This window comes from Triplophysa rosa, linkage group LG12, assembly GCF_024868665.1.
Source record: "Triplophysa rosa linkage group LG12, Trosa_1v2, whole genome shotgun sequence".
Classification (NCBI taxonomy): Eukaryota; Metazoa; Chordata; class Actinopteri; order Cypriniformes; family Nemacheilidae; genus Triplophysa; species Triplophysa rosa.
Genome location: NC_079901.1, coordinates 8,822,816 through 8,894,904, shown reverse-complemented (window position 1 = coordinate 8,894,904; position 72,089 = coordinate 8,822,816). Strand labels below are relative to the sequence as shown.

The 72,089-nt window shown below is 38.0% G+C and overlaps 3 protein-coding genes across 3 annotated transcripts in view; 2 read left to right on the top strand and 1 right to left on the bottom strand.

The window, feature by feature from the left end:
* The window catches only part of lbhl (LBH regulator of WNT signaling pathway, like), a 7,622-nt gene extending 3,850 nt beyond the window's left edge, over window positions 1–3,772 (bottom strand). Inside the window, exon 1 of the mRNA XM_057347880.1 lies at window positions 3,453–3,772. Within this exon, the coding sequence (XP_057203863.1) occupies window positions 3,453–3,574 (122 nt within the window). The 5' untranslated portion in view covers window positions 3,575–3,772. The remainder of the gene's footprint in view (window positions 1–3,452) is intronic.
* A 10,882-nt stretch (window positions 3,773–14,654) lies between these two features.
* Window positions 14,655–38,787, top strand: dner (delta/notch-like EGF repeat containing). The gene is made up of 13 exons (XM_057347873.1): window positions 14,655–15,064; window positions 21,845–22,183; window positions 22,295–22,389; window positions 22,528–22,691; window positions 23,782–23,930; window positions 24,123–24,276; window positions 27,020–27,133; window positions 30,111–30,341; window positions 31,988–32,110; window positions 32,218–32,331; window positions 32,470–32,601; window positions 35,553–35,799; window positions 36,533–38,787. Exons 1-13 carry the CDS (start codon window positions 14,816–14,818, stop codon window positions 36,642–36,644), a joined length of 2,223 nt encoding a protein of 740 aa, XP_057203856.1. The 5' UTR covers window positions 14,655–14,815; the 3' UTR covers window positions 36,645–38,787.
* Window positions 38,788–41,948: 3,161 nt separating this feature from the next.
* Window positions 41,949–67,804, top strand: pid1 (phosphotyrosine interaction domain containing 1). Its single transcript, XM_057348257.1, has 3 exons — window positions 41,949–42,239; window positions 56,400–56,546; window positions 65,072–67,804. Exons 1-3 carry the CDS (start codon window positions 42,210–42,212, stop codon window positions 65,558–65,560), a joined length of 666 nt encoding a protein of 221 aa, XP_057204240.1. The 5' UTR covers window positions 41,949–42,209; the 3' UTR covers window positions 65,561–67,804.
* The last annotated feature ends 4,285 nt before the right edge of the window (window positions 67,805–72,089 follow it).

Sequence of the window (72,089 nt, the reverse complement as noted above, 5' to 3'; positions counted from 1 at the left end):
CAGAAACACCCATAAGCAGAAATTGTCATTTGACTAGCGGTTGAACATAGCTGAAGTGTCAGCACAAAGAGGGAAGTGGTTTCTGATGCTAATCTCTTCTTTAATTTTTTAATTTTCACAGCCAGTTTGCGAAAAAATAAAATTACATATACCCGTGAACTTTAATGGACTTTTTTGTTCCAAAGCTGTTTATATTCTCCCAGTAGGCCAGAGGAGGATTACTGAAGCCTGAAGACCTGCCTGATAAACAAAAATCCTCTTTTTTACTTGCACTCACTAGGAACATTCAGTGTGTGTGTGCGTGTGTGTGTGTGCGTGTGTGTGTTCATGTTTGTATATCCCGGTGGGGACTTAAACCTGAATGCACACCAACACATGAGGACTCGTGTCACCGTGGGGACCAAAATTGAGGTCCCAATGGGCAAAAAAGCTTATAAATTATACAGAACAATATTTTTTAAAAATCTAAAAATGCAAAAAGTATTCTATGATCTTTAGGTTTAGGGGTAGGGTTAGTGATAGAAAACATTACGCCTATGGACTGTCCCCACGGAGATAGTAAACCAGACATGTGTGTCTGTGTGTGTGTGTGTGTGTGTGTGCGTGTGTGTGTGTGTGTGCGTGTGTGCGTGCGTGTGTGTGTGTGTGTGTGTGCGTGCGCGTGCGTGTGTGTGTGTTTATCAACCTAAGGTACCTGAGATGGAAAGGTCAGGTCAGCTTAAACTAAAAAGCTGTGACCTGCGGTTAGAGTTATTTTGCATAACAACATGGAAAGTTATTACACATAACATGGAAAATGCAATTAGATGTAACACCTAACGAGGTTGTGGGTTAAGGCATATCTGATGTACTTTGTACTTGACATTTCAAAAAATAAAAAAATCACTTTAATAAATAGCTGATTGTACTAGCATACAGCCACTTCCCAAATAGACAAATAAACATGAAGCACTGATTTCAAGATTATTGCTTCAAAATGATTTTATTAATAGGACATACTTCAGATTCTATTAAAATATTTGACTTCAGAACATTTTCATGAAGTATTACAGAGAGCAGTAATAAAGGCCTGAACTGTTTTTAAAGTGACCAACAGTGAAAAGGATAGATATACGGAGCCCTTTTAGGGACATGGTGGTGGAAAAAAGAAAAATATTTTTTAAAGCTTTTGCGTTCTCTCGCAAACATATTTGCATTATCTCGCAGAATTTTTTCAGAGTTCTGACAAACACTTCATGTTTAATCCCTTACGAAAATTAACCATGTTTTTTTTTTTTGTGGTACAAGTGTAGTAACCATGGTTTTTTGGTGCATTGATTACTTAGGGCAAAATCATGGTTTTACTACAGTAACCATCATTTACTATGGTTTTTACAAAAAACATGGTTTTCAAAACCATGGTTATTTTGTGATAAGCATTGTTTTACTACAGTAACCATGTTTTTTTGTTTTACCTGTAGTAAAACCATGGTAAATTTTCATAAGGGATGTCCCGCTGGCAGAATTTAAGACTAGCTCGACCCGAAGATCATTATGCTACGAAAAAAAGTCATTAACTTCAGTGCTACATACTGTAGTATAACTAAAACCATTTTAAAATCAGCAGGAGAGCATTAATGTGTAAACTGAATTTGGTGAGACCACAGTGTGTAACATTTAAGTTATTAATGACTATTTTTGTAGTAACGCTTTTCGGATTTACAGTCACTTTGCAGACGGTTTCTTTGGACTTGTCCATGTCGCCTGCTCATATAGAGATCAATTTATATTCTCATTTTGAGGAAGACTAGGTTGTAGATCATTGTCTAAGGAATTATGTGTTATTTGTGTAATAACAACGTTTAGCTCACAAGTTATTAGTCCGGGAATCTACTCTGAACCGCTCCATTGTTAACGGGACAACAGGACGTTTGAATGTTTTGCGAGATAACGCAAAAGCTTTAAAAAATATTTTTCTCTTCCCTTTCATACTTTTTCCACCCCATGTCCCTAAAAGGGGCATATACTGTATACTGTATATACTGTTAAGGTTGTGGTTAAAAATGATAAGCTTGTCTTTTCTTCATAGTAGTTCTTCAATCTATGTTGTGAAACAACCCGTGACTAATTTCACATGTTCAGCCATGTACGTCACATATCTGCTCAGGTCTCTGTGGTGACAGCTGCCTGGCACAACAGTGTAATCCAGCCTGCCCTCCCACTGTCAGTGGTAACAAGACATTAACAAGCTAACAGAACAGACTTCTGTCAGGCACCAGGCACTGGATACTCTGATATTGACAGGTTGCCTCACAGGTGGAAGATATGGAGGTAAAAGTGAGAAAAGCTTAAGTGCAAACAAGGATATGAAGAGCAGATAGAGCACTTGTGCCAACAGAGCAAATATCAGGGGTTTGAATGCCAAAAAAAGGAAATACTGTACGCTGTCTCATAGGGTATTTTCAACCCAGCAATGGGTCAAAAGGGAACAAACCCAACTGCTGTGTTACAACAACCCAGAAAATGTTTGTATTTGACCCAACAATAGGTTAAAACAACCCAGCATGGGTTAGTTTATAACCCAACGGTTTGGTTCATTCTTTTTTTTGACCCACTGAAAATGATCCTTTTTAAAACGTTCATATTGCTGAAATGTATTAAAGGTACGTTGGATAAGAATTAACAAAATCAACATAAGAACCTACCAAGAATGGAAAAACAGAGGCAATGTTATTGTATTTTTATTGAGTTAATATATTTTTTAAATATTAAAAAAGTAAACAATAGTTCAGTCATAGAAGTATATGTATAATATTTTAAAATATGAATTCCTAAATTGACTTTTAAAATTAAAATGAACATATTGGCATTTATTTCAATATTTATTTATTTTCAATATTTATTTATTTCAATTCTAATTAACATTTTAATAATTTTGAATTAATTTTTTATGTATTATTTTATTTTACTTATTTTATTTTTTTACAATTTCTGTTATTATTTATTTTATGATAACACTTCAGTATAGGGGGCAATTCTCACTATTAACTTGTTATTATTAGCATGCCTATTATTGGCATATTGGCTGTATATTAGTACTTATAAGGCATATATTCTGCATGACCATATTCTACATCCCTAATCCTACCCAATACCTAAACCTAACAACTACCTTACTAACTATTAATAAACAACAAATGAAGAGTTTATTGAGGAAAAAGACGTAATTAATGGTTTGTTAATAGCGAGAATTGCCCCCTATACTGAAGTGTGGACATTTTTATTTATATTTTACTTACAGATAATCAGAGCAAGAACGGTATTAGTTTACATGTGCCATAAGGCTGCATGTAGTGCAGTGTTGTGAAATTTCTCAATGCACAAACTTATACACCAAATGCAACACATATGTTACATTTCATTCATCACAAACAAACACATACGCAGCTCACACAGAATTTACGAGGTCCTACCCATCTGAGGGAAAGCATCCATCTTCTTGGGCGGTGCAAAGCTCCATGCTAGCCATGATTGGTATGATAATAGGGGGCAAAGGGGGGCAGCTCCCACAGCACTGCCCCTCAGCAGGCCCCATCGGGGGGCACCGTCCCTCCAGTGTGATCGCTGATATGAGTGCACAATCTGTGCAACTCCTCCGTGGGTCAATGAAGGGTAGTAAAAACTGTGTTCACTCTTAAAGTATTCCAAAGGAAGTCACACCACTGAACATCATGCAGTCGTCTAATTTTTTTCCCATCCCTTACTCCCTTTATCCTCCCCTCCTGTCTCTCTCACTCTCCCTCATGAAGAGGAAAAGGGCTTTATAGAAGAGCTGGATTAGTGTCTATGTTGATTAGTGTGGCCCGGCTGGTAACGTCATTGCAGGGAGCTGTTGAGTGGTGGAGGCAACGGGCCTGGCACAAGTGCCAGGTGCGCACGCACAAACATGTGGTTCTGGCATCCGATTCTGTGGGCATCTGGCTTGCTTCAACATCCGTTAGAAAATCAAACACAGTTTTCTTTGAAGAACTTGTCTATTTTGAGGGGATTTGGAGAATTCTGGGAATTACATTCAGGTGGGGAGGGGCCAAGGCATGAGCCAAGGCATTAGTCCCTACACTTACAATGATGGAGGTGAAATTTACAATCCAAACCTGTATGACTTTCTTTCTTCTGCAGAACACCAAAGAAGATATTTTGAAGAATGCTGGTAACCAAACAACATTGGACCCCACTGAGACATTTCTCAAAATAAATTATTTTGTGATCCACAGTAGAAATAGTAGTAGTAAATATGATACACCAAATGTCAAAAAGGTGATTTATTACCCATAATTTATTACCCCCTGCCGGGTTTATGATTATGACCTTTGACCGTGCATCCCTAGTACATTTATGAACCCTTTGTTGTTTGTTCAGGAAAAAAGGTTATAATGTCCAGGCCTCGTTGTTTCACACCCCCCCCCCCCTTCTTTGCAGTAGAGATAAGGATTTGGTTTGAGAATGCTTGGTCTTTGATCTCCTGTGAATGAAAGCAACAAAAGATGCGTTAAAGAAAATAAGAAGCACTGATGTTAAATAAAATAGCTAAATAGTGATTAAATGAAATAAGATAAAAGATTCAGGTTTTAAGTTTAAAAAGAATGTGTCTGAGTTGGTTTTCAGAATGCTTGGTTTTTGACCTCCTGTGAATGATGCAATACAAGATGAGTTAAAGAAATAATTAGCACTGATGTATAATAAAATAGATAAATAGTGATTCAATGAAGTATGATAAAATAGACAGATCCAGCTTTTAAGTTTTAAAAAGAACTTGCTTGTGTTGTAGGGTGATGCATGCAGTCAGGTGTAAAAATGAAAATGTAATACCAGCTAATGTTGGGGGATTCTTTGTTCCCCCATTCCTACACACACACAGACACCTCCCACCCCAAACCAAGACGATGCTTTGCAGTCATGTCTTTTTACATGGTGTGAAAACAGTTTGATGTGGATGGTTTTGTATATCAGAGATCAGAGAGATAAATTAAATGTTAATGCGTGTGATGATTCTTGAAAGATCAAGTTAAAACGTTTATAAAAGTCTTGCTCTGGTTCCTGGGGTCATGTCCTGCCTATCTAACCCCACACCACCTGGCAAAATGTTGGTCCCATCCTGCTGGACTGACAGCGGGTGTCTGTCTCTTAACACAACATGAAACCTAGGGGTCTGTCTTTCTTATCAACATGTCCCAAACAAAGTTTGTAATTGTGTGTTTTTATGACTTGGTAATCAAAGGTTTAGTTAAGTTTTAAAAATAACTTGCCTGTGTTGAAGGGTGATGCATGTAGTCAGTTGCATCCTGTGTGCATTTATGACACCCTTTGTTGTTGTTCAGGAATTTTTTTTGTAATTTCCAGACCTTGTTGTTTCACACCCCACAGGGTTTGTAGAAGAGATAAGGATTTGGTTTCAGAATGCGTGGTTTTTGACCGTAATGTCTGTGAATGAAGCAATACAAGATGAGTTAACGAAATAAGAAGCACTGATGTAAAATAAAATAAATAAATATAGCGATTAAATTAAATTCGATAAAATAATATTTCAAAGTCAGGTTTTAAGTGTTAAAAAGAACTTGAGTTGAAGTGTGATGCATGCAGTCAGATGTTAAAATTAAAATGAAGTTCCAGCTATCCTACCCACACACTCCTCCCAGCCCCAAACCAAGACCCTGTTTTTTTACCTGGCAACATGATGTGCTGTGAGGGATTTGTAAATTCAATCTTTATGCTTGTGACGATTCTTCTAAGAGCGAGTTGGTTTTGACTTTTATCTGACAAATGATGAAAAGTGTTTGAGATTTTTTTGTATGTCTTATCAACGTGTTCCAAACAAAGTTTATGTTTGTGTGTTTTCATGACCTGGTTATTAATGTTTAGGTTTGTGGTTTTTATGACCTGTTGTGGCCCCTCACAGTCAATAGCTAGTTTCTACCCCTCCACTCCACTTGGCAAAGGGGGTTCCAGCCTGCCAGCCGGGGTGCCTGTCTCCAAAGACAGTGTGAAACCTGTCTGCTGGGGTTGTGTTTATAATTTAGAGAGATAAACGAAATGTTTATGTGTGTGACGTTTTCATTTAAGAATGACTTGGTTCCAGGTTTAAGACTTTTACCTGATAAATGATGAAAGTGCTTGAGACTTTGGGGGTCTGGCTTCTTATCAATGTGCCATAAACTACCTATTACTACCTATTAATTAAAGGAAATGCCCCGACATGTTCTTCCTGGTCATGGAAGAGTCGTTGTTAGACTAAACAAGGCAAAGTGCTCTGACAAAGGTTTAGTGTGCGAGGGTTAAGTCAAAGATTCATTTAAAAAAAATATGTGTTTTCATCCTGTCTGATTTTCTTCTGCCTGTGGAAGATGTCGGGGGTGTCTGCTAGGCATGTAGTGCAAGTATATTACTGGTCCGCATTCTAAACAACGGTCGTCAATTAGCTTTTGATTAATGCACGTGCCATACATGTTCTCTCTGCCTGTGCGAAGAAGGCAATCCACATGTGTTAGCACCTCTAAACTGTCAGTTTAACACAACTATAGACTTTAGGAGTTAAGTTGAGGACTTAACAATGTTATGAGTTCTGTCCTGGCTGACTTTCTTCTGCCTGGGAAGGTGCCAGTGTGCCTACCAACCACGGGGGTGGAAGAAATTCTAGCAACTTAGGCATCTGCCTTTATCTAAAGGACCTTCTTGGCTGATTCTTTTGATCCTCACGTTGTTAAAAACCAAACATGTCAAAATCTGGTTTAGGGTTAAACTTTTAAACCTGAAATTAGGAAAAAACGTATAGCTTCATCTCCATTTTGTTTGATTTATTTAATAAATGTTTAGTTTGAGATGATATTTCAAGATCTAAAATAAGAATAGTCCCCTAGTTTAGTTCTAACCCTAGGTTAAAATACGATTGTTTAGCATTCTTTTCAAAATTCAAGAATGATAACCTTATTCTTTAAAAAATAAAAACTGAATTAGTCTAATAACTTCTTAGCGTCCTGTTGAGTACAGACCGTGTCGCAATGTTTTTTTTATGTATATAGCTTCTGTTAAATAAGTTGTAGCTAAGGATGTGTTTATGTTAATAGGTAAAGAGTTTTTTGAGGGGGGCACCGCCTCAACACCCCCACATCCACTTTTTAACAGATTAACTCCTGAGACTGCGATAGACTGCCGTCAGACTGTTTCTTTTTAGTACCAAACCTCTGCATAGCCAAATTTTGTGTTGTGCATCTGATCTAGCAAGGAAATCCAAGAAGTCCAAACAGTAAGTGTTTCTGTTTTACATTATTTTAGGGGCATTTAAATGTAAGTGTTAAACAAATGGTTAAATGTTTTTAATGTTTTGCTACAGATCTAAAAACTTATCAGCTGGGCACGTTTTATTTAATACACCCTTTTCACATGACGTCACGCATCTTCCGTTCTGCCGCGAAGCAGTGTATCATTACTTCCGCTAGCACTCCAGTTCATAAGGTGGCGGTAATGCACCTATAAGCTGATTTGCCAACCGCCAGTAAAACTCAAGAAGAAGAAGTTACTTCCGCTAATGCCTCAGAACAGAGTTTACCAAGTGACTTGCACATCTGCCACAAATACGTCTAGATGATGTACAACATCAAAAATTCCTGGACAGTTCTGGCATTCTCAAACCAAATCCTTATCTCTACTGCAAAGAAGGGTGGGGGGGGTGAAACCACAAGGCCTGGACATTATAACCTTTTTTCCTGAACAAACAACAAAGGGTTCATAAATGTACACAGGATGCATGGTTAAAGGTCATAATCATAAACCCGGCAGGGGTAATAAATTATGGGTAATAAATCACCTTTTTGACATTTGGTGTATTATATTTACTAATAGTCATATACAGGACAGGACTGCTTGACGTCAATGAGGGTGAATAAATTACAATATTAAAATTTTTGGCTGAACTATCCCCTAGTTTTTATCTTGATATAGAATTTCAAACAACACAATCAAATTTGAGACCATTGTTAAATTAAACTCAGTTGCTGTTGTTGTTTTTGCTTATCCCTCTCTAATTTTAATGCAATCTTGAATTTAATTTTTAATTTTACCACCATTAGTCATGTACATTTAGTAAGTTGACTTCTCCTTATACTGTACATATATATATATATAAGATCACCCTCTGCTGACATGGTTAAGAACTGCCACTGACACAAACTACAGAAGTACACTAATATACTCAAGTTTGCTATCAATATCTTCTCTGCTCATTCACCATAGCATAAAAATTGTGTCCATAAGAGTGACAAACACTCTGCTTCTTGCATCTGATCACAACTGAATGTATCTTGTTACTGAATCTTAAAGTCCAGTGTGTAGTTTTTTGGAGTATCTCTATCAACAGAAATGCAATATAATATACATAACAATATGTTCAGAGGTGTATAAAGACCTTACATAATGAAGCGTTATGTTTTTATTATCTTAGAATGAGCTATTTCAATCTACATACACCATGGGTCCCCTTGTATGGAAAAAAGCGAAAATGTGACGTCATCTTAGTTCTGTGTCAGCCACAGCAGTGCTTTGAAAATGAGGTGGAGAGGTGGAGGGGTGGAGTGAGCCGTTGGTTGCAATTCGCAATCTCACCAGTAGATGCTGCTAAAAATTACACAACGGTCCTTAAATGTAGCTTTTAAAAGTATAGATTATGTCATTCTAATAAACAACCTTTAATCTACCCCACCATTAGTGGGCAGGGGTTAGTGTTAAGTCCTATTTGTCCAATTTTTACTACTTTCAAAATCTGTTGAAATCAAATTTCTAGTGTTTTGTAGGAATATTTTACAATTGTGAGAATCTTATTAATGCAGTGTTTACCTCACAAGGATTATTGTGATTCATTATTGGGTGGGTGCCCTGCAGGGCTATTGCTATCTGTCAGGGTGTGTGGTGGACAGAACCCAAGTGCAGACAGTAGTGAAGGGGTTAACAGAAATATTTATTAAAATGTAAAACAAAAACCCACGATGGGGGCACAAACACGATAACAAAACATTTTTCAAAAAGGCAAACAAAAAACTTCCCACTAGGGGGCTAAACAAGAACTAAAGTAAAAACAAACAAATCTCACTCTAAGGGACAAGGCAGGGCAAGAACAAGATCAAGATCAGCTGGACAGGGACTAACACGAACATGATACAAAGAACGAATCGACAAGGGACAAGGTGAAACTGGGGTTATAAATAGGGGACACTAACCAGGGATGATTACACAGGGAGGGTGACGGGCAGGTGACTGGGATCATACACTAAGGGGAAGCTAACGAGGGAACGAGGGGATGAGACACCGGAGAGAACGCACATTATGTCGAGGCAGACAATAATATGTTTCTCTCCACACAGAACAAGAGGCTCTGCCATCGTTCTGCCACAAGACCAAGAAAGACATGACAAAAAGAAGCAGAACCATGACAGCTATCACTGTAAAAAAAAACAAGATTTTACAGAATTTTACTGTTATTTTTTTACAGATTTTTCACAGATTTGAACTGTCAAAATTGTCCAATTACAGAAAATGAACACTAATTTACATGAAAAACAGGGAAAACGTACTTTTACAGAAAAAAAACGATATATATTTCATTAAATTTCATTTTACAGGACTTTTTTTACAGTAAGCTAGATGGCTTATTAGATCATAAGATGATCATATCAGCCCGATTTTATCATCACTGCAATATTAAGTTTAGTTTAGCGTATATTCCAAAATCTTCATAATTACTTTAAAAAATGCATTAAATGTTTTAGAGCCTTAGATTATAATGCATCACTTAATAATTCCCAGAATATCAAAGGCAGAAGATCTTATCATACTCGCCCTTCTACAATTTTAAAGTCTTTAGCCTTTTTTGAGATTTAGACACTTGTTTAAGTTTAAGTTATATTATTCAGTGTATAAAGAGCGACGATTCTTTATGTGTTATTCAATATAATGTTTTCATATATCAACAATACATTATTCTACATATTTTCAAATATAAGATGATTTAATATATTGACAGTTATTTGTAGGAAAATATATTTTCTTTATGTAAGTCGTGTCTTGTTTGTATGTCTTATGTCTTAATGGTGATGAGACATTGATAACGGCATGCATAATTTCTCGTGTATTTTTTATCTTTTCTATTCATTTATGTTTCTTGTTTTTTCCTGTCTACTGTTTTTGTGCTAAATTGTTTTCTATAAAGCTGGAAAAAGGTTGAAGCACTTTTGTATTTTGAATAATGTTTAAACGAGTCATATGAACGGATTTTGTGTTTTCCTGTACCTTTGGTGTGTTACAAGTTGTTCATGCATATATTAGAGACATAAAATTGCAAAAATTAAAGTCTCAAACCAAAAGAGATGTTTTATTTAAAAGCGAAGGCTCATCAACCTGCCTAAAACGGCTCGTTTAAACACGCCCCCACATTTCTATGTCAGTTCGTGAGAAGCGTTGAAGAACACCGCCCAAAATGTATAAGAAAAAAAAGAAGGCGTGTCTATTCCCGCTGTAGTGTTGTTGTTGCTGCCGCCATGTCGTGGAGATGCTGTGTGTTTCATTACAAAAGAAAAACTACTTTGTTGGGTCTTCCAAATGAGGACACAATTAGAAATCGGTGGTTAAGTTTTATTTACAACACTGTTCCAGTACAGCACAACTCCAAAGTCTGAGTGTGTGCAGCACATTAAAGCCACAATATGGAATATTTGGACCGGACCACTAGATGGCGCACTTTCGAAACAACAACAAAAGGCGAAGATAAATGACGTTATGCAAGAGAGTGGAATTATGGGAAATGTCATTTTCACCATCCAGAGGCATGTGGAGATCGCCCGTCATGTTCATGGATGAGGTAATGAATAAATTTTATTTTATGTCATCGCAATGAATTAGCTTGCAAGAAACATGGACTGTAATGTTACGTTAGTCCGTGACTGATATTGGACTTTGTCCATTGATTTGGTAGCGTAATGCTACACAGTTTTACCTGTTTAAAACAGTCATACAGTCATCGTTTAAAAAGTAAATTTGAACGAACTCATAGCATTTACAAGTAATGTTACTGGCTACATATTTTTGTGCGACATATACTGTATTTCATAGGGTAACTGCATTCATAACTATTCAAATAATCTGTGCATGAGTATTTCGTGTACAATAAAAAATGTGCTTACCTGTCTATTAAAACACATGCGAGAGTGGAGTCTCTGTCCAGTCCAAGTTGGTCGCGAAGCTCTCTCCATTTAGACAATGCCACGCCGATATTAATCCTTGTTTAATTTCTTCGTTTGTCCATAAGCCTGCTTGCCTCGTTTGGCCTACGTTTACACTTTTTTGGGTTTCCTTTACTCGCCAAAGAGTAATCGTGATCCATAATAACAGAACAACAGATGCTGCGTCCCAGATGCTGTATCACCACTTCCGCATTTGCGTGTTGCCGTAGTTTCTACAACCGGAAACTGAGGGTAGTGCGGAGCAGCGGATATTAAGTCACTGATATGCGACAAATACAAGGGAGACAAGGGACGGGCCATTATTTTAAATAGGAATTTCTCTGGATTTGCACATTCTTGGGAACGTTTGGGATAATGAGTACACAACTGCATGAAATATATCACACTGTGCAAGTGATTTTTGGATATTTCATAACAAAATTCTTCCATATTGTGACTTTAACACCTGGTTGTGCACAAAGGCTGTTTCTAAAAAGTGGGGCAAATCCAACTTTGTAAGGACAGTTTGCCGCTTCTCACTCACAGCCTGTAAGTACGTTTTCATTATTAAAGAATTTGCAACTGACTATTCAAACGTAAGCTTTTTGTCGGTCCTACGATTACAAATGCAGAAATTCTTTTTTATTTACGAGGCTGAATCCATCAGGAGATAGATTCAGACTCGTATCCTCTGGCTGTTCTCCCCTGCAGCGTGATGCTACACAAAAAATGTCATTATATTCAGTAACTACTGTACGTTCCCGCTGGATGCAACAAATGCCTTGTTATAATATGTTTTATTGACTTTGTCGCGTTGGGTCAAGACACATCTTTTTTACTTGCGTATTCTGACACATTTCCGAGAATCAATTCGCAGTGAAAAACACAAGCCTCGCCAACAAACTTGTTGAAAAGGAATTTCAAAGGAGAAAGTTTGTTGGCGAGGCTTGTGTTTTTCACTGCGAATTGATTGGATGTGTAAACACAGCTTTTGCATTGAGTTTGAAATGAAACTGGCAGCTGACTGACAGTTGAAGGGGAGGAGTTAACGGATGCTCCAGCCAAGACGTCTAATTTACGTCATTTGAGATGGATAGTCATTTCAGGGCGGAAGTGCATTTTCAGATTTTAACTGAAGATTAGGAGGGTACATGAATTTTAAAAAGAAAATGACCCACATTGATAAGCTATTTACTATAAACTCTGCAATATTTCATGAAAAAATAAGAATTGTCATTTTTAATTTCACTGCGACTTTAAAAATCGAGGAGTCTCAGAAAGGCGGGGCACAGAGGAACAACAGGAATGCACGGTATGTGAAAACTAATGTGTTTTTTTAAAGGGGTCATATGGCACGCATACATGTTTTTCTGTGTCTTTGGTGTGTAATAAGTTGCCCATGCATGTATTAGACACGTAAAATTGCATAAATAAAAGTGTGGGAACAAAAGATACATTCTATCTAAAAGCGAATGCTCACCCAGACCTGCCTGAAACGCCTCGTGTAACCACACCCCCACAAATCTACGTCAGTTCGTGGTATGATTTGACTAAGACCGCCCAAATGTATACGCAAGTAAGGTGGGCGTACCTGTCAGTACAATTGCTTCGGAACCTGATGTTCCAAATATGGTAAGAGGCGTTACATTTCTGTCACACGCTTGCAGTATTCCACCAATCACTACGCACTGGTTAACTGGCCAATCATAGCACACCTCGCTTTTCAGAGCGATGAGCTTCGTAAAAAATCTGTGTGTTTCAGAGAGGCGGGGCAAAGAGGTGATACAAACATGCGCAGTTTGTGGAAAATACAGCGTTTTTGAACCTTAAATCGTGTTTACACATGGCATTACATCTAAAACAAATGATAATATTCGTGTTAGCCCTGTCATATGAGCCCTTTAACCGTAAACCGCGTAAACACACTGTATTACACCAAATACACGCAATAATGTTCGTTTTAGCCATCCAATATGATCCCCTTAAATAATAGTTGGTGGTTTGGAACCAAATATGGTTGTCACAGGCATTTTTGTCCAGTAGGTGGCGCCATTGTCCAGCGTCTAAAATAGTTTCCTTTTTTATTTTGATCATATTAAAGAAATATTGCATTTCATTGGGCTTGATTTAAAGTGCTGTAGGTTTTAAGATAGTAACTTGCCTTATTCTGACTAGAGAAAGTGAAAGCAAGGTATAATGTTTTCTGTCTTTTTACTCTCTCACAACCCACAGGCTGTTGGCTCAGCTGTATAGACTTGAATAATGTGAATCTTACGTGAGATGCCACATATATAGGCTAATAGCTATTAGGCTAATACTGTAAGTTAAAGGTACATTTAAAGCTATGTCATTTGATGTAGACAGGTACACGGAACCAGGTGCAAACGTTGTCCCTAACTGATTGGTGTTCCTCCAGTGTATGTTGTGTTGAGGAAACTGGTTCCCAGCCTGGGATGCTGGTGGTCCCAGTAGATTTCTTAATTAGTTTAACATATTCATCACTTCCGGCTCAGCGTTAAAGATCTACATGTAGTTTGACTGATAAACTGACTATTCTATGACTATTCTGGTCACAGCAGCACCGGAATCAAATCAATAGTTTCCAGCATAAACCAGCTAGCCCACACCTTCATGAACATTCATACTGTGTTGCAACTACCGTAGGCTTTAGAAAGATCGGTTCTCTCTATTAATGAACTGCTTGTTAGAACTGCTTGATAAACTGCTAATTAGAAAAAACAATATTTCTGGATTGGGAATGTTAAATCGTGATACAGAGCAACGGTAATAGTGCTACTTCCAGTGCGGTTGTCATGGTAACAAGCAGGAGGAGGAATTGAGGAGAAGATCGTCAGGAAAACACAGTGAGGGCGGCTGGTGGTTTGTACCTCATAAACTCACTATAAACCCAATAAACTACATCTCACAACAGGCTCACCGTCCAAATGTGTTGGACTAAGTTTGATATTGACTTTTTATCTTCTGCAGAACACAAAAGAAGATATTTTGAAAAATGTTGGGAACCAAACACTGAAACTGAACACAAACCCACTAAGACATTTCTCAAAATATCTTCTTTTGTGTTCCACAGAAGAAAGAGTCACAGGTTTTGAATGACATGAGGGTGAATAAATGATGTCAGAATTTTTATTTTTGGGTGGACTGTCCCTTTAATTTAAAATATGCACAATATTAATAGTGATGCTTTTCTGTTTTGTGTTTTAGAAAAAGAACGAAACATCCTTAATCAAACCATGCGGTTCTTTATTAACCCAGATTCACCCTGACACGGCAAAAACCAATATACATTAAAACGCATGCATGCGTCTTTGAGAGAGGTGGAGTATGTACGTGTCGTCACTCTGAACCGGTACCCTCCCCTCCTCTCTTCTCTCCTTTCCTCTCCGCCTCTCTCTCTCCTCCTTCAAACACGCTCAGACCTTACACTCAAGCAAATTACCTCTCTCACACTCAAGCTGTCGCAAGCAGACGGCACTAATCCACACAGCTGCTCTCTACCAGCATATGCAGAACAGAGAAAAACAAGAAGGCGACACATCTGTACCGCTCTCATGAAGTGCTATATACTTCCTCTCCTCCTCATCCTCAGGGTGAGGGGTGGACTCGGGACCCCACTGATGGCCAGTCCCAGCCCTACCGAGACCCCCAGCGCACTGCCAGACCCATGCGAGGGCAGACCATGTCTGAACGGTGGCATCTGTAGTCGGGTGGGAGAGATTGAGGACGGCACCCAGATGCAGTCGGATCTTTGGACTTACGCTTGCATCTGCGGCCAGGGGTTTACAGGACAGAACTGTGAGGTGTGTACTTAGTGTGTTTGTGCTAAACATCTACTAGGGGCTGAGAGTTGCGTTGGGGTAAATAGGTTTTCGTGTGTGTGTCAGAAGGTCTGTAAGAGCTTGTGCTATCGGTGTGATGTGAAGGAGAGTGCTGTGTTGCCGTGGCAACAGATAGGAGGAGAGGAGAGGATGCTGTGTGTGTGAGTGTAAGAGGTAAAGATCAGTGTAACTGTCTGTGTTGTATCTCCTGCTTTTCAGCATTGTGTTTTAAGATCAATGCAAAAGGAGGAATAACCTTTTCATTCAAATTTATAATGCAAGTGTGCAAAACACCTTTTTGTGAATGGGTCGTATATGATCTATTTTGATGTGTTGTGCGTTGTGAATTTGTGATGGTCCAATGCAAAATATGCTGTTTGAACGTACAGGTTTAGGGTACATATGGATAGATGAGGACATTTGGGACATTTTTGTGATTTTTAAGTATTCTACATAAAATCATCCTACAACGTAAAGAACATTCTGTAAAATCACAATCTTGATATCTTGAGTCAAAGATTGAAAGCGCAGTGAAATTAATGCTTAAAATCAAACCTTGCAGCTTGTTATCTAATAAGATCTAGATTATGCAACTTTATATTTTATATAACATTACATATTTTATATAATATTTGTGTATTGGATGTAGACCAGCTTCATAGTTAAAATCTAAATCTGAGTTGCAGCTTGACACATTTGCGGCCTCTGACCTAAATCTCACCAATGAATCTTAGGAACAGAATTAAGATCCACAGAAATACTGTATTGTGTGTGTGTGTACGTCTATCTCACGAGGTGACCATTTTGCAAACCAACAGGTGTCACTCTGCGGTTGTGTCTTGTGGTTTTCTACTAAATTGTTTTGGAGAACAGGTACTTAGGGAACAAAGGGAACAGATTTTTTTGTAAGGCTGTAAGTGTGGAAATGTTGTGCTGCATGCATCAGAGCATATTGTCCTTTCTTCAACCTTACTCAAGTCCGATCCTCTGTGTCGTGACGTCAAACGGCTCATTAACATTCCCCTGAATGCAGACAGAAAGGACGCTGCTGTGCGGTTGGATGACAGGGCTGATCAGCTCCACTGTGATTGGTCGAGAAGACTCCTGAAGTCATTGTGATGTCAGTGTTCCATTTCCTCAGGCGAGGCCGGTGTTCTTCATTCATCCTGAAGTGAGACAGCCATGTTTCAAACTTCAATCACTGTGCTAAAATATTTGTCTGTGAGGATGTTAGGTTATTTTCTGAAATAAATGTGATTGCGTTTTGTACATTTAGAGAAAGTGAGTATGAAGTAAAATGGTTTGATGTACTGTAAGTTAGGTGTATTTTACCCTTGAGAAGTTCTTTTAACCTTAGGCTGGGGTGTTGTGCGGTAGCTGATGTGGGGCGACTGTGTATGAGTCACCAGAAAGCATGTTTTTATAAGCATGTTTTTATGTTGATTATTAACTGAAGACATCGATGTTTGTATATTTCTAAAGACAGACCTGGTTAGTGGGTATGTGATCACAAGACAGGCCGTGTGCTGTTTTTCTCTTCTCTTTGGTCTCTTGGCTTTGATTTAAGCTTGTCGAGCAGCCGTGGGGAATACATTAATATTAAAGAAAGAGCTGGACTGACCATTGCTACTTCAAACCTTTCAGCTGTACAGAATAGTTCACCCAAAATACATTTTGTCATTTTTCACGACCACAAAAACCAAAATTTTCTTTTTGGAGCAAGAGCTGTTAAACAGTTCTTCAAGAATTTCTACAGAACAAAAGTAACAGCATATGTGCTTGAAATGACATGAATGTAGATAAATATTGATAGGGTTGTCTGTTTTGGATTAACAGTTTGATTGATATTGATGGTATAGATTACAGTTTATGAGCAGTATGTCTAGCGCTGGAGTTAGGTTTTCTAACCAGGCCTCATTAAAACAGCTCCTTTGAGCATTCATTTAATTAGTAAAATGGGAGTTGAGGGTGTAAAAGGAAAAGATGGATATTTGGGAAGACATCAAAGGTTCTGTAATTTGCAGAGGGGGAACATTCAGGTAAAAAGTAAGCTAAGAGAGCCCTAACTGTCAAGGACAAGTACAAAAATGAATTTTCAATTATTTACTCTCATTCCAAACCTGTGTGACTTTCTTCTGTGAAATAAAAATAAGTTCTTAGCAGTATGTCCAGTCTGATCTTCTTCGTATTTGCTTTTTATGAAGTTATTGATTGCTTTGTGTGCCAAACAAATTTGTTTTGCCTCTGCTTTCACTCTCAAGTCTAATAAGTACTTTTTTCAATTCACTAATAATGCAATGAGGACCAATAATGCTAGTTTTGTTTTAATACGAAAGTCAATAATCTTAATGTGAATGTCATTTTAGCAGTATGGTAGCAGGTTTTCAGGCCACAAGATGGTTAATCATAAAAACTAAAAAAAATCAAAATGGGCTGTATAGACCACTTTTTATGGCTACTCTTTTCTCATATTTGAAGTTTGGCAATGTAAATAAACAACCACGTTTGTTGCAATTTAAGCTTGAATGTTCTGGGTGTGTGTGCCCTTGAAATATTAGATTGTCTTTGCCACTATGAATAAATGATCATGATGGTTGCTTTCTTGGGTTTTTGACTATATGTGCATTTAAGTGCACTTAAATTTTAGGGGGTAGAATGCAGGCAGGATTAGCTTAACCGATCCTGCCCCAATATTACCCCTATTGAAATATTCTGTCATGTGTAACATGTAGTGTGTGTGGCCTTCACATTTAGCATGTTTATGTAAATATGAAGAACTTCTACATGAGACTTACAGTGTTGCTTGAGTGCATGCATCAAACTAATTGTATTTGACTAGATGTGCATCAGTGAATAAGTTTGAGGGGGGCTAGAATGCATGCAGGTTGGCAAAACAGATCCTGCACCAATATTAACCCCCTTGAAATATTAACCAGTCATACATAACATGTAGTGTTTCCCCTTGAAATTTTAGCATGTCTATGTAACTATGAAGAAATTCAGCACAAGACATATATTGGGCCCTATTGTACACCCGGCGCAGCGCAAGTGTTTTTGCTAGTTTCAGCCCGATGCAGTTCTCATTTTCCCGTCCTGCGGCACATTGTTTAAATAGCAAATGCATTTGAGCTCATTGGGCATGCTGGTCTAAAAAAGAGGTATTTTCAGGCGCATTGTTGACGCGTTGCTATTTTGAAGAACTGAAAATAGACTGCGCCATAGACCAACTCAAACCTGGTCTAAAGTCTAAAGTCAATGGCGCAATATTTTTTTGTTATTTAAAGAGCGCGTTAGTAGAAAATGCGCCCCTGGGCGGGTCCACAATGCGCTTTCACTTTACTTATTACACAGAGGGAAGGGCAGGAGCACACACTTTTAAACATGGCAAATATAAAAAATAAATGGATTACAATGTAAAAGATTAATATTGTGTACATAAAGATACAAACCACGCGCCGACCATTTTCCCGTCGTTAAACTAGCAAAAGTGGATTCGGACACGCCCTGAGTGCACCTGCACTGTACGCTTAAGACCATGCGCTTAGATCGTTAAAATAGGGCCCATTGTGTCCTGTATGCATGCATCAAACTAATTGGTTTTGACTATATGTGCATCAAAGCATACAATTTAGAGTGTAGGATACAGGCAGGTGGGTAAACCAGATCCTGCCCCAATATTTTATGCCACAGACGCAGCATAATAATGTACAGTTCATAAACGCAAAATAATGTCTACATATCAAAGAAGCAAGGTCGATTTACACAGAGATTTACCATGTTAAAACCAGTAGGTCCTTCCAAAGCACATGTAAGTAAACTATAAATAAAATAAATGTTCGGTAACTACAAATACAAATGAAATTTTATGATTAGATATTTTAGTATGTATGTACATCTGCAAATATGATGTTTTAAGAAGAAAATTGCGGTTAAAAACTCACTCCAGGGAAATACTTGACATTTTAAATGCGTAACAATATTAATACGTTAATTTAGAGATTACAAGCCTATGGAAATTTGTACCGCTTTGGTGTATGGCTTTTTATTTCTTTATCAACAGCTGTTCGTTCCGTGTGTCATACGCCCTTACGTCTGAACAACCCAGTCTTTGCACATGCACATAACTTCCTAATTCGGTTTTCAATCTGATCAAGTGTTTATATGTCCTATCAAGCACATTAGAAACAGCATAAACCACCCCTTACAATCCGACTGAAATTTCAATCGGTTTGGACATTTTTAATCTGATTGACGTGTTTACATGGAACATTTTCATTCGGATTGGACTTTTATTTGGATTACATTGGTCCATGTAAACGTAGCTAGTGTTGCTTGTGTGCATGCATCAAACTAATTGTTTTTGAGTATATGTGGTTTTATGCATAAGTTTGAGGGGGTAGAATGGAGACAGGTGGGCAAAACAAATCCTGCCCCAATATTACCCCCCATGAAATATTATCCTGTCATGTAGAGTGTGTAGTCTTGAAATTTTAGCATGGCTACGTAAATATGAAGAAATTCTACATGAGCCATACAGTGTTGCTTGTGTGCATGCATCAGACTAATTGTTTTTGACTATATGTACATCAGTGCATAATCTGAAAGTTTGAAGTTTGAAGGGTAGAATGGGGGCAGGTGGGCAAAAAACATCTTGCCTCAACATTACCCACTTGAAATATAATCCGGTCAAATTTAGCAAGCGAGTTTAGCATGGGAAGACTACCTCACATTCTATTGAGAGAGGATACCAAGTATCTTTTTGTTATAACAATCATCTGAACTCTTTAATCTTACCTTGTTTAGAGCCACAAATAAGTACTTTTTTCCCAAGAATTTTTAATTCAGCAGTTTTCCTCACTGATTTGGCCTCATCTCTCTGGGTAATTGGTGGCACGACTGTTCCCTTCTGATGAATGTGTCACTTTCTGCTGTACAACAAAGAGTTTTTCTGATGCAATCTCCATCCCACTGTGTCTGTGAGCTTGAATACTATAAACTGTAATGCGTCTTACATCTGCAGGTTTGTTAGTATTCATTCAGGGCTTCCTGTGATGCTTAATGGCTGTGAGCCAATCACAAACTTCCATTACATACTGTACCTTCTCTTTGATGCTATTTGCGTGTGTACACTGTCTGTCTGAAAGAACAAATAAAATATTTTCTTTTTCTCATAATTTCATAATATTAATACAGCAGTTGGTATGGATGAATTCTTTCTCACACACATACAGCACAGGACATGCTCACACACTTTCTCTATTAATAGTCAGATGACAGTGGGTTTGCAAGCTTGCTGCGGGTGTATATCAGGAACATTGTGTTCCTTCTGTTTTCTTTCTGAAACTCAAAATGCAGAAGCACTAGCACAGCTTTTAGGTTTAGGCTCTTTTAAGATGGAATTATGTCAAATCTCACTTACGATACTTGTTGTGATGTCCAGGTGACTGAAAGGTGTGAAATGTAATTGAACCTCTACTAAGCTCCGCCTCCAAAACATTATTGCCAAATCATAGCAACTGTTGCCACCTGCCATCGTTTATGCAAGTCCTCCGTGATTTTTTGTGCATTTTACACTGTTTAAACACAGATTGGTAAAACCATGATGCCCTATGCCATGAAAAACGTTGGATAACAGCAGTGAAGACACTTTTTGGCTACAATTTAAAAGGGTAGTTCACACCAAAAATAAAAATTCTCATTTATTCATTTAACTGTATGTGACTCTTCTGTGAAACACAAACATAGATATTTTGAGAAATGTCTCAGTGGTTTTGTGTCCATTCAATCGAAGTCAATAGGGGGCCAATGTTGTTCGGTTACCAACATTCTTCAAAATATCTTCTTTTGTGTTCTGCAGAAGAAAGAAAGTCATACAGGTTTAAAATGACATGAGTAAATGATGAAACACATACATAATCAATACATTCTCTGAGAATTTATATTTCAAGTTTTGACTGTAAATGTCAAATCCATAGTGCTGGAATTGCCCAGAAACAAAGACTGTTATTGTGTTCAAATACACCATGTTATTACAATTGCCTCAAATTAGATTCTCTTTTCAGTTCACAACAGTAATTGATTCTGGCAGTCACAATTTCTTTAGTTTATAAGCAGATTGCTGCATCATTTTACAATTTCATTAAAGGAAAACACCTGATAAAAATGACACACCCAATAGTTCAGACTTCAGTGTACAATATGTATTTTTAATCACCTTGCGAGCACATTGTCATGAAAACCATGTTCATTAAAGCCCATCTGAGCTCAGAGCTTAACAAAGGATCAGTTACCTGTTAAAGTGTCTTTAATCTCTTGAGTCTCATCTGATTGTAATCCACTGTATTCAGCATTGCTTTCCATTACTCGTGACTAGGATTTAGAAAGTATTCTTCATTATTTACATCTATTATTCAGTATAGCTTTAAATAGGAAATACATCATTTATGTTAAATTACAACTTGGGGAACATAGAATGGTTGTTTATGATAATGGAATTCCTATTGTATTTCATTGAGCTCTATATCTTTTATTGTACCTTTTATTCACAGTACTAATAGCTCTCCTCCGTTACACCCAGTAATTTTATTATATTATTTTATGCGGTTTCATTTTCCAAATCAATTTTGTTCTTTCGTGTTTACTTGAAATGATGGCTGCATTCTTTCCTGCTGTAATCGCTGCCTCCTCCTATCCAGCGTGACAGGAGCAAAAGGTTTATTATTATGCGATTCTCACATCTCGTCGTTGTTTTATTGGTCGCAGTTTTTTGCAGATCCCTGTGCCAGCAGCCCCTGTCTCCATGGCAACTGTAGCCAGGACGGCGAGGGGGATGGGTTCGTATGCGAGTGCAGCGAGGGTTACGGCGGCGTCTGTTGTGACCTGCCGACCTTGACCTTTGACCTGTCCGAGTCCACCTGGGACCTCGCCGAGAGCCTGGTGCCGGAACACGCCACGCCCGCCACTCCGGCCACCCCTGCGACCACCACTCAAGTCTTTCAGCCAACCACAGTCCCCACCACTACTCAGGCTCCGCCCACCCTGGAACCGTGGCAAGCCAAGCCAGGTCAAAAGGTGGTGGAGATATTGTGGGAGGATCAACAGGTGAGCAGGTGTGCGTTTGCATGGGTAAACGAATTAAAGCGAAGCGTGTGCCCGTTTAAGCGTGTAGAGCAGTAGTTACCTACATCAGTAATGACTCGGGATGTGTTGTAGATCACGGATGAAGCTGAGTGCGTGAGTACCGCCGGAGGAGAATCTGCCGGCATGATGACCGTTTCCATGGAGGTCGCCGAGGAAACAGCTGTGAAGTAAGAAACTGTGCAACTGTGATTGTATTTTGGAGCGTGAGAAAATGAAAGCAGCTGTTCTCTTCTTTGATTTCTGAATGAGTCATTTAATAAAAAGTGCTATTTCGAGGTGTTTCAAGAATGTCTCTCTCTCTGTAGGTTGGTGGGGAACGTGAGCAGCTCTGCCGTGTTGTGGCGTGTAGGTGAAGCTGGTTATGAGCAGTGCTCTGTTGCTGATGGCACAATCATGTGGTTTCAACAGAGCTCGGATGGATTGGTCCTACCCGACCAGTCTCTGCCATTCGGGCACAACTACTTCATCAGTAAGTGTGTCTGATCTCGCACATGTGGCTGCGTGTCAGCCGCATTTGGAATCATCACGTAGTAGCACACCCCTTATATGTCATTCGTGGCTTTACCTTTAAACGATCTTTGAGCAAGTCTGTTTTCAATTTAGTTTGTGTGCCATTCTGAATGTGCGTCTAGGCGCATTTCATTTGACCTTGTCTGGTTTTGTGAGCCAAACATCTTCAGCCTCTGCATCAGTCTCATGATGGCCCGCCCTTGAGGCGCTGCGGTGTGTGTTTGTGAACGTGTACGTGACTGTTCTCTGTCTGTGTTTATTTATGAGAGGAAGCAGGAAGATGCGGTTGATTTAGATGTTATAAAATATCAGCACCTGAACCAGGAAGAAATAACAAAGAATATTATTGAAACATACTGATTTGCTTTGTATGGTTAATGTTTAATGTAGTAAACTGTGAATTCAAAATGCAGTGTCTTTAGGAAAAAACAGGTATTGTACTTTGTATAGTGTAGATTTATTATTTTTCAAATTATATACGATTTTTGCTTAAGGTTACCATTATTTTTTGCTATACACAGTGCAGAAAATTAACAAGATTTACTGGGGAGACTTTTTTATCATAAATGCAGAAAATGATACTTTATGTATGTATGTATGAAATGTGCATAGTGTTTGGAGTCTATTTCATGGATTAAAGAAATCCTGTATGTTTTGAGGTGGAACTCTCCCCCCCCCTAAAATTTACTACCTGGACTCCGTCCCCTGATGTTTCCCCCATTTCTAGCCTTGGTTATTCATTAGCAATATTTCTTATTTGCAACAGTATTTTTATTAGTGCTTCTAAAGCTGGTTGATAAAATAAATTCATATACTTTAAAGGGATATTAAAGGGATAAATTCTGTCATGAATTACTTCCCCCCCTAAAGTTGTTCCAAACCTGTATAAATTTCTTTGTTCTGATAAACACGGAAGAAGATATTTGTAAGAATGTTATAAGTAGTCAAAGGTTGCTTTATTAAATTCTTGTTCTTCAACAGAACAAAAAAACGATACGCTGGTACAAAAATGTCAAACTATTGATAATTTAGTTATTTTTTTCATGTAGGTGTACTGCATGTTGGGACACCCTCTGGTCCAGAGGTCACTTTGAGGCTGCACCTCATGGTAAAAACCAATAACTGCATGGAACCCGGCAGAGGTTTCAGTGACCCACAATGCTGTGGGAAAGGAAAATGCATCACCCAGTCTTCTGTGGTAATGACCTCTTATAATAATGACCGTTATGCACACTCATATTTGTTGTTTTATACGTAGGGTTGAAAGGACCAGATTACTGTTGTCATACTGTTCAAGAATCTGTTCATACTTGAAACTATTATTCGTTTCAAATGTTGAGGGTCTGTGTGCTTTCTGTGTGATTTGACTGTGTGTAAATGTGAAATATAGGACACGTTTTACTGCCAGTGTGGGGATGGCTATTCTGGAATCTTCTGCGAGGAGTTTGACGCGTGCCACGTAAATCCCTGTGAGAATAACGGCACCTGTGCTGATCTCAGACAGAGAGATGAAGGACAAAACTACACTTGTACCTGCCAACCAGGTGTGCAAGCTTTTTTTTTTTTTACTGCAGATAGTCATTATTAAGTCATAGTCATTATTTGACATTACATATTGTTTGATGATTTTATTTCTGTTCTGTATGCAATGCAAGATGAATATTATTTTTAAAACCTTTCTTTTCATTGGAATATCAGATATTTCTGTATAGAAAAGAGAAATACAATTCTACATAGATCCGGCTTTAAAAAGCTGAAATCTATAGCTTGTTTGTTTAATTAAAACATAAATCAAGTATTAAAACATTTGATGTTATCAACACATGTAAAAATATTAATGTAAGTAATTAGCATTTTTTGTTTCAAACAAATATAGAGGCAAAAATTATAGGTTAATTAAAACATTATGTTTTGCTCTCGACATCGTTTTTTTGGGAATGCAGAATTAATTGAAATAATTGATATAATGTAGCGCCCTCAAGTTGTTTTAGCGTTAATGTCAACTAATAGCCTAGCATTTGCACCATTCCCAGAAAAATGACCGTTTTGCATTTGTGGGTATTTTTATTGAAGATCAGGATTGAAGAACATTGTTGTTACTCAACAATGCCCATTCATGATGTGATTTATTCTTTTAAAGAGATTCATTATATTCATAAAATTAACATATACAAGTTAATTGGTGCACAACATGAATGTACCAAAACCATAACAAAGAACTGCTCTCATGAATATTTTACATATATTCAATGAAAAATCGTTTATACACCTACGACTAACATCAGTGTGTTTGTGTGTGTGCATGTGTATATGTACATGCTGTCTTAAATGTGTCTGTTTACACGTGGATAGCAGAAAAGAGCAGAGAACAGAGCCTTTAGCCTGCATGCTTTGAAGTTGCTTTAAATGCAAGGACGAGGCACAGAATGAGAGTAAATTAAAATGAAGAGAGAAAGAGGGAGAGCGAGGAAGAGAATCAGATTGTGTTTAGTTTGAGTCTGGAGTTGATTAAAGCCATACAGAACAGAAACATTTTGCTAAATGTGTTATGGACAAGCTGATCTGTTAAGATATAGTAGGAGGTTATTGGCAGACAAGCAAATAAACATTGTTTGCTGTTCAGTTTTTTTTAAGAAGATTATGAAGAACAGAAATAATGTTAATTCGCTGTTTTGTAAGAAAGCACACAGACTGCCTTGGTTCAATTTAAAGCCTCAGTGAAATCAAAATGAACGTTTTTCTTAGCCTTAAGGACGTCAATGAACTGATATGCTCATACGCGCTAACAAAATTCCCATTTAGAAGATATAAGTGCTCAAAACTGACAGTGTGGCACGTGCGCTCAAAAAAATCTAGAAATTCCATCACATCATGCTACACTTCAGCCTCTCATCAAAATTCTCGTCCAATCAGATCCGCTTAAGAATCCGAAGAGTCCCGCCCCCTTCACAATGAAAGATGCGGAAGCGGTGCCTCAAATCAGCTTCTTGTTCGCAGATTTATTATGTCCTACATGGTGAATGAAACATAATGCACTAGATGGGAGATGGGGGATGATCCAGACAGTGTAACCATCGACATTAAATTTCGCGTTAGTGTCACGCTAGCGGTTGCATGTGAGTGTCCTCCGGTTCAGAGACATGATAGCACAGAGCTGAGTGACCATACGCGCAAATCCGCTGAGAAAATAAAATGTATGCCTGACCCATTTCAAGTCTACACAGAGTGTTGTATGTTAAGGCTATATGGAAGAGATCGGACATCGCAGCCTTGATGAGTAAAGGAGAAGACAAACGCCATGTCACTCACCAACGTAAATAAAAAGCTTCAAATGACACATCACTGCTATCACTGATCTTTCTATTCTTTTCAAAAGACTTGAAAGACTTCAAAATGCAGCTTTGCCAGGCTGATTGTGCCGTAAACGAAACGCTATTGGTCATTTCAAAAGGGGGCGGGGTCACTCGATATGTCTCGCGCTCTCTGCATTATCAGTTGAAATTACGTCAACACATCAAATAATGCTGCGCGTTCCAAGGCATTGCAGTGGGGCTTTAAAACCAACTCTGTACTTTGGCCTATTGATTCTAGCTGGTTTTTAACAAAGACATTTGTTTCTTTGATATTCGTTTTATGTTTGCAGTATTTTTGTCTGAAGGAAAGCAACAGCTTGTGTTTACTGGGAATTGTTTTTTTTTGTGTGCGTGTTTGTTTCTGTGTGTATATTTTCTCTACATTGTGAGAATAACAGGGCTGTCAAACGATTAATCGTGATTAATCGCATCCTGAGTAAAAGTTTCTGTTAACATAATATATGTCTGTGTACGGTGTATATTTTGTATTTATAAAAACATACACATATTGTACATACAAGAAAAATATATAATATAAAATTAATAAACAATTATATATAATTAAATGATTGGTAAATATAAATAAATACATTTAAATATTTTCACAGTGTGTATATATGTATGTGTTTGTGTTTATAAATTCAAAATTAATATTCCCAGTAAACAGACGTATATTATGTAAACCCAAACCTTTATTCTGGATGTGATTAATCGTTTGACCGCCCTAGAAAATAATTTCATTTCATTTAAACATACAAAATATTGTCCTAATAACAACATTAAGATACAGGTTTGTGCAAGAAAGTTAATCATGACATTAAAAATAAACATGCTTGCGTGTGTGATGCATGAAAAAATGGCACGTGCTTGTAAACTCAGGCACGTTGTGATATAGAAATAATGTGACGTTATAATAGAAATAACGTGTTTTCAGGTTTTGAGGGAGATCGCTGTCAGTCTTTGGTGGATCAATGCGCTTCTGGACCCTGCAGGAATGGAGCCACTTGTACCAGCAGTCTAGAAAGAGCTCACTGCTATTGTGCAGAAGGTAGACACATACACACACACAAACATACTTATTAATAGCATCCTTCCATTAAATTACGTTTAAATATACAACAATGATATTTAATTCCTTTGTGTGTTCTTCTTTATATGTCTGAGTGAAAGTGTTTTTGCTTTCTTGTTGAACTTGTGTCGGCCTGATTCAAGCTCTATTTCTGCTCGCACGCCACGTGCGCTCTCTAAGTGTGTCAGAGAGTTGCTTATTTTAAACTCTCCTCCTCTCTTCCAATTAATCGTGAGTTGCAGCACAGCTCCACACCCCCCCCCCCTCCTCTCTCTCAGGAGGAACCTACAGCATCATCATAGATGACTGCCTCTCTAACCAGGACAAACACTCTGAACAGTCAGCAGATAGAACAGGGACACTTTTACTTCCTTGAAAAACACGAGAAAAGGGTTGAGAAAGAAAATTTGATAGGAACTTTGGCTTCGGGAAGAGCCAGCAAAGCACTCGTAGGCTGAAATATTAATCTTGTGGTGTGAAATGGCACCGTTTGAATGATGAGGCAATAAAGAGAGAGGCACCATTAGCACATTTTTTAATTAGTGTGGTGAAGCTCGGGCTACAGCTTTTAATATTTCAAGAGCCATGTGAGGCACTTAATAGCTTTTGCTGCGTCTCCCAGCTAACACATCTATCCAGACTTTATTCAGACTCTAGACTGCACTCAGACGGAATCAATCCTTTTGGACCATTCACCTCGATAAAGTTGCTCTGCTGCAAACAGGACAAGGCAAGAGAGATAAAGTTGCATTTAAAAACTAGTTCACTCAAAAAAAGTGTATTCCGTCATAATCTGTTCACCGTTTCAAACCTGTGTGTTGTTTAAACAGTGAAACGTATTAGCAGGTTTCTGTCATGGATATGGTGGGAGAACCCAGTTGCAGGCAGCGGTAGGTGGTGAAAAAAACTTTATTAACTCAAACAAAAACCCACGATGGGGAGCAAAACAGTGAACATAACTAATATACAAAACTTGAAACAAAAACTTCCCACAGGGGGGCAAAACACAAAAAGGCAAGATAACTAAAACTTACTATGTAACGATGAAGACAAAACTAAAATAAATAACATGACAACAAGGCAAGGAGCAAGGAATTCCAATCTGGCAAGGTAAGGTAAACCAGCACGATACGGGCATGAACAAACTAGGCAAACAAGCAAAACAAACGAGCACAGGACAGCAGACACAAGGGCATTTAATAGGGGAACTAACAATGGATAATTAACAAGGGACAGGTGTCGGGAATGAAACACTGAAGGAAAGCTAAACGAGGAAACGAGAGGGGCGGGGCCATAGACGAGACTGGAGAGAGTGCATGCTAACCAACACTACCATGCCTCTCTCCACACAAAACATGAGGCTCTGCCATGATTCTGCCGCAAGACCAAGAAAGACATGACATGATGAGGCAGAATCATGACAGTTTCTTACAGATGTAAGTCGGTCATTACATTATCCAAGTTTGCTTGCCATGTTCAAGAATTGTTTTACATTTTTCATCAAACTCAAAAAGGTTAAAAAAACAGAACAAGCCTACATGAAGATGGTTCCACAAAACTAAATGACAGTGTACAGATTTGGAGCAACATACACTCACAGCGATGCCATGAGAACCATTTTTGGTTCCACAACGAACCATTCAGTCAAAGGTTCTTTATAATCTGAAGAACCTTTTTTCGCCTCAAAAGAACCTTTTATAATACAGAAAGGTTCTTCAGATGTTAAAGGTTCTTTATGGAACCAAACGGTTTGTCTATGGCATCGAAGAACCTTTTAAAGCATGTTTTTTTTAAGAGTTTACACTTTTAAAAATAAGGGTTCTTGAAAGGTTCTTCACAGCGATGCCATAGAAGAACCATTTTTGGTTCCACAAAGAACAATTCAGTCAAAGGTTCTGTAAAGAACCATTTCTTTCCTTTTTTTATAATCTGAAGAACCGTTTTTCACCACAAAGAACCTTTTATGAAACAGAAAGGTTCTTCAGATGTTAAAGGTTCTTTATGGAACCAAATGAAGAACCTTTTGAAGCACCTTTTTTTTAAGAATGTACATGTAAATGTGCATGTAATGACACTATTTCCATTTTTTGGTGAAATAATCCTTTAATACTGAGAACGAAACACATCCATGTTGGCTCTGTGTGAGATTCATTAAGATAATGCATGAAAGAGCTTCTGTAAGGGAAAAAGTGTGGTGGGTGAATCAGCATCGAGAGTTTTATTTGTCTCTGTGTGATTGACATTTATTGTGCGGATCATAGCAATAAGCTTTGTAATCTGCAGGGGTGTGCATGTTACTTCGAGAGGAGAATATTTTGCCGCACAAAACACAAACACATACAGTACTGTGCATAAGCCTTACACCGTGTCTACACCGGACAACACACGACACGACATGACAAAAGACATTAGAAACGCATTAGAACCCATTATAATTAAACATTTTGTCCAGACTGGATGCGGCACGATGTGACACGACAAACCCATTAAGAACAAGCAGGTTGTCATGTCGTGTCCGGTGTAGACACGGTGTTAGGCATTAAGTCATGCTTCACTAGAACAAGTTTTCAACGTGTATATTTAAATATTTTGCTTTAGAGTGTCAGGAAATATGTCATTAACTATTATAACCAAGTGAGCTTCTAGTATGAAAGAGACCGTAAGGAACACATAGAGATCTGATCTCTTCATCACTACATAGTCTCCAGGGGCCTTTACTGTGAAGCCGTTTAAGGTGGCTAGCCAGATTAGTTTGCCAACCCTGGGTTTTAGGTGCCATAAAAGTAACAAGGCTTTAATCGGTGTTCATCGCCATGGTAACTTGCACTGCACAGCCAACCTGACCCAGGGTGTGTTTTGATCTAGATTAAAGATCATTTTAAATACCAGAGGAATAAATAAGCATCTTTGTGCAATAAAGCATCTCTCTGTCTCTCTCTCTCTTTCTGTCCATCAGGTTATCAAGGTGCCATGTGTGAGCAGAAAATCGACCCCTGTGCTTCTGGGCCCTGTCACAATAATGGCAGCTGTTTTCCACAGGGCACTGGTTTGGCCTTCAGCTGCACATGTCCCGCTGGTTTCACTGGACCCACCTGCGCCCAGCTGGTGGACTTCTGCGCCCTCAACCCATGCGCTCATGGCATCTGCCGCAGCATTGGTACCAGCTATAGGTGCCTGTGTGTGCCGGGTAAGTACATGAGCATGTCTTTTAAAGTGTTTGTTTTCCTGTGTCACCTCTTTCCTTTCCACTCATAGCTGTTTCTGTCTCCTATCAACACGTACACCCTCCCAATACATCTTTCCGGCTCCGTCTGGTTGTCATGGCAACTGCCTCCGGTGTATTGCGTGTTCAGACATCATTGTCCGTGAAGTGTGACTGCACCAGCTGTGCAGGCAGCTCAGTCTATCCACTGATATCACCTCACTCTGATAAGAGCTGTCCAGTGGGACCAGTGTGTTCTCCATTGGGATTGTAAATAATGTCCGGTGGGATTACACAGTAAACTCCACTTCTGACGACAGTTTAGAGCACACTCAATAAGAACAATATGATGCTCAGCGAAACAAATCAACAAATGATTTGCTTGCATTGTTCAGGGTCTTGAATAATCACTTCAATCATGTTAGAAAAAATCACGTTTATTATTGCTCTTATTTATGGAACATATTAGTAACACTAAGTATTACATTTAATGTGTTACCTTGAGGGGGAACATTTGTGCTACAGACAATATTGATACCTCGGATTGTAAAGTTTATTAAGAATGAGATGTACTATGATTAACCACCAAGCAACCCCTAGCAACCACCCAGAACACCATAGCAACTGTGATGCCTTAGCACCATCCACAACACTGTATTGTGGCATTGTGTTTCATTTATAGTTTCAGTACAGATCTTCATGTCTGAAACTGTTATGTTTTTTACATGTGTTGTGAACATGAGGAAAAGTGTCCTTAATACACAATAAAATCATCGTAAGAACATAACACGAGGGCTTTCATTTTGCTTTAATGTGTAACACTGTAAACAATTAAATATATACTTTTTGACAAGCACAATTTCTGTTGGTTCAAATTAATTCAGATTTCAGCCTCTCTTTTTAGCACCAATCAATAACAAAGCTTCTCTAGACTCCGCCTCTTTTTAAATAAGCAGAACCAAATCTGATGTCATCAAGTAACTTATTTGTCAGTATCAGTAATACAGTTATTTGGGGGGAAATGTGAATAATTGCATTGCAGGCTGATTTAAGGTGTGCCCCTAAATTTATTGGTTGCGCTCCTAAAATATTCAATTAGGGGCTACAATGCTCCTAATAAAAAAAAGTTAGTCTGGAGCCCTGGCCCATTGGTTTGTGTCCATACAATAGAAGTGAATGGGTACTGCCGTAGTTCAGTCACCAACATGTTTCAAAATATCTTCATTTGTGTTCTGCGGAACACTATGCCTTAATAATCTCTGGTTATCTCAGTTATCTCCTGTTCACTTCATTTTGTTTTTTCTGTACTCTTGTTGTTTGTAATGGAAAAAAACCCTTATAAAACGAAACACTGTCCTCTGGTGGACAATATTGAGTAAACCATGTCATTATCCATCCATCCTTCTCCAAACCCACTTGTGCTCTGCAGGGTGGCAGATATTCATGTTTATCATCACAATCTGAGATATGCTAAAAATATGTAATCGTTTTTTCTTGGTGCTGCTTCTTCAGAAATCTTCAAAAATGCTGCAAATACATCTTGTTATATTTAACCCTAAACATTTATTTAAAATCATGCATATATTCTCTCACTCTCTTTATTTCTCTTTCTCTCTATTTCTGTTGTATAGGTTATCATGGTCTGTACTGTGAAGAGGAGTATAATGAATGTTTGTCTGCTCCCTGTCAGAACTACGCCACATGCAGGGATCTTATCAATGCCTACGAGTGCATCTGCGCTCCTCGGTTCACAGGTGCATTTCACAGGCGAAGCCATCCTGCAATTAATGTCAAATTAGTAAACGATGTCACTTTGAGTTAAAAACAAATCAGTTAACTGAACTCGTGTGGATTTGTTCAGGAAAGCACTGTGAGATATATAAGGACCCCTGTCTGAAACTCAGATGCCAGAATGGTGGACGCTGTGAAAGCGGAGGGAGAAATGCGTCCTGTGTGTGTCCACCAGGATACATGGGTAAATATTTCAATTTGTGTTTATTTGTTTCATATACTATTTTTAATAAATAATAACCAGTGTATCATGAGGAAGATAGCAATGTTATGGGTTATGTCCGGCACTGTGTTTTACACACACCTATATGTCTGTGTGTAGGCGAGAACTGTGAAGTTGACGTGAATGAGTGTGAGAGTAACCCCTGTCACCATGGCGGCACCTGCATCGACCAATCAAATGGCTACACCTGCCACTGCCCACCTGGATGGGTCGGTGGCAGCTGTGAGATCCGTAAGTTCACCTTTGCCTTTCTGATCTACCTAGAGCTAATCTGTGAGAGGTGGGGTAAGAAGAAAATAAAAATGTAAACCAAAAGGGTCCATGCGCACTGTAAAACTTTACAGTAGTTTTGCAGCAGGTTTGCCAGTAACTTACTGTAGATTTAATTTACAATTTTGTTTTAAACTTACCTGGTTCTTATATTAAGTAGTGTTATGTAGTTATTAGTTATATATAAATCTAAAATATAAATCCAGCAAAAGGGGCGTGGGGGGCAATTCAGGTCATGGTCATGCAGGAGATCGATGAAAAGGTCTCTGTGTAAGCTATGCTGCTCAATCACAACCTTCATGGGCGTCAAGGACACCATCATGCTAGCACAGGGCTGAGAGCTGTCCCTGAGGAATGACGTTGTATTACCAATTGAGACAGCTGTGATGCAGTGCCATTATCTTTATGTGTAGCTCATTGTGTACTCTCATGTCCCCCCACCCCAGCTTATCGTGTATTCTCACGCCCCACCCACCCCCCGGTTGAGAGGCAGGACATCAATGACACGTGGAGTCATAGCGCCACTCTGAGATAACTCACAACTTAGAGCCCAGTTTCTGCCAAATAAAACTGCCAAATAACATAAGTCATATCTGTTTAAGGACCAAGCGTTCGTAGTTTGTTTTGTAGGTTGCTTTGACTTGGACAACTAAACAGCCATTAAAAACACCCTAGCAACCATCTAGCAATGCCCTAGCAACCACTAGAGCACCCAGTGACATGATAATTAGGAGAAACTAAATGTCCACACATTGAAATCTGCTCCACAACTAATTAAACAGCAACGTTTCGACCGTCAGGTCTTCGTCAGGCACAAATCAACAAGAGAATAGAGTGAGTCTTATAGATATCAGGTGATCACCTTGATTAGGTGAACTCTCAATCAACGAACAGCATGTCACAACATAATATATATATATACACTCACCTAAAGGATTATTAGGAACACCTGTTCAATTTCTCATTAATGCAATTATCTAATCAACCAATCACATGGCAGTTGCTTCAATGCATTTAGGGGTGTGGTCCTGGTCAAGACAATCTCCTGAACTCCAAACTGAATGTCAGAATGGGAAAGAAAGGTGATTTAAGCAATTTTGAGCGTGGCATGGTTGTTGGTGCCAGACGGGCCGGTCTGAGTATTTCACAATCTGCTCAGTTACTGGGATTTTCACGCACAACCATTTCTAGGGTTTACAAAGAATGGTGTGAAAAGGGAAAAACATCCAGTATGCGGCAGTCCTGTGGGCGAAAATGCCTTGTTGATGCTAGAGGTCAGAGGAGAATGGGCCGACTGATTCAAGCTGATAGAAGAGCAACTTTGACTGAAATAACCACTCGTTACAACCGAGGTATGCAGCAAAGCATTTGTGAAGCCACAACACGCACAACCTTGAGGCAGATGGGCTACAACAGCAGAAGACCCCACCGGGTACCACTCATCTCCACTACAAATAGGAAAAAGAGGCTACAATTTGCACGAGCTCACCAAAATTGGACAGTTGAAGACTGGAAAAATGTTGCCTGGTCTGATGAGTCTCGATTTCTGTTGAGACATTCAAATGGTAGAGTCAGAATTTGGCGTAAACAGAATGAGAACATGGATCCATCATGCCTTGTTACCACTGTGCAGGCTGGTGGTGGTGGTGTAATGGTGTGGGGGATGTTTTCTTGGCACACTTTAGGCCCCTTAGTGCCAATTGGGCATCGTTTAAATGCCACGGCCTACCTGAGCATTGTTTCTGACCATGTCCATCCCTTTATGACCACCATGTACCCATCCTCTAATGGCTACTTCCAGCAGGATAATGCACCATGTCACAAAGCTCGAATCATTTCAAATTGGTTTCTTGAACATGACAATGAGTTCACTGTACTAGAATGGCCCCCACAGTCACCAGATCTCAACCCGATAGAACATCTTTGGGATGTGGTGGAACGGGAGCTTCGTGCCCTGGATGTGCATCCCACAAATCTCCATCAACTGCAAGATGCTATCCTATCAATATGGGCCAACATTTCTAAAGAATGCTTTCAGCACCTTGTTGAATCAATGCCACGTAGAATTAAGGCAGTTCTGAAGGCGAAAGGGGGTCAAACACCGTATTAGTATGGTGTTCCTAATAATCCTTTAGGTGAGTGTATATTAAACAGCATCAAAAAAACAAAATAATCATAATCATAATAATAATTTATTTGACGAAAAAAATTATACGATAAAGTATTCAAAGTATAAATCCAAAAACATTCCCGCTGTAACAATCTTCTCTCGAAGTCACCACCTCTTACCGGTTTGTTAATCTTCTTTATGCCAATGTATTGTAAGGCATTAACATTATGACCCGCTTGTCGAAAATGTACCGCTATACGGTTGCGATCATCTCCTGTCCTGATATTACTTCGATGTTCACTAATGCGAGTACGCAATTCTTAAGTGAAGGTGTAGTTATGCCGGTTCAATTCTCAGGGCCGGCGGGTAACGACTGAGGTGCCCTTGAGCAAGGCACCTTACCCCCACTTGCTCCCCGGGCGCTGCAGTGATAGCTGCCCACTGCTCCGGGTGTACGTGTGTTCACCACTAGCTGTGCGTGTGTTCACTACTCTCTGGATGGGTTAAATGCAGAGGTCACATTTCGGGTATGGGTCACCATACCTGACAAATAAGTCACTTTCACTTCACTTCACTCACTTCACATAGCAATGACCTGGCAACCAGTAATGCTAATAACTACACAGAGGACCTTAGCAACCGATAAGCAACGTCTTGGCAACCACCCAGAATAGCCTAGTCTAGCATCATGGCAACAATTTAAGTACAAACTGGCAAAATCTTTCCTCTGTTTTATCTTATCTTCAACGGCACACTTTTTCATCCTCTCAGTCCTTTCGTTCTCTCACTCTCTGTCTGTCAGATTTGCAGTGGAAGATGGCTCAGCCTGTGGACTCATTGACCAATATGCCTCGTCACTCTCTCTACATAATAATCGGCGCTCTGTGCGTTGCCTTTGTCTTGATGCTCATCATCCTCATCGTCGGCATCTGTCGCATCAGTCGGATTGAGTACCAGGGCTCGTCCCGTCACGCCTACCAGGAGTTTTACAACTGCCGCAGCATCGACAGCGATTTCAGTAATGCTATCGCTTCCATTCGCCACGCAAGGTACGTCAGACCTCTTTTCAAAACACCATATGTACAGCTACAAGTTAATGTATTGTATATGAATGACTACAAACATCAATTCATCTATAAATTAGATTTGAATGGATTTTGTTTGTTAAACAACAGTAATAGTTTACCCAATAATCACAATTTTGTCATTATTTAGACTTATTCTGTTTAACCCTTGTATGGTGATCATGTTTTTGTTATTCAGCCAGTGTTCACAAGTCTAGTGTACCCAAATAAAAATGTATTTATTAAACGAAATGTACTAGAAAAAGGAAAATACATGTATACATTATATTTAAGGTCACTGTCTGATAAACATTGAAAAGCTACATAAAAAACACTACACAAAGGTTACATTTACATTATATGTAAAGCATCGCAATATTTTTGTTTAGATATTAAAAAATATATATTTTCAAATTGTTTAGACTTGTATGACACAATCAGTAGCCAGGGGCTGTCAAGCTTTTGACTAACATAAAAGATTTGTAAAAGTAGTACACATGACCATACAAATTATAATTCCTGGTATTAAAACTGATGTGTCATCATGCTTTTTTACCAAGTTTGATGGCAAACACCATTGGTTTTCGAATGTGTTGTATCCATATAGAAGTTGAAGAGGTTTGGCGATATGACAGTGAGACATTTTGGGTGAACTTTAAATATGAATCAGACTTTTGAAAACCATGAGACTGTTCCCTTGCTTGTGTGTCTGGTACAGGTTTGGAAAGAAATCCAGACCAGCGATGTATGACGCCACTCCTATCAGCTATGAAGACTACAGTCCAGATGACAAGCCCCTCGTCGCACTCATTAAAACAAAAGATTTGTGAAGCAATACACTTTAAACACACACACATATATATATCACACACACAGGCACTGTTCCAACCTTTGAAATGAGCCAATAATTCAGCATTTATTTACAGAAAATAGTTTAAATATAAATCAAACCCCAACATACAACTTTTGATATATTTTACCATTGTAACACAGTGAGCTTTTGGTGCTTTATATCAGTTAGATTTTATTCATCAAGCACCTATAGAGTGCATCACAGAGTTAGTGTAAACCGGAGACAAATGTGTTTTGTTTGCTGACGCAAATATTTTGTGGAATGTGAGTAGATGAATACCAAGCTACATGCCGAGGGATTTAACCAACTAGATCACAAATACGATAGCAGCAGTCCAGCTGTAGAATTAGATATAATAGCTCTCTTCGTACAGTTATATTGTAACTTTGTACAGGAGAAAAACAAAATGTAAGATGATGTAGCTTGCCTTAACCGGTGCATGGATAGGATCAATGGATATCACATTTCTCTTTAACCTTGTGTACATTGTTGTTTACAGTTGATTTCTTATTGTTCATTGTAGTCTCCTCTGTGTCTGGTGGTAGCAAAAGTCTTAAGATACCACTGCTAATGTGAAGGGAGCACTAACAGTGCTTTTATAAGTAATATTCGGTTGTGACATTTCACTGAGTAATAAAATAGGAGTTCTGCTCTGTATTTCATAGTGTTTTGTGGAACTTAACCGATCGGACATCTCTGTTTCAATACATCTGCAAAGCTCCTTAGTTCAAGCTCCAGATGACCTCAGAGAGACGAAAGAATTCAGGACAACCTTATAACAAAAACAGGAAAACGAAAAGCTTATTGTGATTCAAACAGACTTTTAAAGAAATAAAATTACTTTTTTCATTGGTATCTATTCTATACAGACGTGGATGAGCTCATGATAGGAGTCTTGGAACATAAGCCATGTCTCCTGCTGGCTGGATAAAGCCGGTGTAGTTCTGCCGTGTGCTTCTGGTATTCCTGCAGTTGGTTCCAGCTCTCTCTCTCTCTTTTTCTTTTCATGCGTCTGGCTGGAGTGCTGTTCATATGTTTTCTGTCTTCCCATCTCCAATCCCCTCTCTCTTATCTGCCATATGTATTCCTATGGTTAGCCTATTGCTTATTATAGACAGGTAGAAGCTGCTCTCTATGGCTGATCTGACACCAGTTTTGCTATTTTATTGGTTGAATTACAGTAACATTTTGTGGCCATCATCAATTGTGTAATCTGTTATGTTTCGAGTTGCTCTGAGACATACAAAATAAATGATGACAAGACAGTGAATTGTCATAGAAAACTACGACAGCTTTGTGTGACAAATAGGCCAAAATTGAATGCTGTGAAGTTCGCTCGTATGGGCATGGCCATCAGTTTGACCTCAGTTATTTTCCTTTAGCGACTTAAAGGTGCCGTGTATAATATTTATTATTTATAACAATTTCTTCAGAGGTGTATAAAGACCTTACATAATGAAGCGTTATGTTTTTATTACTTTAGAATGAGCTAAAGAAGGATCTGAATACACCGCGGGTCCCCTTACATGGAATTCGCCATGTTGTTTCTATAGTGGCCCTAAATGGACAAACAGAGCACGTTTCGTAGGTACGTTATCTCCTTCAGTAAAGAAGCGAAAACGTGATAGCATCTTGGTTCTGTGTCAGCCGCCGTAGTGCGTCGAAAGGGGGGGGTGGAGTGAGCCGTTGGTTGCAATTCGAAACCTTACAACTAGATGCCACAAAAACTTCACATTGCTCCTTTAAACTGGCACGTTTTGATGTTCTGAAGTAAGTAAATGGAAATTTTGGTCTGTTTCTTACACAAAGATGTGTGTTTTTTGTCATTTTTGCAGCATGATTGTTTGAATCTTGTTTCATTTTTGAAAGATGTTTTCCAAAAATCTTCCTAGAGATCAACAGAAGAAAATCATACAAGTTTGGAACATGAGGGTGAGTAAATAATGAGAGAATTTGAATATATTAGTAAACTATCCCTTAAGCTACATGGGTCTTAAAAACTGGCCTGGGGTCGGTTTTAAAGGGAAGCTTCTTCGCCTAAGCACTGTTTTTGTTAGACAAACGATAACACACCTTTGGTTATATGTGGAATGATGTACTAATAAAAGTTAAAGTGAAAACCTGAAGTCTTTCATTGTATGTTTCCAATATTATTTGAATAAAAATAGGCACTGGCAATGCCAAGATGAAAGATTCACAACATCTAAAAACTACATGTGTATCTTGACCCTTTTGCTGTAAGACGCTATGGATAAAAACATCTGGCAAATGCATAAATCAAAATTTTTATATTTCTATATATAATATAAATCTGGAGTTATAATGTACCCAAATTAAAGATATTAATATTAACAAGATGCGTCACTGCCATTGAAATGAATGGGGAGGAACGCAACACTCAATATGGCCGCCCTAGCGAAGCTTTGCGCAGTATCTAAAGCAACATGAAAAATAATGTTTTTAAGCGCAATTAGGAAACAAATGTTATGGAACAGTTTACGTTATTTTTAAATGTTGTTTTTAAATATGTCGTTTATTTGGGATTGTAGAAATATCAGTATTCCCCATTCACTCTTGTTTGAATTACGTAATAACTGCCTGGAGGCGCGTTGCAAAGATGGCCGCCGAGTGGCACGACTTCCCTAAACGGAGTCATGACAGAAATTCCTCAGGCTGAAATATAAAATAATCTTGGTGGTATTTATGGCTCCATGTGGAATTTATTTTTAGAGAGGACTACACGTACTCTATAACTTCGTAAACACTGTAATCACTAAGCACAAGATGTTTCAGTACTGTGTTTTCCAATGAACAGATAGTAATGTCTTTCTCATGCACATACACATTCTTTATCTCTCCCTATTACGCATGTACACTCCAAACAGAAACTCAAAAACACTTTAAAGGCATTTGAAAAACCATTCAGTGTTGCAATGCTTTCTCAAGTCTCAAGATGAGATACACACACGCACAGATAAAGACAGTAAGCCTGTGTGAAGGTACGTTTTCCACAGCTGGAATGTCTTTGTCTGCACATGGAATGTCCCCCAGCTGCCTGTACCCTTATATGGATTTCAAACAGTGTACTGGACCCTTCACTGACCTTGTGTGGTTTCCAGATGTTCTGAGAGTAAACATCTGTAAATATGGCCGACTGTGGTGACGTAAGCCACTCAGGTCATCCCACAAGGAGAAGAAAGAGAGAGAATGGGTGGGTTAAAACTCAATGGCTGAGTGTTTAATTTACCTTTGTGTCTGATTTTATTCTATAATGATGTCTACATCAGCACTTTGTAACTTTGTAACTGAATGAGATGATTGTTTCTGCTACAAGTCGGAAAAACTGTGTAATGTAAAGTAGTGGCTATGGAATTTTGGAATAAAAACAAAACAAAATATAAACAAACAAATATATTAAAAACAATTAAAACAAAACAAAACAAAAATAAAACAATAATTATAAATAAAATAAAATAAAAATAAAATAACAAACATAAAATAAAGAATAAAATACAATAAAAAGTTAAATAAAATAAAGAATTAAATAATTAATAAAGTTTTTAATTAATTCATATATATTAATTATATTAATTTATTTTAATATTAATATGAATCATATTTATATATTTATTATTTATTTAAAATATAAATAAATACATATTTACTTAAAATAAAATACAACAAAAAGTAAAATAAACTAAAGAAACATAAATAAAAAATTTAATTAATTAATATACAGTATATTAAAATATTAATTAATTATTTAAATTATTAACAAATTAATATATAAATACATCAAAAATAATAAAACAAAACAAAAAGAAAAGAATAATAAAAAGAAAAGAAAACTAAAATAACATAAAAATAGAATAAAGAATAGAATACATTAAAAAGTCAAATAAAATTATTTCTACAATATTTTTGTTCTTTTAAAATAAAATGAAAAATAAAATAATAGACCATATAAGGCCTAATAAAACCATGAGACAAATAATAGCATACTTGCATATATTTAACATTGCATATGTATATATGTTTGATATTATTGAATTAAATTAATAAGAGCACTTTATACAAGGTATAAAGTACATACTATGCAAAATAACAGCGAAACTTTAAATATTCTCCCTTTGAAAGAGTGTCCTGAGCAGCTTTGGTGAGAAATTCTACTTAATGAACCACAGAGACCGGTAAAAGTCTGACCTCTGACATCACTTTTCAGGAGATCAGATTTTACTATACTATTATACCCCTTTCTTCTGGCCTCCCATTCACCCAATTCAGAAACCAGCTGGTCATAAAGCCAACTTTATAATAATTTTCAGTACTACTGCTATATAATGATCAAAATAAACACACGAGTCCATAAACACACGATGAAGTCCATAAACACACGATCAAATGGACTCCGGTTTCACTGTGCCAGCCCATGCCGGATGGACATCAACATATGGACTGTATTACAGAAACATTTTTAAAATCTTATCTGTTTAATAACCATGATAATTTCAATTTGGAGCCCATTTAGAACAATGAAAATGTCAGATCTTATATAACTCTGCCATGCATTTATTTTGGCATTGTACTTATTTTGTTATATTGTAGTGTAAGGTACAGAAATGTATTAATGAAAGTATTCAGTGATCTCTCTGTTTTATAGGAAAATATACATTTTGGAGAAGATGAAAAGTTATTTTATTATTCAGTTTGTTTGTAAATCTGACCATAATTTTACATAATTGCAAATAGTTTTAGAAACCTAACTTTATTGTTTTGTTGACTAAAGTGGAAGGCAATACATAATGGCCCGGTTTCACAGACAAGGTTTAGCTGAAGCCAGGACTAGACCTTAGTTAAATTAGGATATTTAAGGCACTTTTATAAAAATGCCTTAGAAAAAACATTACTGGTTTGCATCTTGAGACAAAACAATGTCACTGGCGTATTTTAAGATATGTCAGGGCAAGTTATTTTCAGTTTAGACAGGTCAAACATTCATTTTAGTCTGGGACTAGTCTTAAGCCTTGTCTGTGAAACCGGGAAAAATATATTTGTTCATAAAATATTGAAAGTAAATGTTTGTGAGTTTTACACAGTATTTATTTGATATGGCATTGTCCCATTTGTACTGTACGCATAATAGCTTGAAATGTTTTATACTTGCATTTGTACAAAAGTGTATGTTTCATAATGTTCTAATAGAGGAAAAAGTCGCTAGGAAGTTTCTGTATAATGGCCTCTTGAATCACAAAGCGCCCCTCTGTCGCCCTCTAGAGTTAGCGCGAGAACAGCAGCAGATGAAAGAGGGGGCGGAGGACAGAGAAAGAAAAGGGGGAGAGAAAGAAAGACAGAAAAGAGACCGTGCGTGTTTTCGCAGGAGGAGTTTCTCTCTCGCGCACCGTTGGAATTCACCGTCCAACCGTTTTTCTCGGGAAGGATTTGCTGGAGGAGCGCGAAGGAGCGAGCAAGCGTCAGCGAGCAGATGTTATAGCCGGTCTATCCCTCTGTTTCCAGCCTGAGATCGATCCTACAATCCAGTACAATGTGGCAGCCTGCGTCGGAGCGATTGCAGGTAAGCATGGGTGTCTTTGTGCCGATATATAATTAAGAAACGCTTTTGTTATCTGTCGTACATTTTGGAGTCATACGCCTGCAGGCCAACCACCAACAAGCATCAACGCGTCTCATTCAGCGAACCGTTCAGTTGTTAACGCACACACAAACGGATAGCTACAGTGTGATACATCGGTGTTTTCTGTCTTCGCAACTTTGTGGCCCTTCTCCTGACATCAGCTCAATGCTAATGTTCAGCTAACGTTAACGTTACGTGGAGTCTGAAGCAAAATGTAGACGTTTTTCATTTAAAATCCAAGCAAACCCATGGGTTCCCAAAGCATAACGCTCGAGACGCAAGGCCGTTTCATAGACTACAGCCCAGCACACCAAGTCTGTGAAATGGCCTTCGGTCTGGAAAGACTTTGATGGACGTTGGTTTACTTTTAGGATTCAAACATTTGTATAATTGTTAGTATTGAGTGCATGCGTCACGCTGACGTTTTTTGTATAGTAGCGTCGCGTTTCGCGCCACGAGCGCTGCGTTAAGTTCAAACTTCCGAATCGCGTTTGGAGGTTCCTGCGTTCACTTTCATTGCATCTGTTTGTGTACGCGGTGTGTGTATACAGTAAAACATCTGTTGACGAGCTGTGCGTGGCCCTCAGTTTCCCTGCGTAATGTTATCTCGAAATAAATCTAAGCAGTCATGCTTATATCGCTCATAGTCAAATAGTTACCTGTAAATCTAGTTGAAATAAAACACAAGTGATGTATTTTTATCTCCAGGGGTGCTGGGCTTCACGTCTGCACTGGTTGTAATATTATCCAGATGTGTGATTTCGCCATATGAACTTGCACAATCTTTGGCATGGGGACAATTATTCAATAGCGTAGTAAACTTTTTCAAAGCTGTTTCAAGTCATTTGATTAACATCGTTTTGTTATGCATAGTAAAATGGCAGTATCAAAACTCTATAAAGGATTTAAAAGTGTAACTACAGCAGGTAAACATACGTTTATTTAACTTATCTCTACCACACCTATTTGCAGGGCAAACTAGGTTAAAGAAAGAAACTGTTCAACATAGTTATATATGGACATATCTATGTATTTTGATTTTAAAGACCATCATTTTCCTTTGATTGAGAATTGTGGTGTTTTAAAGATTTACGTATATGAAGGCATGCTCTTTCTTTAACATAGTATCTGTGAGCGAAATTCACCAACGTCTCAAGATTTAGATTTACAACTTGAACAAACACAAGAATGTTTTCCTAAAATTCATGGTGTCAGCGGATCCACAATCGTCATAAATAAACTTGAGTGTTTAAACATGAGGCACTTACAAGTGCTTGTTTATTGTACACTTGTAAGTGCATAAAAGGTTATATAACAAAAAATTATGAGTGAATTTGTATAGAGGCCAGTTCTCTCGATGTGAGGGTGCATTGTTCTGTAATCTCATAAAACCCGTTTTGTTCAAATCTTGTAGGATTGCCCTAACATTATTAGTTCATGGAGATTTGAGTAAAGTTGGATTATACCGTCAAACACCACAAACAGATCCTGTGCAGCAATAGGATCTCAAATCTCTAGAGAGAAAGTTTTGTCACTGATATTTATGCATAGTGACACCAACTGTGCTCACACTGACACTATTTTTCCTTTTGTATACTGTCATACACCCCACGTTGTTGCGCAACTTCACCAGAACCAACTTTTTTCTGGATTACAAATATCAATGAATGTTTTGTTTCTCATACAAATATCAACAGGACCATTTCAAGAACCTAATTCAAGATATATATACAGCTGCAGAAAATATTAAGAGACCATCCCAAATGTTCATTTCATCAGCATTTCTAGATGTATTGTGGCCATTCCAGTCCAGTGTCTGTTGAATTTCAACAAAATCAAACCTCAGGAGTGACAAAGTCATCCAACAGCAATGTGAAAGACTGACAGCATGACAAAACACATGAAAACTGTGATAAAAATCACGTAAAAAAATCATTTTGAACTTTTATCTAAAAACGTGTAGAAATATTACGGTTGTATTGCTTAAAAATGAATATGAACTTGCTTTTTCTTTGAGGTCTAAAATAAATACAGAGCATCTTTTCTGTTATTTTGACCTGTTTCTCCAGCTTTCATTTTCTGCAAATAGAAAAAATATTTTATTTGAAATGTGGGAGGAATATTGTTAGTAGTTCACAGAACGAAACAAAAATGATCATTTACCTAAACACATACCTATAAATAGTACATTCAGAAAATCTGGTATCTTCATTTTTTTCTGCGGCTGTATTTATAGTCTTACAGTAAACCAAGAATGATGGGAACTACTGTAAGTACACAAGAATCTTTCTAAAATAAAACTGTGAGGTTAGATCTGAAACAGAATGGATTAGGTATTGTTTTGAAACACATTGAAGGACATTGTGTTACTAGCGCTGCTTTCTACAAACTGGTATTTATTAAATCCCATGGCTCTAGACTAACTTTTTGCACTGGTTGCACTGGTGCGCCTAACTTTTTTTCTTAGGTGCACCAGCACAAAAGTTAGGTGCACCCAAATTTTCGACCGCATCGCATTTAACACCGCAGTTTTACAAGTTCACTTTTTTTTTTTAAATCGCTGTCCATATAGGCAATATTGACTTGTAAATGATCAACTAACAATCTGGTCAACATAAAGTTCTTTATTTGAAGCACAATTCTACAAGAAAGCAGGGCTCTAGACTAACACTTGAGAGAGGTGGCACTGGTGCTACCAAGTTATTCAGTTGGTGGCACCAGCCCTTAATTTGATAGCACCAGAGTCGTGGGGTGAGGTAAGAAAAAGGAATCACTAAAACTTCATTAAAATGTGTTTAATACATTAATAAATCAATTAGAAATTAATACAAATCATTGTTTATCATTGAATTATTTTTATTGTATATGTAAACTCTCTTTCAACACTTTACCATATTTAAAGCACATCTTTCTTAAAGCTACTTTCTTCCTTTATCGACTCCTATAAGAGAACACAATTCCTTTAATATCAGTGAGTGTTTTTGGGCCCGTCCGTTGTTGTTTGATGAACATTATAAACAGATATCTTTATTATGCTGCTGTCCCTTTAAGAGCTCGCGCAATATACTGGAACACGTGTTTTGTTTCCCAACTGTTTGGTCACTAAACAAACTGAATACCTTTACAAGGTTTCTTGTTAATATTGGAATTTTGACGATATTTTGTGTTAACGTGTCCGTTTCAGAGTAAGAAGGCGTGAAAGAGAACTCCGTTTAGTATTTTGTGCTCTGACTCTTTGGGCGCGCGCATATCTCAAACAACCCGCGAGACCTGAAGGCTTTTAGTGATTATTCTTCATGAAAGCTGCATTGATACACGTTTGGCTTCTATCTATAGCGACTTACAAATAAATAGTATTTAGCGTGATGTATAATGTTTTGTATGCTTTGCAGTATTGTTAGAGAGCTTTATACAATAGTTTAAACACATGTTTCCTGCATTAGCTTCACACGTATACAATACTCGCAACACATTTGGTTATCTTTGCTGTTTTGTACCTTAGCCGGGGAAATTCTTGTATTCTGCATATTTATTTCAGTTGCAAGATTGAGCGCTTCACTCGTCTGCTCTTTCGGTCCTTCGCCTCTTACCCGTAACCCGCGAATTACGTCTTTGGGGGCGGGGCACTAATAGATAAGGAATGGTTGAAGGAGGGGAGACGAAAATGAGTGACTGAATGCGCAGCTTGCGCAATATAACATTTCTGCGCATTAAATTTATAATACGCAAAAAATATATATTGATCAGTTTGACAGTCGCACCGGTGCGACCATTAAGAAAAACTTGTCGCACTGGCAGGAAAATTTGTCGCAAAATGAGACCATTTAGTCGCAGTCTAGCGTATCAGAGCATTGGTAATGATTTTCGGACGGATCAGGCCTTAACTTAACATTCTTAACGAAAAAGTTGTCAATCGTTCTTTTCATCTTCTCTCATCATCCGCGGCTACATCCACTCTGTTTATCTGACGGGCCTAGGCTACTCACCTCTCTGTCCGACTGCAGCACAGCATTTTCAAACGTACACACACGTACAGGAATATCTGGACCACGGCCAATCAGAGGGGGTCCGCCCTTCACTATCTCTGATTGGTTTAGACCACGATATGGGCCTAATGTGTCTGTTGTTGAACCACAGGGAGACTTTCGCAGAGACTTTTTTTCCCTCGAACGGCTGGTCGCACCGGTGCGACCTCTGATTTTTTTTAGTCGCACCATTGAGAAATTAGGTCGAATGTGCGACCAAATTGGTCGCACTCTAGAGCCCTGAATCCACGTAGATTCCACTGTGTGCGTGCGTGTGTGTGTGTGTGTGTGTGTGTGAGTGAGTGAAATAGATATTTTTCCTAAGGCCTTGAGACAAATCTTCTGATGCTTCAGATCACTCCTACACTCTTATCTGAAATAATACAGAACATTCTGACCGGCGCGATATCAGTGTTACACAAACACATGCACGAGTACACGCATTCTTAGCGTCACAGATTTGTCGTTTTAAGGTCGTCGTAAAATTCTGTGAATAGATTGGACCTCAGTGCTTTCACGATTCCCAAATATTCCCAAAGATTTTGATTATCACGCAGTTTAAACGAATGCCTATGGACACTGGATGGATGTTTATACAATTACAAATCAGGTTTCATTGATTTCCACACAGCGACCCAAACCTACTATTCAACTCCTCATATTTCCACACGCACACACTCGTATACATGGCTTTCTCTGCACACTTTTCTCAGAATGCATTGAAGCCTTTCACTGTGTCCGCTGCATTGTAACCATGACGACCAGCAGTCTCTCTTTGTGGCGTTTCCATGGTAACATGCATCGCTGTTGATGGTGATGCGCACGGTCTCATTCTCTTCTCTCTCTCTCTCTGCGATCTGGAACGGGTCTGGTGTATTTTGTGTTCTCTGTGTTTTCAGCTGTTGTTGAGGTTCATGTCTGTCCTGTGTGGATGGTGTTCATTTGTTTTGTTGTGATGGTGTCAGCACACAAAGACAATGATGTAAACATGCTTTGAAGAATACATTTGATGTGTTAGATACACAGTGTTTGTATTATTGTTTGTGTCAGTGTTTGTGTGTTTTAATGGAATGGTTCCGGTGACTCACCTAAAGGGCTTCACGCTGCGTTGGTGTCCTAACCAGACGAGATACCGTGACAAGGGATACGAGATGTCCTTACGAGTTTTATCTAGTTTAACCATCATTTGGTCATTCGTTTTCAAGTACGTTACAAGCTGTGGAGGTCTTGGTATAAACCGGTCTTAGAACTGAATACTCACTGTAGTATGTTGTAGGGCTGCACGATATATCGAAAATTGTCGTTATCTCGATAATAGTATATGCGATATCCATATCGCAGAGAGTTGCGATAAATTATTTTTTTTCATGTGTCAATCATTTGTGTGTTGTATGCTTAGATTGTCCAAATTGGACCAATCAGAAGGGGCATTACTATCTTTATACCCGCCAAGTAGGTGCTATTATACTATTGGCTAGATCGCGGGCCCAAAGGTGAACCTAGCGGCTCAAAGCAGAGAGCGGAGAATAAATATGGCAGGAATAGAGACGAGCAAGGAAAATGACAGCCACGAACTTGTGCCTAAAAAGAACGGTACGTTACGTCTGAAATATGGCAATATTTTACTGGGCTCGACATTAACGCTTGTCTGGGAGAAGTGAATGTTTTGTATTGGCAAGTGAGAGAGAATTTTACCGACCGGACAAGTACCTTGAAAAAAAATTAATAACAACAGTGAGACATATATGTACAGTAGAATGATACGAATATGTGCATTAGACAGAGCTGCGTGTATGTGTGAAGTGCGTTTGTCGTGGTTGTGCTTGTTTGTGTGTAACAATAATCCATGTAACGTAACGTTACGTTAACTAGATACGAACGCGGAATCCTGTTATTTAAATGTCATCTGGCTGTTCTGCGTGTCTGAGTGAATTATGTTCACAGTTTAACATACAACACGGGTGATGGTTGAGGATTTATCTGCGTCTGAACTGTATGAGGATATGAACACATGAACTTCATCTCCAGAGTTGTTCTGAGAGTTTATTTTACGAGCGTTTTACTGTTTGAGTGAAGCTATCTGCAACACACAAAAACTTGAGCCTTCAAAATAAAACCCATCAAAATAAAAGTCCTTTTGAATTGAACACTGTAGTGTTAAGTCTAAATGTTTGCCTCTTCCTCGATAGTTTTTTTAGCCTGAATTAGATTTAATTACATCAGAAGAATATCTATTACCTGTTTATTTCAGTATGATAATTACATATATAAATAATAAAAAAAGCTAATAAAAATAGCATTTCTCTAGGAAATGTTATATCGCAAGAAATATCGTTATCGCAATATTCAACAACAAAATCGCATATTTTCTCAATATCGTGCAGCCCTAGTATGTTGCAATAATGTGTGTTAAATTCATATTTATTGGGTGCTTAGCTACACCTCACAATAAATTCCTCCATTTGTTGCAATTAGGGATGCAACAACTAATCGATAAAATCGATAATAATCGATAATGAAATTCGTTGTCAACGAATTTCATTATCGATTAGTTGGTCTGTGACGTCACTTGAGAGCTGCGCAGTTATAAATCAAGCGTGTCTTCTTCCCTTTTAAAATGACCGTTTTAGATGTGTCTCTCCGTGCAGCATGAGCTGCGCAGTTTTAAATGCAGACGTGGTTCTTCGTGGATGCGTCTCTTCGTGCAGCACGAGATGCGCAGTTTTAAAGTCACACTTGTCTCTCCGTGCTGCACGAGATGCGCAGTTTTAAAGTCACACTTGTCTCTCCGTGCTGCACGAGGTGCGCAGTTTGAAAGTCACACGTGTCTCTCCGTGCAGCGCGAGGTACGCAGTTTTAAAGTCAGACGTGTCTCTCCGTGCGGCACATGTTGCGCAGTTTTAAAGTCAGACGTGTCTCTCCGTGCAGCACCAGGTGCGCAGTTTGAAAGTCACACGTGTCTCTCTGTGCAGCGCGAGGTACGCAGTTTTAAAGTCAGACGTGTCTCTCCGTGCGGCACATGTTGCGTAGTTTTAAAGTCAGACGTGTCTCTCCGTGCAGCACCAGGTGCGCAGTTTGAAAGTCACACGTATCTCTCCGTGCAGCGCGAGGTACGTAGTTTTAAAGTCAGACGTGTCTCTCGGTGCGTGCGTCTCTCCGTGCAGCACGAGGTGCGCAGTTTTAAAGTCCGACATGTTCTGCATGCATCTCTTCAAGCTGCGCAGTTTTAAAGTTTAAAGGGGAGAGGTGTTTTAAATGACAAAATGAAAGATTATATTAGTAAAACCCAATTTGTGGCGTTTGCACTTTGCAAAGTACATAATAGGCTAAATACCCTGATTTGGTGGTTTATTTAGTTCAGAGGTGGGTAACGAAGTACATGTACTTGAGTACTGTACTTAAGTACACTTTTTGAGTATTTGTACTTAAGTATTACTTTTTCTGTTTACTTTTTACTGTACTTCACTACATTTGAATGACAAATATCTCACTTTTCATGGCACACAAAAAATATTTCCTTGGCCGACCCTCCCCTCGCTCCCACGTTTGGGAGAGACTATTGTCAGTTGCTTCTAATATGACACACATGAATCACCTCACCAGGTGTGTTAATTATGGAGACATTCACAACATTTTGGGAGAAGGCTAATGAGTTCAGTTGTGCATACTTTTCCCATATCTGATTTACTTATTATAAGCAAAATATGCAAGTACAATTTTTATCCGATTAATCGAAAAAAATAATCATCAAACTAATCGATTATCAAAATAATCGTTAGTTGCAGCCCTAGTTGCAATTGATTTTCCTTCCCCTTTCTGCATCCCAAGATTTATAACTTAGTCACTGTTATTTTCTGCTTACACGGAAATTTCATTTCTCTTTTCCTCAAAGTGTGATTCACTTCTAACAGTAGTCTATATAGACGGTTTCATCGGACGCACATGCCTAACCCGAACTTCCCGTCTGTGTTTGGTTATAATATAACCATTTGTTTTATAGCCTATTTAATTTCATATTAATATTTTATTGTATATAGTTTTTTTTGTTTGTGTTGTTGCCACTGAAACCGGCATCTATAGAGAGGAAATATGTTTTTAAATATGTATTTTTAGTGTAGAAACAAAGTTTTTAAGAACTATATTTTTACTAACACTAGCTCTGTTCCATCAAGTAAGCTGCCTGCTGTCTTCATAAGTGGCATCAATACATTTATTCTTGTTTTGTATTGAGGATTGCAGGGCTCAAGACTAACTTTTTTTACTAGGGGCACTGTAGCCCCTGACTAAAATATTTAGGAGCGCAAGCAGTACATTTAGGGGCACACCTTAAATCAGCCTGCAATGCAATTATTGACATTTTTCCCCAAAATAGTTGTATTACTGACAAATACTTTGATAATATATAGACTCACAGAAATTACAATGTGCAGTTTATTTTCATTTCAGAGGGATATGACATTACTCAATACCAGGGACATACGGAATCTGCAGACTTTTTTGTTAATTCTGTGCTAATATGTTGGAATAATCTGCAGAATTCTGTGGAACAGTTTGAAATGCGTTTACATTTGTACAGAAATGTAAATGTGTTAAAATAGTTTTAAAATACTTCCTGTCTATGCATTTAACTGCAGGCGACAGTGGTTTGGTTCTGCTCATCATTTAAAAAGAGGCAGAGCTGACAGAGAAGCTTTAAGTGCTAACTAAAGAGACTGTTTAAACTCCGAATACACCAGACCAAATTAGTACTGAATTCATTTGAACCAACTGAAAACGTGCATGTCATTTTGTATGAAAAAGTATATATTTTATTGTTTGTAGTGTTAAAGCAAAACGAAAGGGCTTGTCTTAATACGTTCTTATGATGATTTTATTGTGTATTAAGGACACTTTTCAATCATGTTCTCAACACAATGTAAAGATAACTTCACATAAACTTAACAAGAGCATTCACCTGTCGTTCATTCTTGTTGTGAACGGATTGTAAATGATTCAGCGCTGTCTCAAGTAATCAACAGATAAATGGTATATTCTGAACTCCTCTGCGGTTAGTTTCGTTTTAAACGTCTCAAATATCAAATCGTTCGTCCTCAGGGTTCAAAAAATCCATCACAGCGAACAGCGAGTCATATAATGCGCTCACGTTGTGTCTGTTAACTTGTCAATGATGAGCTGAGCTGTGACCGACGCGACAACAGCGAGAAACATCAGTTATCCAGACCTAGGCCTACACTGGTGGGCTCGCGATCTACTCGTCTTTTCACATGAGATATAACAACTAGAAAAAAATCCAAATTGGCAGGTCGCACATGCGCGAGTAATTGTAAAACCTGCTCACGCTTTCTAAAAAACTGGTTGCAAATTGCAACCATTTATTCGCAGTCTGGAACCCTGTATTGAATGAAACGTTTAGGCTATATTCAATTATACTTTGTTTAAGGTTGTCGCAGTGCATTTTGGGATTGCATTACAAATACATTCCCTGAGAGTTTATATGTCATATCCTTAACGCCGGAACTGCCCATGTCTCTTTGCATAAAAGTCTCTAGCAGATGTGCTAATGTAAATGTAATTGCAGGAGATAAAAACAAGGGCGACACAGGTCTTGCCTTAAATTATATGTCCCCTAAAAGTTGATTTCATATTAGGTGCTAATCTCTTATTGGATGATTTAGCGTTGTACCTTGTTCACTTACAATGTTTATAATGAACTGCATAGTTAAATTGTGTCATTCTGCAGTGTGTTTGGACAGAGAGGAGATTTGGGTTGTGTTGGGATTCAGGATGTGTTAGAAAGTACTAGTATAAATTGTTTTGGGGTGTTCTTTACAGTATTAATTGAGTGAACTGTAGTACAACACAGCCTCTATTATAATCCACGGTTTCCAAGAATATAATTTGGTTTCGGTTTGGTTTCAGTATGTGTGTGCGTGTCAGTTAAGTGTGTTTGACGGTAAACCGCAGATCCGTCTGTCTGTCGTTAGATTCTTTAGTGTCTGGCAAGACTCTCGCACGAGGTTCACAGAGAGAGTGTGTATGCATGCGAGTGCGTCTGAAAATATGCCAGTAAATCTGAGTCTTTAATGTATAAATACATAGTTAACTGGCATGTTTTCATTAGTATGTTTGAGCAGTTGGTTTAATGGTCTTTTTGTGTCAGTGCTACTTGACGTGTTTTAGGACGGTGGGCGGTAGGGTTGGGCATCGTTTCAAATTTATCGATTCCGATTCTTAGTTTCGATTCCAAAGCAGTGAAAAAGCAATAAAAGTCAAGCCAGATCAAAAATATGTATTTTGTGCCATTACTTACACTGGGTTCACACCAAATGCAAATTAAGTGTTTTGCGCGAGTAAAGTACATACAAAGTCAATGCAAAGACGTGTATAGACGCAAACTCGCGGCAGGCAGTGCAAATGATGTGAATCGGGCGGCGCGATTGCCGCGAACACGCGTCAATCTCGTCTTCCGTTAAGGTTGAAAATATCTGTCAGGTCGTGCCACTTACGCGAAAATAACAAACTTTTCCCGCGAGTAAAAAAAGAGCATGGAACGCGATTGTTCGCGTTTGGTGTGAACCTAGCATTACAGCTGAACACACAAAAAAGTGTCCTGTGTGAGCCTTCCTTTCGAAGCGAGGGAGAAGGGGGTCTCACGTGTAGCATCATGTGCCGGCGTTGTCCCAGCACTAGTGTCATCGGCGGCTAATGAAGAGCACTCTGTGTCGGCAGTGTGGGCACTCGGGATGCGCAACGCATCAAACAGGGTGCATTCTTGTAATTCGATATGATGAACCAACCGCAGATGCTTTGACATATTGGTGACACCCGTCTTGCAACATAATAGTTTGTCACAATAATAACACTTAGCTTTGTCTTTTTGTGATTTCGCACAATGCAGCCACACTTCAGAGCGCCTTCCACGGTCCATCATGTGAACTGAGTTTTAGTATTCGAGTAGAAGGTCCTCGCAGATGGCTATGTCAGGTGACTCGGGTCTTGACAGATGACGTGAAATTATTTGACCGTGCGGTCCGGAATCGTTAAGTGGAATCGAAATTGTAATTTTATAAAAACGATCCGATTCCTTTCTTATGGATCCGATTCCAGAATTGGAGTCGAATTTTGATTCCCAACCCTAGTGGGCGGAGCGTTGATTGCCTCTGCGTATTTTTGCTGTCATTGGCATCTTCTCACACCCACATTTTTTTTTGCCTCCGACAGCGTCCACCAGCACAGGACCTCCTACGTGTCTGGCCCCGTCTGGCCTCGATGGGTCTATGTGAAACGCAACACAAACTTTCGTAAAGTTATATGCAAACTCCTAGGCACCCAAACAGGAACTAACGGGCTTTGTCTCATTCTTAACCATCTCACACTTCTGTGTATTGACTCTGTGTGAAAGTCTGGTTTGAGATTTGTCATATATGTTAAATTAACACAATATCAATAAACTGTCAACGATATATAATTTGAATCTTTTTATGCTTTTGGTTGCACTTTTTGTAATTCTCATTGCTTTTTGACTGAATGTTTAGGGGGACGTTGCACATACTTTGCATCTTCTGTCATGCATTTTCAGCAGGTAGAATTTGAGTTTTGGGCCAAAACTTTGTGTGTTTTCAACTCTACATCTTGGAGACCAAATTGCTGATGGATGTGGCCAAAAGCTAAACTGGCGTGTGTTCTGTACCGTATAGAATGTGAAGTTTGTCAGATATAATCAGGTTGATGGCCACCAGAGACCTTCTTGAACGATTTCCATTGTTTCTCTAACTCTCACCAGCTCTCTCTGATGTTTTTTCTGTTTCTCTCAACTTTCTCTCTGTGTCTGTGTGTGATATATGAATGACCAGAGTCTTTCTGGATCTTGTTAAGCACATCACTGCCGGACTGGCCCACAAACTTCTGTTTAATGTTTTAAACAGTGACACAGTTTGGTCTGTCTCTTGCTCACACACAGCAATGGGCATACACATTTATATGTGATTTACTACTCAAAAGCATTTAGTTCAGGTCTGACAAGCACTAACTCTCTGTCTTCCACGCAGGCATAAACGGTGTGCAGTAAAGTCACTATTTCAGGTCACAAACCTGCATTTAAATCACTTAACCACAATTCGGTTTAACCAGGTGATAAAGTGGTAAAAAAAGATCTGTGATAAAAGTAAGTCATCATTCTTTTTACACCAATCACAGAATGCACATGCAAAACCATCATATAATAATTACATTGCTATTAAACTCACAGTTTTATTACTCTTGAGCATTTGTTGTGTGAGTCATGACTCACACGTCAACTAATACAAAAAGCCAATGCAATGTGGATTGAGACTAAATTCATCCAACCAAGTGTAAAAACAGTGAGTCTTTAAAGATGAGTGCGGAGACAACAGATTCGGGGCATTTGCAGTACAGGTGTAGAAGTCATTAAGTTCAGGCCGTTGGCAGCAGTGTTGGGTTGGCCAAGAACTGTGTGTTGAATTGAATTGTTGAAGAGACCGGCAGACATTGCGAAGAACGCAGCAGAGAAATAATTCAAGAGACATTTCTGAGGTTCAAAAGAAGTCTAGCAGAAGCATTCCGGTATGCTGAGAGACAGAGGGACGTAGACGTAGTCCGAGTAGATCTATGCCATATTTAAAGAGATAGTTTGCCTGAAAATGTTTCATTATTTACTCACCCTTGTGTCATTTCAAACCTGCATGACTTTCTTTATTCTGCAGAACACAAAATATATTTTGATGAATGTTTGCAAACACGACACTTCCCCCCCATTGATGTCTATTGTATGGACACAAAACCACAGAGACATTTATCCAAATACCTTCTTTTGTGTTATTCCAAAACTGTATGACTTTCTTTCAACAATCAAACATAAATGGAGATGTTTTGCATTCACATTTCCTTTGAAGGTCTAGTGTATGAAATTTAGTGCCATCTAGCGGTCAGGTTTGTGAATTGCAACCAACGGCTCCCTCCACCCCTTTTCAAAACACTACGGTGGCTGACACATAGCTAAGATGTCGTCACGTTTTCGCTTCTTTGCCGAAGGAGATAACATATTTACGAAACACAAGAGCAGAAATTATTGATGGAGATCCTGGCTAAACTTGTCAAGATTGTGTTGGATTTATGTATTTAAAGGTGATGGTCATGTGTTCTTCTCATGCATCCAGCGTTTAAGTAAACAGGAAAATGTCTGTAGATCTAACTCTAGGAATGTCCCGTCTTTCTCAGAAACCTTTTGAAAACCAATGCGCTCCGTAGGGGGTAAAGTTTGGAACACAGTGTCTTGTTTGCAGGAAGGGAGGTGGATGGTGAACATGCTAACAGTTTTATTTATCAGTCTTTCAAAAACACATTGTATTATGACCTTGTGAAAACTCAGACGACACAGAGAAATATTTGTTAGTTGATAAATGTTTGAGTGTACGTAAAGAGCAAGGACACACACATTTTCGTGGAAAAGTCTATCGCTCCCCCTCTCCAGTCCCCTGTTGAATAAGCTGTAAATGGATTCTATAAGGTTACTAGAGTCTATGAAGTTTTTTACTTTCTGACTGAGAGTAAAATGAAATACAGTGAAAATATTCCAGCTTCATTTCAACACTTCAATTTCCCTTGAGCAAACCTCTCTCTCTCCAGTTCTGCTCTCTTTTTACTCGTCTTTCTGCTTTTATTTCTTCCTCGGACCACAGGAATGTTTTTTTTTTCACTCAGAGTTGTAAAGTGCTGAATCTGGGCTCAGTGTGCCTTTATACGTGTGACTTCTGTCATTCAATCATTTCCTTTTTCTCTCTCTCTTTCACACACACTGCCCCCCACCCACCATCATTTTTCATACTTGTATTTCTCCACTTGCTCTCATCATTTTTCTCTATTTGTATTTGTAAGGTCTGTAGGTTTTTTGGTATGTAGGTTAGAAGATAGACGAACAGTAAGGTGTCTTTTCATGTTGGAAGCCTGTCAGGTGGAGGAAGTGAGAACGCTGTTAAAAATCGAACTCAACACAATTTTGTGACACTTTGCTCTCTTGTCTGTTCTGTGAGTTGAAAATAATCTTTCTCTCTTTCAGCATTTACAGACCATGCTGAAGACCAAACTCAATGTGCTGACGCTTCGGAAGGACCCGCTGCCGACAGTGATCTTTCATGAGCCAGAGGCCATCGAGCTGTGTTCAGCCACACCTCACACGAAGAACCGCACACACACGGGATACAAGGTATAGAACCAACGCTCACATCAAGAATCTGTATTGGACCACAAATTTTGTACGAATTTTCTGACATAATAGTAAATATTGCTAGCTGTGGTCAAAAGCATTTCTTTATACATACATCGAAAGGAAAACGGTTAAAAATGCATGCACTGAAAATATAGCAAATCTCTCAAGGATGTCACCCTGCTGAAGAAGCTGCAATGCTGTTGCCATGGAAACCTCAGCATCCATTCATTGCAAAATGCTGGCTAAGACAAACAGAGCATCTCCCTCAGCATCCCTCCGTCACTCTTCTTTTCTTCTAATCCAGTTTTGTGTCCAAATGTTTAACCTTTGGCGGTCCAGTTAAATCAGTTGTGGTCTGGTTTTATCGTGACACTGGAAGGCAGAAGGTAAAGTTGAGTGCATTGCATTGTGGGATGCAGTACTTTTGGGGTGCAGTGTTTTGTTGTATAGAAGTACTGCGCACGATTCACAATATAGAAAAAGTAATAGTGCTATGTTTCCCTGAGTTTAGGGCCCATGATGATCAAGTCCACATTTTGACATTTCTGGCACACGCTTGTGCTCCGTCAACGGCCTCTTCCAAGATATTTCACATATTTTCATCTGTGTATTTTAACACGGATCTCAGAGAGTATAAAGTCTCTGGCATAAACCAAACACACACTCTCCACCACAAGCATTTCTACCCATGGGTGTAGACTGGTTTTATGATGATTCACATTTTACTGGTGATTTTTTTTCCCCATTTTAACCAAAGTCCAATTGGATGATCTCACAGACCATATGTTGTTGCATGAGAGTAGCTGTGTTTGAGAGAACTTGTGAAAGAGAAAGAAAAAAGAAGACTTAATCATCCATTGAGGTCCTTTGATTATGTAACAACACAACAAAGCCAGTCTACAGTATATGCTGTTTCCATGGAGATCTGTCCTGCTGTGTGTGTGCGTGCGCACACAGGCTCCTGTGCACACTCAGCATTAGGCATACATAAAATATCTGACCCGTCCCTTTACAAATGATTTTATTGAACTGAATTTAGGACTGACTGTTCACACTGTGATTTTGAAGGTGATGAGGTCTGATCTGTTTTGTTTGACCGCGTTTTTGTTGTCTAGTGCTGTGCAAGGGTTTTCAATCTTTCAGATGCGAGGGACCCCCAAATATGGTGAACCTTTTGTGAGGGCCCCTTTTCTTAAATGCATATCCATCCATATATATATTTTGTATGTAGAAACAATTAAGCTTTTTTAGATAAATAATAAGTGTGATATTGAGACAACATAATAATTGGCTATTAAGAGTAATGTCAGATGAATTAACTTGAAGAGTATGGTTGGGTATCATTTGAATTTAACAGATTCCAATTCTTATCGATTCCCAGTTTTGACTCCACAGTTGAAGTAAGACATTTAGATATCAACCTATTTTGTGTATATATACTGTATATATATATATATATATATATCAGTATATACAGTATAAATATATTAGGGGTGTAACAGTTCAAATTATTCACGGTTCGGGTTGTGTCACGGTTTTAGGGTCACGGTTTCGGTTCGGTTTGTGCTATGTTCAGAGAAAAGGGACTACTGACAAATAAAAATAAGAATAAATAATCAAGCTGCAAGTAACAGCACCAATAAAACAACAGATCAAAGCAGAAAATAACATAAGATACTGTGTGTATTGTGACATATCTGAGACCATTTTAAAGAAATAGCTGTGAAAACGTGAAATTTTAAAGGGCACGTGTAGCATGCTCTTGGTTTAGTAGATGGAGTACTCTGGTTTTAAAGGCTGCCATTTGGGCATTCTGGGTAAATGTATGATTTATGCATGTTATCTATGACTTATGTACAGTATGTGAGGGCAAACATTTGTGTCTAACCAAGCAAAGATTTTAACACTATTCTGAAATATGTAAGAGTGAAATCCATGTAAAGGCCAGACAATTTTATGCCTTTGGCAGATTTATCCACGGGAATCAAACCTGTGACCTTGTCATTATTATTGCCATTTTCTACCGGCTGAACTAAAGGAACTCCTTTTATAACTGAAAACATACTGTAAACAAGAACACAGATGTGCAGTTGTGCATGTTTGACCAATATATGGCAAACCTCAGTTCTCATAGAGGCGATAGAGTAACCATCAGATGCTATAAACTAACTTGTACGACAAGATTCTCTTTAACATGTAGTGCCGACATGATAGTAATTGATTGAAAAATTGTGTGTGGAAAAAGTTTATGCTAATGCCTGCTAGGGCTGTCATTATAAACCGACGATAAATATCACGTGATTTATGCACAGCTTTTGAGTGAAGTACGGGAAAATGCTGCTGCATCCGAAAGCCAGAGGGCGCTCTCATGCGGAAACTCCAAACACGCACTGCAGAAGAAGACCATAACACTTCTAGAATCTAGGAAATGCCTATAGACATCTTTTATCACTGTTACTCAAGCCTCATCAGGTATTTTATGATAATAAAGTATATTTATAATGATCATGTTTGACAGGTGTTGCTTTTTCAAATGCACATTATAAGCGACTCAAACTCGCGCTGCTTTTAGATCGAGCAGCATTTCCTACTGATCCCAGAGCCGTGCTTCATGGACAAGCTACGCATTAAAAAAATATCGACACATTGCATAACGCAGCCAGCTCGATTACAATAGGATTTAGTGGTATCGTGATAAATTATCGTGCAGCCCTGCTATATTGTCCTCTGCTGCAAAGGGTGCATTATGAATTCGGTGACATTTCAAAATATCTGGAAGGGACGTCTGCATTCACATCGTTTCAGATCTTCCCAGTTCACCAAAAATGAAAATTCTGTCTTCATTTACTTACCCTCACTTTTTACTCCAAATATGTATCAATTTCTTTGTTCTGTTGAACACAAAAGAAGATATTTTGTAGAATGTAGCGTTTTCATGCTATGTTAGTTAGTCAATGGTGGCCAAGAACTGTTTGGTTACAAGCATTCGTCCAAATATCTTTCTCTGTGTTCATCAGAACAAAGACGTTTATACAGATTTGAAACAACTTGAGGGTGAGTAAACGAAGACAGAATTATTCTTTTTGGGTGAACTGTCCCTTTAAGGCCCGTTCACACCAGGAACAATATAAAGAAAACTACAAAGTAAAAAAAAGGCCTCATCATGAGCCTTAAGGGACCACTCATAAGGTCTAAATTAATTAACTTGGGGGGTCCCCTGGTTTTTCATTAAAGCTAGACTAAAAACCCCAATTTTTTTGTCAAATAATGACGCTAAAACAAAACACTATTGTCCATTATTTGTTCAATTTTAATAAGACGCAAATTAAAATGACATTTTTATCTGAAAAATCCATGCATTCTCAAGCGTGCCATATGGTGTTCAGTGAAGACATGTACAGAGATGTCGCAACGAAACACTGGCTGCGTGCGGATCCTCTATTGAAAGCGTTTATCTTAAAACTCAACAGTCACTATAATTTTGATATCAAGTCTTTCTTTATGTAGGCTTCGCTGTTATCTCACATTGTCATAACAGATGCGACGCGAGCCACTAAAGGGACATACAGGTGGTGGAAAAATAGGAAAGGGAACGAAAATATTTTAAATCTTTTGCTCTCCCCAAGAACATTGCGTTCATTTGCCAAACTTTTGAATTTCCCCAAGAATATTTTTCTTTCCCTCAGAAAACATTCGCATTTCCCAGAGATTATTGTGCTCCCTTCTGCAAAGCTCCCACTTTGACGAGAAGGCTTGCTTCTGCTTTGTTTCATATGGATTATTTTGGTAACGCTTTAGATTCGATCAGGAGATATATCACGTTTAAGACGCTCATAAGCTTCTGCATACGGTGACTGGCTGGTTTGGCAGCACTGTACAGAAAGCCACTATTGACTTTGACGCGAACCTCTCCATCACTTGCTCCAAGGATTTTAAAAAAATAATTTTCCAAAAAAGTGAACAGCACTGCATGATAATAATATAAAGAACGAAAATCAAAGGACACGAAAATAAATAATCTCTCCCTCATGTGGATCACATTTAATGGTTTATCAACATTTTAAGGACATTTAAGTGTGTAATGTGGTTAAATTACTGTGATCCAAACTATCATGTGATTGATGCTGGTACTGGCAGCTCCGTCAATTTTTTTTCAGGGCTGGTTAGGGGACCCCCTAAGAGCTTTGACACAATTCGAACACTGACTGACTGAATCAAAATGTTAAACCAACAGTTAAAAAAATTGTATATGTAAAAAAAAAACTGAAACAGGAAGCAAGGTTATTTTAGTTTACTGAAATGAAAACTTTGAAAATGCTTCTATTCATTAAAATCAAATAAAATGTTGACCTAAAAATTATTGGGAAAACTTAAACTAAATGAAAAATTGAAACGTTGCCTCAAAAGTAAACTGAAATAGGTTTAAAGCACTAAAATTATAATAATAAACAAAAACTAAAATAAAACTGTATTAATCTTATATAGCAACATAAAAATAAACAAATAAATTATAAAATGACAAAAGCATATACCAAAATTGCTAAAACTTTAACTTCAATTAACATAAAATCTAAAAATAAAAGCTAATTGAAAATATTAATCAAACTAGAATAACTCTGACAGGAAGTGCTTGTGGACCAGTGATGTTTACAGGGTTTTAGTTGTTGTGTGTTTAGAATTTTGAAGTGTAGCACCACAGTAAGAGAGAATGACTCAGCTTCCACATAGTGTCATTTTTCGCTCAGTTGTGTTACATGCGCGTACGTGTGTTCGTTAAAGGAAAATATTTTTGCGTTTGTCTGACTGTGAGTGTGTATTGGGTCTGTATGTTTGTGAAAGCCTTCATTATGAACCCAGATGTGAAAGATTCATTCTGCAAGCTCAGTGGCGTGTATAAAGTCTGTTGTGTTGTTTACACGCATACGCCTCTCATTCTGCGAGATGGCTGGGACGTTAACGTCCCGCTCCGGAATGCCGAGCTGGTGAGGAATTCTTTTCTGAATTATACATGGAGTTTCCTCAACTGGAGTGCATTGTTCTCAACGCTGCCACCTGCTGGAGACTCCCGTGACACAACTGAGGGAATTGCTAGTAAACTGTTTGTTGTTATTGAGTGTTTTGTGATGTATTTATGTGCTGTTGTTCAGTTAGAAGACATAAAGTAGGTTAAATATAAGAATTATGCAACAATATGTATGATGTTTTAAACTGAACAATTATTTTCTTTACTGAAATATTTTCCCCGTATGTTTTTTCGTCCGCAAATGTTTTCGTTAAAATAAGTCTAGGTTAAGTGATATATAAAAGTAATTCAAATGATTTCATTCTAAATTTTATTCTTACTTGCGATTATGTAGTAAAACGGTGCGAAACTGTGGTGATGTCTTCACTATGTTTAGCTAGACTTTTAGGCTGCATTTTATTTCTTGCATCAAAGTGACAAAAAAAAAGAGAAATATTTCATCAAGCCTCAAGTCATGCCAACTGAATATGTTTCTTCTGCAGAACACACAAAAAAGATATTTTGAAGAACGTTGGTAACCAAACAACACGACCCCCATTGAATTCCATTGTATGAGATGAGATGAAAGAGTCATATACAGATTTTGAATGACATGAGGGGGAATAAATCGAGACAAAACTCACATTTTTTGGGGGGGAACTATGTGTTTTAAATCTACTTGGCAACAAAGACTGTTTGTTCAAAATCAATAAATGGGTTCCTTTGGTTTATGTCTTTTTAAAACCAATTCATAGTAACTACTTACTAGTTACAAAACTGTCAATATTTAAAAGGCTGGAAATTTTGGATATGTCATTTTGTTCTATGTAAAGCACTTAAAAATTATTCACACACATTGAGACAACTGTGGCCACATAGTGTTGCATAACACCATGTCACAAACAGCATTGTCTCCACATGAATTGTGTAGGTGTGAGCATGTGTTTTTCCTGTGGAAATATGTTGTCGTGTGTGTGGGTTTGACTCTTGGTTAATTTGTAGCAGGCGCATTAAGCGTGGAAATTGATTTTGTCCCAAAAAGTCTGTGAGAGTGAACCCGTGTCTCTATTATTATTGTTATGATCTTGATTTGTGAATATGCAACACTGTATGTGCGCAGCTTTGCTTTGCACAATATTATACTTCACTTTATATGAGAGCTGTGCATCAAAGAGCTGGCAGGGCAGCTAAATCATTGGATTTCTCTCAGTGGCCTATGGAGGTATGAGGATGGAAAGATGAATGAACGCTCTGTTGCCGTCTAGACTCTGCGGTGACTGAGCAGCATCAATCCGTCTTGGTGTTTGATGGTTTTTCACAGTTTTCCCCCTGAGGAACATACACACAGACAGACCCACCCAGCAACAGACAGCATAGCGGTGAGATTAAATAAACTCTCTGAGAGAAAAATCTGCCACATTGACATTAAAGGAAGACTGTCGTGAAGATTAGTATAGTTTAGATTCCGCTTCATTTCATTACAGTTAAGTTTTAATTACATTTTGAGTTTTTGATTCTGTTCACTTTGACTTTTGATGTTTTGGCCTTAAAGGGTTAGTTCACAGTTCACCTCTTGTCATTTCAAACCTGTATGACTGACTGACTTCTGCAGAATAAAAAAAGAATGTTGGCAACAGAAAACGGTTGGTCACCACATTGGTTTTGTATCCACACAATAGACATCAATGGGGACCAATGTTTTTTGGTTACCAACATTCTTCAAAATATCTTCTTTTGTGTTTTGCAGAAACAATAAAGTCACACAGGTTTAAAATGACAACAGGGTGAGTAAATGATGACAGAATTTTCATTTTGAATGCGAACTATTCCTTTAAGAAGTTTGTTTTTATTTAGTTGATACCGCGGTTTTTAAAAGTCCAGTAGTCAAACTAAACTCTGTTGTGGGATGTTTACCAGATGTTCTTGTGATCGTTTTCATTAAGGATAACGAGGATGAATGTTATCCATCAAGTATTGAGAAACACACACACAATTACTCACACTATCTCATGTGTTAGTCATAGTGCTGCGAGGCTCTTGTTTCTTTCTGTTTTAATGTTTTCCAATATGTCTTCCAATAGAGAACAGCCATTCTCTCTCTCTGATGTAAATCGTTTTCAGAAGAGAAAAGATATTGCTGGCATTTCCTCTCTAGCTCACAGCAAGGCCTCGTGTCTGTTTCTGACATGAGAGAATAGCACTATAGTACAATCCTGTGCATATGAGGAGTGACTTTGCATTCTGGCATTTGTCTGGCACAGCTGTTTATACCCTTCCTGCTGATTTTGTACAGTTCAAGTAATAAATAACAATTTAGCTTAAAAATATGTTCTATGAAGAAATGGGAAGGAGAAAAGAAGGCTAGAATTAGACCTTGTGGTGGTAGACTAAACAGACCGTCTGGAAGAGGAAAGCAGACAGCCACACAGTGTTTTTCTCCTGAAGTTTCACATTTTCTTCCCGAACGCTTGCCAGAAGCGCACACATTTAAACACTTGAGCAATAGCAGGTATTCACAACTCAAAAAGACCTTCTGTTTACTTTCAGCGTACTTTAGTTTTAGGTCAGTGACAAATAACAATGTACAAAATTTGTATCTTTATATTTTTTAAGTTATAACAAATGCTTGTGAAATGTAATCTCATGTATTCTTATACTTTTGGAAAGTAATCAAATTTAAACAAAAGCATTGATTTAATTAAAATAACTTTTCACTTGATGGAACTTTTTTTAATTTTTAAATCACATCCAGAATAAAAGTTTGTGTTAACATAATATATGTCTGTGTACTGTGCATATTTATTTTGTGTTTATAAACACATACATGCATATATTTAAGAAAAATATAAACATTGATCAACATTTATATATATATATATATATATATATAAAATATAAATTATTAGTCAATATAAATAATACATGTAAATATTTCCTAAATATGTATACATGTGTGTTTTTATGTTTATAAATAAATACAAAATGAATATGCACAGTAAACAGACATATATTAAATAAACACAAGCTTATATTCTGGATGCGATTAATCATTTGCATTTTTGGTTCAAATTTGTATTGTTTAGTACATTTATTACATGTGAGTATACACATTTAATAGTTTTCCAATATCATTTTCAGTTTTACCTAACCTGTGAATGTAAACTAAACTTTTTCATGTCATATAAAAGGGAATAATTTTAAAATCTGATTTATTTATAACTAACATTGATATTCAGTCATAAGGGTCCAAGAAGTCCTGTCATATAATTTTTTTGACCTGTGATGGAATGTTTTTGTGTTTTCTCATTTTTTTTATTATTAAATTCATCCATAACAAAATTTGAAATTTTTACTACTCAGCTATTTTTTCATATGATTTAGAAGTTTGAATGTATCCCAGTTAATTATAGTTCTTCACTAGAATATCATCTTATTTAAATCTTTATTTGTGCACGTTGGCATTTGTGAAAAACTGTACCTCACTTACCTTTCATTTGTTGTGGTTTTGTACCTTTCCCAGGTGACTTACCTAGGCAAGGTGACAATTTCCGGCACTCAGTTCCTGTCCGGCTGCACAGAGTCAGCAGTTGTGGGATTATGTGACACAAAACGAAAGTCTTTAGCCTACGACGACTCCATCACCTCTTCCAACGCCATACTGGAGATCCGCCCCTTCCAGGTGAGACTACATCACCTGGATGGGCGGGGCGAGGCTACGGTTGCCATGGACACCTTCCAGGTCGCTCGCATCGCGTATTGCACGGCGGACCACGACATTAGCCCAAACGTGTTCGCGTGGATCTACCGGCAAATCAACGATGATCTGACGTTCCAGATGGACTGCCACGCTATAGAGTGCGAGAGCAAATTAGAGGCCAAAAAACTCGCCCACTCCATGATGGAAGCCTTTAAGAAAACCTTCCACAGCATGCGCAGTGACGGACGCATCCACAAGAGCGGCTCGTCTGACGAGTTCGCCGAGGAGTCAACCACGCCCGATGACGGCTGAGGGTGGGAAGGGGGGCGGAGCCTATCTAAAGTGGGGGAATGGGGGGAGGGAGTGCTAGTTTGAGATAAGGCAGGTGCTGATGTGTTGGTACCATCTCTTAATCTTTATCTTTAGAGTCACTCTCTCTCTCTGTCTTTTTGCCATTAAAGAATATTTAGAAAATACAAGAAAAATAAAGATGGATAGTAGTGAGCTGGATAGAAATGATCAATGGAAATTCAAACAAAGCAAACTTTTAAGCTGACTTTTGCCTTTTTAGATCTCGACAGATTTGACAAACGCATACATGTACTAAAAAGACTTCAGTAAGCGACAACACCTTATCACGCTCACTTACACTCCTATTGAAAGCTGCTGTTTTTAAATATGACGTTGAGAAAATTTCCCATATTTGACCTGTTAAGCTACTTGTTTAGCCAATCAAAATCCTAGGGAAAATCACCTGTGTGGATGGGGCGAGGGGATATTAAGGGTGACCTTGAACTCAAATAGGGCCATTTTTAGATAACTGAGAGATACAGTATATTCCCTCATCCAGTTATAGTTTGAGAGAGAAATTATATAATTTAAATTTTAATGCAGCCAGTCTAGGGCATTCCTTTACCGTTATAAGGCCATAGAATCATCACTCGTGGGGACCATGAATCAGTTTGTGTGTATTTTAAAGAATACGAAAAGTCAATGTGTGTGATTTAGTGTCTGTCTGCAGCTCGTGAGCCTTTTAATAACTATGGAACTGGTTCTCTACAACAAGCTAACGCGTGCAAGCGTATTTAGTCTTATATGGTCTAGCGAGTGCAAGAGAATGTGTGGTTTTTTGTGAAAGTTTGAAGTGCAAGAGTGTGTCTGTGTTTGTATGTTTGGAGATTAACGTGAGATAGACGTTCCAGAGAGACATCAGTACATACACTCATGCAGGGCTGTTTTTTTTGAAGAATAGTTGACGTAAACTTTTTTGCTCAAATGTTTCTTTCATGGGATAGTTTACCCTTCTGTGGAAGACAAAAGAAGATATTTTGAGAAATGTCTCAGTCGTTTTGTGTCCAGTCAATGGAGGCCCATATTGTTCGGGTTCCGACATTCTTCAAAATATCTTCTTTTGTGTTCTGCAGAAGAAAAAAAGTCAAACATGTTTGGAATGACATGACGGCGACAAAATGATGAAAGAATGAAAGACCATTTTTGGTGTACTATCCCTTTAAGGTTGACATTGTTTTGATAGTGCTTCTTTTTCAGTTAAAAACAAATCCCTGTAACCAGTCCTTCTTTAGCATACAGTGTGTTAAGGTATCTTTGAAAGATTGTGTGAATGTTTGTGCAGAGTGAGGGAGGTTCCACGCCCCAAAAACATAGTTGTCCCATAGAGTGCCTGTATCTTCCCCCTATGCTGAATGTATGTCTCTTGTGCTGCAAGCGCTATAAATGTACTGGTACTGAAAGCCTTGTTTTACTTTTTTTAGATTTTAAAATATACATTTGTATTTGCAGGTAATTTGGAAGCTGTATAATGATTTAGAGTCATTATTTGTACATGTTTTGTACAAAATGCAGAGATGGCGTAGTGTGCGTTTGTGTTTTGTCTTAAAATTAAACACACACACACACACACACATAGACACTTTTACACAGCTCCACTCACCTGTGAAAACCCTTTTATGGGGACGATGGATTGTGGAGCGAAATGAGAGGTAAATGAAGAGACTATGAATCAGACATATTTTGTATTCCAATTTTGAATCAGATTCAGATTTTGATTCTAATGGGGTGGATCTGGATTCAGACAGAAAACTAAGATGAAGTTTAGGAGAATTCTGTGCAAGGGAGCATCTATAAATGTAAAAAATATATATAAAAGATATATACAGTGTATTTGAAAATCATTCAGTAAGCTTGTGTCAATACAAATGTATCCATTTTTCTTTTGAATACTGCATTAAATGTAAAATGTTTTGAGTTAAGCACCATTAAAGGAATCAGTGTTATGGCCAACTGTGAATCTGGATCAGGAGCAGAGGGAAGTCTGGAGCCTGAGTGATGAAAGTGATGAATTGTAAGGGCAGAGTGATGAAAAGAGTCTCTGTTTTTTTGTTGATTGAATTTGATTTTGTAAAATTGTAGATGAACATTCTTCTCACTACATGTCTTAATGGCTCAGACTCGCTTTAATGTTTTGAAATGTTACCGTATGTGTTTTATGCTGTATTTGCAAAGAAAAAAGATCAGTCATATATAAAATATTTACCAAGCTAACGTGCTGTGCGTTTCCTCTTTTGCACTTTAAATATAATAATATATAACTATACAAATATTATATGTAAAAAATCATATTTAAAATGGTATATATTATATTTGTATTACTGTTTACTGTAATTTTTACGATCTACCTTGTTCAGCATTAAGCAAGTACTTTCTTTACATCCATTATCAACCACTAGGTGACAGTATAGTTTCACAAAACGTAATAGTGCCACCTACTTTATTTTCTCATTTAGTTATATTTAACATATAACACAAAAACACAAACATTAATGACATATAGCTGATAGAGAAACAATAACAGAAGCAGCATAAATTATAAATACAATCAAATAAAGTGACATTTTATAATGACATTTATAAGAATGTTATATATTTTCAATGCTTTGGTGTTCAGTGGTTTGTACATATTCTAAAATTAGGTAAACAGATATTTAACATCAGGCAGACAAAATAAATTTGAGTTTAAATTGCATTGCTTTGTCTTTATGAATAGAAGACAAAGTATAGCCTAATCAAAATGAATGACATTTAAAGGAATATCTGACAGAAAAACGATCGTTTCTGTAATCTCCGATTTGTTAAAAATTAGAACGTGTGGAAACACCATCTATTTTGAACTACTATGCTGCCTTCCCGTGCTCTCGGAACTTCGATAATTCCCACTTCAACACGGAAATAATTTATGGAACGTTCCTCTTTTAATGTTAACAGACACTTGTAATTATTTAATAGTACTAAAGCAATAAAATACTTTAAATGTTAGTAAATCCAGACGTTACTTCCGCCTTTCTGGTGGGAAATATCCCACTTCCGATGTGTACTTGATATGTTTTTATATTTGCCTTCATCTTCTACCCGTAGAGGGCAATGCAGCATTGCGAAGTTGAGAAGTATTACGCAATGTTATTTAAATAAAGAATGATATTCCACACATATGATACATGTACATGTACATTTTCGTTAAGATATATTGTTTTTTATAATAAAAAGAAAAATCGTCACTACTACTGGGGAGTAATAATCTGAATACATTTGTGTGCAAGAAAGAAACTCCTATTACATTTCTTTCACCTTGACCGCCATGTGAGGGTGGGGCCTTTAATAGGAACAGACCAATCCCAGCTCGCCTTGACAGGAGATTAATTGATTCATTAAACAGTCTGCTAGTGAAAGATCATCATTTTAACCATTTTAAGGCACTCGACCTCAAGCATTTGATTTCCGACTTTAGTGGAAAATCATGCAATTTTACATATGGCCAACCAGAAGTTGTTGCCATCCGGTTGCTTCTGAAGTAAGCAAGCATATATGGCTGCGTTTCAACATATTATTTATGCTTGTTATCTAAACATACAAATAATATAAAATATTATTGCGATTATATGTTCATGACCTACCCTAATAAGGCTTATGATGTCTCCGGCCCTTTTCAGATCATTGCTTCCTGGGTTTTGTTTTCAAACGTGATATGGTGTCATTTCACGGTAAGTTAAAGACCTTTTTTAAGGTAAAGACATTTGTGTCAGCAACATATTTCTCGGGTATTTATCAGTTTAAATGAATATGTAACGTTATCATTTTTATAAAGCTTTGCATGCCTTACATAAGAGGTTCTCATGAGTCAGAACTGTCAAGGTGAATAAGATTAGATGTTCGATTCAGTCATGTGTGAGGACGCTGCACATATGGACTTGAATTGATGGTTTATATAATATTCTCTTTCTTTCCCTCTGGAAATACTTTGACGAAACTGTTTGACATCGTTTTGGCTTGTCATCATGTGCTCAGCTCTTCTAGGTTCAACTCTGAATCATATACAGATTTAGTTATTTAGAGCCAAACTCTTTCTTGGGCTTTATAAGTATGTCAACTCTACTATAATCCATTCAGGGGCAATTCTCCTATCATTTGGATTTGAGCATCTTCTGTTTTTCTGCGTGTCGTGTACTCAATGGTAACCAATGCATGATGGGTAATACCTTAAACAAGACCCTGAGCAGTGCCAGACATCTGCACCTTTCTTCAGCAAGAGTTGATCCAAGACCACTGGGCGCTTTAAAGGGCTGTGTCAGATTAAGCAGTAGCATCTAAACATATCTAAAATCTGTAATTGACCTTTTACAAGGCATTGAACATCTGGGGAATACCCCTGGCTCCCACCAATCTCTCCACCTCCTCCGCTATGAAGACTGTTGGTTCTCCTGTCTGTAGCATCAGCCTCAGCAGTAGTGTATTGCGAGTCAACGGTTATGTGTGTATTGCTGAACCGAGACCAGTGTGAGGTGGCGTTATCATTGGGCTGAAGGTCTGCACTGATTTAAAGATCTTTAATCCCCATAGCAACTAGAGGTGCACCGATTTTTCGTATGATCGGCCCGACCGGTGGCCGGTCAGTCTCACGTCTCGCCGATTCCAAGCCGATCTTCTGTTGCCCGTGATGCGGGCAAGAACGTCACAACTATGACGGCATTATAATGCCAAAAAGAAACGAGCGCACTGCTGATGCTGGCAGCGCACGGCAAATAACTTCCGCGAGAGGACAACGGATCTACACGCTTGGAAACGGGACCCCGCGAGCTCAAACCTTCGCGCGCGCATGGCATCCAATGTGCGCGCAATACAAGCCCTCGCGCGTGCATGACATCTTCTGTGCGCGCAATTACAACGCCATACATATAGTTAATCTCTCGCTGCTCCGTCTACATGGGGTATGTATGCTAACAGTGATCATGCTAAACTCTGCCACATGCTAAACTCATGTTGAAGTCGTTCACTCTGTGTAAAACAAACGTAAATTCCACTCAACCTGATTCCTTGTCTTACGTTAAAACTGTGGTCATTTCACCTAGGTAAAATGACATTCAACACGACTTCTACTTGTTTTTAAAAATCCAAAATATAAAAAAATGAATAAATCAACCAATATATGTGATATACAGGTGCTGGTCATATAATTAGAATATCATCAAAAAGTTGATTTATTTCACTAATTCCATTCAAAAAGTGAAACTTGTATATTATATTCATTCATTACACACAGACTGATATATTTCAGATGTTTATTTCTTTTAATTTGATGATTATAACTGACAACTAATGAAAATCCCAAATTCAGTATCTCAGAAAATTAGAATATTACTTAAGACCAATACAAAGAAAGGATTTTTAGAAGTCTTGGCCACCTGAAAAGTATGAAGATGAAAAGTATGAGCATGTACAGCACTCAATACTTAGTTGGGGCTCCTTTTGCCTGAATTACTGCAGCAATGCGGCGTGGCATGGAGTCGATCAGTCTGTGGCACTGCTCAGGTGTTATGAGAGCCCAGGTTGCTCTGATAGTGGCCTTCAGCTCTTCTGTATTGTTGGGTCTGGCATATCGCATCTTCCTCTTCACAATACCCCATAGATTTTCTATGGGGTTAAGGTCAGGCGAGTTTGCTGGCCAATTAAGAACAGATACCATGGTCCTTAAACCAGGTACTGGTAGCTTTGGCACTGTGTGCAGGTGCCAGGTCCTGTTGGAAAATGAAATCTGCATCTCCATAAAGTTGGTCACAGACACAAGATAAAGACAATTTATTTTACATTTCAGAAAAAAATGAAATAAAGCAATGTTAGTTTCATAAATGGAAACAGACGAGAATAAAGTTGAAGTATTTTATTGTTATCTTAGACTTTTGTGAGATGAGTACAAAAATGAAAAAGGTAAATTAAGTGACATATTTAGTTATATTTTATTATTTGTACTTCTTTTCAGTAACAGAGTTATTCAATTTAAAAGTTGTTTGGGAAAGAGAAGATTCTGTAATTTAATGCAGCTTGGAGAACTGCATTTAGGGAAATTTGGGGAAATTGTAATGTTCAAACATTTATTCAATGAAAATAAAAAAAAATGTGCATTGAAGAAAAGTTAATAGGGTTTTATATACACTATACTGTCAATTATAGTTTGTGGATAGAAAATCGGAATCGGCAAAAATCGGAATCGGCAGGTTTCACTTGTAATAAAATCGGAAATCGGAATCGGCAAAGAAAATTGCAATCGATGCATCTCTAATAGCAACCCATAGCAGTGATGGAAGTGCACTGTGGGTAATGAATGAAGCATAGCTTTATCAGAGGTTAGTCATGTAGATAGCATCATGCAGAGACTTAACGGAACCTCTGATTAACCAATCAATGAGCTTCCAGAATGGATGAACTAGCTTGGTTGTTTTTTTCTAGGTTGTAAAGATCAAGTGTGGTTAATCCACCCAGATGATTCATCACA

What these genes read in the sequence shown, in the direction of transcription:
- dner (XM_057347873.1), top strand. Translation starts at nt 14,816, where the DNA reads ATGAAGTGCTATATACTTCCTCTCCTCCTCATCCTCAGGGTGAGGGGT. An exon ending in CGGGCACAACTACTTCATCA is followed by an intron (nt 22,692 to 23,781) that starts GTAAGTGTGTCT and finishes TTTTTCATGTAG; the next exon opens with GTGTACTGCATGTTGGGACA. An exon ending in TAGGTGCCTGTGTGTGCCGG is followed by an intron (nt 30,342 to 31,987) that starts GTAAGTACATGA and finishes TCTGTTGTATAG; the next exon opens with GTTATCATGGTCTGTACTGT.
- pid1 (XM_057348257.1), top strand. Translation starts at nt 42,210, where the DNA reads ATGTGGCAGCCTGCGTCGGAGCGATTGCAG. An exon ending in CTGCGTCGGAGCGATTGCAG is followed by an intron (nt 42,240 to 56,399) that starts GTAAGCATGGGT and finishes TCTCTCTTTCAG; the next exon opens with CATTTACAGACCATGCTGAA. An exon ending in GCACACACACGGGATACAAG is followed by an intron (nt 56,547 to 65,071) that starts GTATAGAACCAA and finishes TACCTTTCCCAG; the next exon opens with GTGACTTACCTAGGCAAGGT.